The 72,089-nt window shown below is 43.9% G+C and overlaps 1 protein-coding gene across 1 annotated transcript; it reads left to right on the top strand.

The window, feature by feature from the left end:
- Window positions 1–19,152: 19,152 nt before the first annotated feature.
- Window positions 19,153–69,575, top strand: LOC147890784 (uncharacterized). The gene is made up of 4 exons (XM_087389636.1): window positions 19,153–19,685; window positions 34,664–36,585; window positions 45,386–45,852; window positions 68,866–69,575. The coding sequence occupies exons 2-4, from the start codon at window positions 34,680–34,682 to the stop codon at window positions 69,286–69,288; spliced, it is 2,796 nt and encodes a 931-aa protein (XP_087245762.1). The 5' UTR covers window positions 19,153–19,685; window positions 34,664–34,679; the 3' UTR covers window positions 69,289–69,575.
- Window positions 69,576–72,089: the final 2,514 nt, after the last annotated feature.

Below are 72,089 nucleotides of genomic sequence, written 5' to 3'. Positions count from 1 at the left end.
TGTACCAAATTGCTCCCAAAATTTTTGCAGATTTTCCATAGCTTCGAGATAACTTCCAAACTGTCTCTCAGTTTCCATGACTTATGTTTGAAAATTCCACATGCTCTGTGGGGTCAGACGACCTCTTCTCAAGCGATGAGTTTATCTTTAGATTCGAGTGAGAGATCTCAAGTCATGTAGCTTCCTCCTTCTTCTTGCCTTCTACCACACTCTCTAGCTCTCATAGCATCTCTATCTCCCTCTCCTCTCAGATGGATTTGTCAAGATATAGCCCAATTGAGCAAGCTCAACACTCCACCTTCTACCCCACAAGGAGTGTCACATCACAGATACAAAATTGATTGAGAATTACATAGAGCATGGGGTCCAAATCATATGTTTCATGCCCCTCAGTGCATAAAGCACTATCATTTCACGACTAGCACTGTTTGAGCAACATTCAATCTCCTTGTAATCTTCGAGCCCTTTGCCTAGCTGTGCATGATGGTGGATAAGTGCCTCCTCAAATTGGTTGATTACAACACCAAAACGCATAGGCGGAGTCCCAATGAGCTAATTCAGAACCTGAGGATTGCTAAGGTTGCCAGAGCAGTCAATCTTCTCGCACAAGTGTCTTACATGGAGCATCACAACGTGATCCAACTGAACCTACTAGGGCACCTATACAAGCCTGAGACCACTAACTACGTGGAATATTTCTATATGGAACTCTTAATGGTGTGCAGGCATTCTCAATACAAAATTGGTAATCCCAAGATGTTCATGTTGATTATAGCCCATTTGTCTAGGGACCCACTGACCACTAATAACTACAGTGATGCAACAAAGGAGAGTTCACTGATGTTAGCTCCGAGACCCACGAGGCCAACTCCTACGAAGCCCACACCATTCCCTAAGAAGAAGAAGGTAGAAGGACAGACAAGACACTAGCACCAAGGATCATAGGTTGATGAAGAGGCCAAGTGGAAAGCCGAGCAAGAAGCCCTCCAGAATAAAGAAAAGAAGCCTAGTAGCTAAGAGAAAGGGAGAAGGCACTAAAGAAACTGGCAGCCAAGGAGACCCCTCTAGTGGACCTCTCCCATGATCAGGGACCTAGCTCACCTACCCATCCTTCTAGAACAAGCACTAAAGGGCCATGCCATAAATGCTTTGGCTGAGCAGCTCCTTGTTGCCCCATGAATAGAATCAAAGCACATTAACATCAAAGGGAAGAGGCCCATCATTTATGACGACAGCAAGTAGTAATAGCAACAGCAACATCCACCTCTAGGGGACAAGTGGAGGGCTCAAATGGAGGCCCTGGCTTAGTGAATGTCTAGTGATTACTCCTCTGCCAATAGCTATGCTCACCTCATGAAGACAAACTGGGATGCCCTAAGAAGGAGTAGGACTTTATGGATGGTCTAGTAGTAATGATTGAGATAGTCCAAATTTTTTTGACAGAAAAGCAGGAGTATGTTGATGAGGAAGAATTTCACACGGATGTGACACAAAACAAGAAGAAAAACAGACAAAAGGGTCTTGATAATGCCAAGGCATAGCTCCAAAAAAAAAAGAGGCAAAAAAATGGTTAAAACTGCAAGGCTAAAGGCAGTAGTCATGCCAAGGAACTTCAGGACAAGCTCCAAGAGACTGAAGTGGCCCTTGGTTACATGCAAAATCCTTGGCATCAAATTATGAAGAACTCCAATGCCAGGCTACTACTGTCGATCGGCAACAATAGGAGGCACTCCAAGCTTTCAATCAAGCTGTCGAAGATGAGTTGATATTGCAGGCCAACTAGATCGAGTAGCTCCATGCCAAAAGAATGAGCAAAATATTTGGCTACAAGAGTAGCTTCAAGTTGAGAACTTGACACCACCTCTAAAACAAGACCCCAACAAGCTCCACCAATAGCTCCTATCAGCATCCATACACATCACTACACTCTCCTTTTAGCTGAAGACACCTTCAACTCTTACCTTAACACAATCTCCACCACTGCCACATATCACCGCATTAACTTTGCTAACCCTCTACCCTTTGTCGCATTTAGTCTCCTCCTCAACCATACTAATGCCTATGCCCACCCAATAATCGCTATGGCCTATTTTCATGAGGATATTGTTTTGGAAGATGACCTAGATATCCTCACCCTTGCCTACCACCCCATTATCTACAATTTTATGGCTTGGGTTCAAATTCTCCATGACTCCTATCAACCAATAGGAATTGTTGTACATATTGTGGACATCCTACAAAAATGATTCAAATAGGCTTCAGTTTGTTTGATGATTACCATGTGGCCTAATGAACCAAACTCCAGTAAGTCGATGCCGTGACACACTGTGGGCCATTTTTAATTCGACCCACCCCGCTCTCGATTCCACCAACTAAGGCACCACACCTCTCATCAATCCCACCCCTACCACCATTGTAGCCTCAGGTCCCTCACAACCATCCACATCACAACACACACACCTCACCACACACACACACACGACACAAAACTGGAGGAGGCTATTGGTTTGGATTGTCCAGAAGACTTGGGTACCTCAACATGGTACAAAATTTCAAAACCATGCTCTTCTTCGATGTTGAGGGTCCATATGAAGAGAAAGAAAATGAGGAGGTCAGTCAAAATCTCCTCAAAGAAGAGGACTCCTTGCAACCCTTAGCTGGCCATAACACCTGGTACTAGGCGATCACATTCTTTAGGGCAATCAAGGATATTTAAGACATAAACAGGTGGTAGGGCAAGATCCAAAGCTTTCAACTCAGCCGCAAGGATGTAATGGAAGTTTGTGCCATAATAGAGCTCCTGCAAAGAAGCTTTCGCAAGTGGCAAAGGGATAACCCTCAACAAATGTGGGGTGGATATAACCAGTCGATATAAATAAAGTGCCTAAAATAGATAATTAAGTAGGGCTCCACCCTCAATGGATGCTACCATTTTTGAAGCATGAGGCATTTTGGCACACCTATTGCTTAGTGGGACAAGACCGACGAGTTGACCCTACTTATATACCTCTAAGGAGGCATTGTTGTGGAAAGATTTTGAAGTGATGAAGGCAATCGATGCAATATTGTTTACAAATTTTATCGACTAGATTTTTCAATGGTGGGTACCTCCTATGCTCTTGTTGCACTAACAACACTTTTGCGGCAATCCTTGATCTAGGAGTAATGGCCACAATGCATTTTTCCCACCTACTCATATTTTTGTTGCAGGACATCCCTACACAAGAGCCCACAATGGAAGAGAATCTTCAGCGACTTCACTCGGAGATCGTGTTAGACCTCAGGTATGTTTAAGACACACTTTTAGAAGCCTCTTCATCCATTCTACTACATCTCCTCAACTGCCACTGAATCATGAACAACAACCTCAAGTCAGACATCATGCATAGAGTCCAATCCATGGATGGATCATGAGCAAGAAGGGGGGCATGTAAACCACCCCACGGTTAACAGTCTATGCAAAAGTTTCCATTTCCCGCATCATTGCACTTGAAAGCTGCTAAGGAGCTCTCTGAGTGGTTTAAGGTTCCCAGAACACAAAATTGAATGGCTATTGAGGGTGGTTGGATATTTTGCAAGATAGCAAAGAGAGAGAGAGAGAGAGAGAGAGAGAGAGAGAGAGAGAGAGAGAGAGAGAGAGAGAAAGTGTGGTAAGAAATAATAGGGTTGGGCCTCCCTTCAAAAGGTGGAATGCATAAATAGTCAAAGGTTTGTCTTTGGTCTTCATTGTTGTATGCACACATTTGGAACATATGCTCTCTTTCTTTCTTTTTTGATTTGTCTTGAGTTCTCTTATGTTCTTTCATAGTGCCCTTGTGATTACCACTCCCTCCCCCTCCTCTTCCCTTGTTCATTCCCCTCTTGCCCTCCCCTCCCCCTCTCTTCTCCCTTCCCCCTTCTCCCTTCCTCATTATCCTCTCGTGGAGTCACATTGTGACAACTTGAGAGCTACTTGCGTGACACAAGTGGACGACAAGCCATGGATTGCTCCTCATCATGGGAGTCAAAGAGGGAGTGGCCTCGGTGTATTGGTGAACTTCCCCATGGCACCTGAGTCACAACCAAGACAACACAATATTATGCTTGTCCTTCATGTGGAGGTAGTTTACACAATCATCAATTCGGAAAGGTAGGCAAGGTTTTGTATGAAAACCTTAAGAGAATTTCTCCCATGGATCACCCATACCATGTGCCATGTGCACCAAAGATTTGGCCATCTTGAGGAGAAAATTTGGAAAAGAGAGGTCCCAGATGACAATATTTTGGCACCGTTTTGCCGGCGAGATTAGTGCCTTAAGCCAATGTGGACCTTGTGATATTGCTTACATGAGAAAGAGTGGCCTATTGAAATTATCCATGGTACAATGCTTAAGGCAAAGGAGTTAAAAAATGATTTTGATTGAATTAACAAAATGCTACCCTACTAACATGCTCCAACATGGTGACATCCTAACCTACTAACATGCTCCAAGATGGTGACATCCATAAAGCAAATCAACAACTAATTACACAAATCTTAACCCTTTAGACCCCACATTGTATAAACAATCCCCCCCCCCTATTTTCAATCCTTCCCCATTCATTTTCACACACCCCCTCTCTTTTTGAATCTTCCAAATCACTCCCAACACCAAGTCCACTTTCCTCCACCATCCTTCCTCCACTTTCCCTCCACCATCTTTTCTTTGCCTCTCTTGCACCGCCATTTCTCCTCCACCACCACTTTTCCACCGCCATCACTTTTCCCCCACTATTCCTCCTCCACCTTCCCCCCATCACCACATCCTCCTACCTCTCCACTTCTCCCTCCCATTATTCCACCACCACTTTTCCTTCATCTTCCCTCTATCACCATGTTTCCCTCCACCATTCCACCACCATCCCTACTCCTATTTCTTCCACTTCCTTTGCCCCCTTTCACTCCTTAGTTTCCATTTCTTTCTCCTCCCTCCCTAATTCTCTTTCTTGCTCTCCCCATTACATTCCCTCCTCGTTCTACTTCTATTACTCTCTCTTTCCCACTCTCCCTATTCCATTCCCTCCTTCTTGTTCTCTTTTCCACCTCCCCCTTTCTCTTTCTCTCTCTGTTTCCCCTTCTCCTCGTGTTCCATTCCCTCACCCCTAATTCTCTTTTCCACCTTCCCCTTTCTTTCCTCCCCTCTTTCCTTTCTCTTTCCCCCTCTCTCATTCCATTCCCATTCTATTTTCCACCTTCCCCTTTTCTTCCCTTTCCCCTCCCCCCTATTCATGCATTGTCCCACTTTTTCTCGCTCCTCACCCCTTTTGTCTCACGACTCCCTCCCTAGATTCTCTACTATGCCCCATTCTTTCCCCCTCACCCCATCCCGTTGTGATGCCTCTCCCCCGTTTCTTGGCCCAATCTACCTAACCATTCACAAAATCCCTCCCCCTCCCCTTGTCATCGTACCTTGCCCTCCATCCTATTGCGCTACCCCTTGAACTACTCCTTGTACCATCTTGTCTACCATCCCCCCCTTCCTCCCTTTTTCCTCAACCCCCTGTGAAATGATTCCCCCTTGTTAACCACTTTCCCCCCTCATTCAGATTGCCCTACACCCCTCATTCTTGTCTAATGCCCCCTTTACTCCTCCCTATTTTTCCAACCCCTTGCAAAACTCTACCCCCCTTCACTGTTGTTTTGTTGCCCTTATACCTCTAGCCTATCACCTGCTGCCCATGTTACCTTCCCCCCATGCCACCATTCTTGGCCCCCTTTGCCCCCTACCCCATTGATGATGCTCCCCTAGCTAGTCAGCAATAGTGGCAACCTTCCCTCACAAACCTCACACAGCCTTGCTAAAACCTAACCCTAATCTAGCCAAATCTATTAGCTAACCAATGAACTAACCATATCTAATTCGTTGACTAAATTCACCAATGTTAGTCAAAGTAAATCACAATCATTAACCATAGTTAGAATAGCTTTACTTAGGGTCAACCTAACCTTCTACTTTCAAAAAAAGAAAGAAAGAAGGGGGATCCTTCATTGAAAATTCCATATTTTAACTGTTTTTTTAATACCCAAAACATGGTCATTTGGCACCAAATTGAATCCTGTTTGAATCTAGATTTACACGTGCAAAGTTTTTATCTTTAGGAAAAATTTTAGGCTATTTGCCATCATTTTAAATTTTCATTGGTTTAGAATCCGAGACTAATTTCAAATAGTGACTCCCACTATCTTTTGGTCCATAAAGTTTGAAATTAAGGTTTAGCTTCACGGTAACCGCCGTCACCATCTTGAAAGTAGCAAATTGGGACCATTTGTGCAGTTACAACTAGGAGAATTTGGAACCCACCTATTTCCAAGAAATTTCTTAACTCACGCCCTCCAATAATTTAACATCTCTCCCTTAACACCAACAACATGGAAGATTGAAGCTGTAATGAAGGAGAGATACTTGAAGATGCAAAGGCTAATCACTTCTTCAACCAATAATGCCACAATGCCAACAAAAATGGAAGAGGACATTTTGGCAAGCTTAAGATGCCAAAATACAATGGACAAGGAGATGCTAAGGGCAAGGATCTTATGGAGTAAAAAGTTGAATCACATTGGTAGGAAAGGGATTGCATGGCCAATTTAACATTAAATCAATGTCTTCTAAGGGCCTAAGGTGGATCCAAAGTTGGAACAAGTAAAAGAGGTGAACCCCGCTACCATACCATAAAGTTTTATACATGCTCGTGTCATAAAACCGTCTTAGGTGCCTCCAAGTATCTTTTCTTTAGCATGATTTGCCACCATTTGGAACAACCTTTAGCAAGCTTTTATGTATCCCAAAAAAGAATGCAATCATTAGGGCATGCATGAATTGAGTTGTACTCCAATTGCAAATGCACTATTTTGTTTTTTGCCTTATTTCTTGATGACGGGATAGCTGGCATTTGAAAGCAATGCATGAAGTAGCCTACAAAGCAAAATTGATAAGAACACTTGAAGAAAGAGGGTAATCAAATCGCAATAAAATCAAACCTGAAAGAGGGTAATCAAAATTGAAAGAGGGTAATCAAATCAAACTTGATCAAAATACTTGTTCAAAGAGAGTGATCATGATTGTGGTTGACCATCTATAGCTTGCTTCCAAATTTAGAAACAATAGAATGTTTGCAAGATGAGATCTACTTGCCCCATGAAAGAGAATTGCGATCGCCTCTGGATGTTTTTTCGAAAGATTCATGAAGGTATTAAAAGGGTATCTGAGGCAAATTTAGGCAAGACCAGAGGGTAGCATGGCAAAAGGATGGATTATGCAAGAACCAATGTTTTATGTCATGAGTTTTAAGTGCAATTGAATCCATCCATGCCTCAACGTTAGGAAGATACATATGATCAAGGGGAGAGGCATAGGTTGCACAGGAGGGGAAGGAAAGAAATATGAGAGTGTCCTTGGAATTGGAAGTCAACTTTATTTCTACAATTGCAAAGAAATGGATTGGAAGATATTAGGAGGCAAAATGATAATGAGAGGATGACCAGAGGGCTTTCAAGCAAAGAAGCCAAGGATGGTGTTATCCTCTAGAGTTATATACAATGTCCACTAAATGCACTACCAAATCATTGGAAGGATCTCTCATAGAGGCCAAGCAAAGTCAGGAAAGTAATAAATACAAGATGAGAATTTGCACGGGGTTGTGATGAAAGCATAATACTACTTTTATGGTATTTCTTTTGCATCTTTATTTTCTACATTACTTATAAGTATTCATTATTAATGAAATACTATTTTTTTTAAATCATTAGTATCATTCATTTAATGAAATGTAGTTGCATGGTAATCACTTCTGAGGAGAGAAGATTCATGTGATGTGTAATGCATTCGATTGTGGAGTCATGGCAAACTTTTCACAAGGCAACAGAGCTAGTGCTAGAGATACAAATCTCATTTCAAGTGAGATGGATTATATTAGAATCTAACAAGACATTCTCCATGTGAATTTTGGGAATTCAAAGGTTTCAAGTCAAATGGTCATGGTTGTGTGTAGAGGGCTCATGCCACAAAGATTTTAAATGGTCTTTCTGCCATTGAATCAACAAAATTTTGGGATGATCTTACAAACACATTTGTTCTACCTATGCATTACAATAAAGTAAGCATATTCTATCATATGGATTCATTTGTTCTACCTATGCATGAGGGAATGTAATGCTCAGTACTTCTTCGATTCCCCAGAATCATCATCTTTAGGGAAGGCCTACTTCATGATGTTGATCTTGAGGGAAGGTGTTGAGGATTCATCTCAACATAATGTATGTTCGATATGTGCATAGCACTAACCCAAAAGAGTGTATAAAGGAAAGGGTTAGAAACCCTAACCCTAATCCTAAAGGGGTTTGTATATATTCTTTTATGTCATACTTCATGATGTGAGGATTCATCTCAACATCATGTATGTTCGATATGTGCATAGCGCTAACCCAAAAGAGTACTATAAAGGAAAGGGTTAAAAGCCCTAACCCTAAAGGGGTTTGTATTTTTTCTTTATTTTCAACTATATCTAGTATACAGTTAGTCATTTGTGCTGTGCTCTCTAGCTATGCCCTCTTTCCTCATCTCCACTCTTCTCCTCTCTTCTCTCCATATTTGTTCATGGTATTAGAGCATCGTTTTGCCTTCCGCTAAGGCACCATCCTTGAGAGTGTGAGAGCATCCTTGAGAGTTAAAATTTTCATTCATCTCTTTTGAGTATTCTTTGAGGAAAGTTTTCCATCCATAGCGATTCGATGAGAGAGAGAGAGAGAGGTTCATCTCATTGCCAATTGATAGATAGAGATTTCAGTTTGATCTTTAATAGCGATTTCTGTCATTCTTTCGAGAAATATTTAGATAGATCTGCTCTGTTTTGAGAAAGACCTAGAACAAGCTTAGTCTCATAGCACTACCTCACAAAGATGTGTCCCAAGCTTCTAATCCTAGCCTACTACTGACATGCAGCAAGCAACAGAGAGGGACTCATGCTTTTAAGGCTTCTAAGGCTTTAGCTTCTAGCATAGATCCAAGAAAGCCTACAACAATGATAGATACTATCGATAGCTCATCGGATCTCTTATATATCTAACTATCACAAGGCCATATATTTGTTATGCAGTAAGTTCACTTGCACAGTTTATGGCAAATCCAAAACAGTCTCTCTGGAATGCAGCCAAGAGAATCTTAAGGTACATCAGATGTACAAGACAGTTTGGAATAGAATACAGAGGAAGTCATCCAAGGTTGCATGGACACTATGATAGTGACTATGTAGGAGATCATGAGACTAGAAGATCCACACAAGGATATGCATTTTTACTTGGTAAAGGTGTTATATCATGGTTGTTAAACAAACAACCAATTATTTCTTTGTCTTTAACAGAAGCAGAATATAGAGCACTCACAACAAGTGCATGTGAGGCTATATGGCTCAGAAGATCAGAAACAGATTACTTTGATGAATCAAAGCTAAAAACAACATATTGTGATAATCAATCAGCTCAAGCATTAGCCAAGAATCCAGCATATCACTTCAGGACAAAGCACATTGATGTCAAAGAGCACTTCATCAGAGAAAGAGTGTTACTTGGTGACATCACATTGCAACATTGTGATAGCAAAGAAAATGTTGCATACATCTTTACCAAACTACTCAGAAAAGAGCTTTTCAACTCTCGAGAAGCACTGACAAGCTCTTGGTTTGACGAAGATGAAATACATCCCCATTAAAGGGGTGTGATGGAATGTAATGCTTAGTCCTTCTTCTATTCCCCATAATAATCATCTTGAGGGAAGGCCTACTTCATGATGTTGATCTTGAGGGAAGGTGTTGAGGATTCATCTCAACATCATGTATGTTCGTCAGTATGTGCATAGCACTAACCCAAAAGAGTGCTATAAAGGAAAGGGTTAGAAATCCTAACCCTAACCCTAACCCTAACCCTACAGGGGTTTATATATATTCTTTATTTTCAACTAAATCTAGTGTACAGTTAGTCATTTGTGGTTGCTTTCTAGCTGTGCCCTCTCTCCTCATCTCCACTCTTCTCCTCTCCTCTTTCCATATTTGTTCAATGCATCGTGAACATTGAGCCATGAAATTATCATGGATTAATGCAATGTTCTTAAAGATGTGGAAGTGAAGCGCTTGATGCAAGAGGGGGAAATAGAGGGCATGGAAGCTATTACTTCTAACATGTCTCTTGCACATCATTAGAATTGATAAGATGCAAGAAACTTGGCTATGGATGATAGAGAATCATTTGGTGCTTCTTTGGACTAAAGGATACATCCAGATGTTTCCAAATGGCCACAATGTATCTTCTAAAAATCAATTTCGACCCCTATATTGACACTTTTATTGATATTTGGACTAAAGAATAAATCCATATATTTCCAAATGGCCACAAATGTATCTCTAAAAATCTTACAGCCCCTATATTGACACTTTTATTGATGTTTTCATCACCAACAAAGTCTTGCTCCAACCTAGTTTTGAAATCTATTTCAAGGTTTATTTTGATGCTTGTTAATTCAAAAAATATTTTGATGTTTTGCATTTTCTAATTAACATTGAAAATTAAAGTGGAAATTGATGTTTTATGGGAGAGAGGAGAGTTATTTTAGAGGGACATGACTTAAGAAATTATTATGGCACTCAAGCACTTTCAAACCCTTTCACACTATGTAAGCTCAAAAGATATGAGAATTGGTATGCATTTGTGCATGCAATATTGTAATATGGGGCTAATGATGTGAAGATTGAGGTGTGTTTCTAGTCAAACATTTTTGAAGGAGCTTATCTTGGTTATAAGCTTGGGCCTCTTTGGACAAATGTCTCCTAAAATGTCGAGAGATGGGTCATCTACTCCTTGGCCTCATGGGCTATACCCTACCAAGGGAAGGGCATGGATCATGATCACGCCAGTTCTTTTTGGCAATCTCTAACTTCACTTCTTTTGATCACAGTTTGTATTCCTATGGAGCCATCTTGCATGATGTTATTCGAGGCACTTTCCATGTTGTGCCTTGGGATTTGAAGTCACGCACCACAATTGTGTGGAGTCGCTCTCCAAGGCAAGACTATGGATCTCCCAACCTTAGCGACAATGACCTTCATGGAGCTTTGAGAGGCTATATACCATATGTGACCCAACAAAACAAGGGAATATACATTAATTGAAATGTATCTTGTTTTTTTCCACTTTGCCCTTACACTTCTATCTAAATCTATATATGAATACAATTTTGTCATCTTCAATGCATGTGAATTTTCTTCTTAATATTAGGAATACATTGCACTTTTTTTGGTTCAAATCATGATAATCTTAGATATTAAATTTTGAAAAAAACAAGATCCATTATTTTATAACTTGCAAATCCATGTGACATGAAAATCCAGACTGCTAATGAAAAGTGATGCAAATTATCTATTTCTCTCAAGAATTCACGTGTTCTATTCAATGCCCTCATATGTCCCTCTTCTTAGGGCGAGTGCACACGAGCAAGAAAAGCAGAGTTGATGCGTTACCTTTGTTATGTTCTCACGAAACTTGAGCATTGAATAGAGCAAGGGCTCTGCCTCTGAGAGTTGGGGGTTTCTGATTGGCTTGACCATCCAAGTGTGTACCTTTGCCAAAGCATTGAAAGGAGTCCAACTCAACACGAGCCAATTTCCCATTGGTTGATGAGGAAATGACGCTGAGGTGCTTGAAATGGCACCTCCAAAAATGGAGGTGCCAATTTGGAGTGAGGGGGGCTTTTGTGCAAAGAAGCGTGTGCCATATCTTCTATCAAAACTAGGAATTTCTATCGTCGTATCGACCGACACAAAAATGCCACGAGATTTAGGAGACGACCAATAACGATTACAAGTATTATTGACACGGACTGAACAGTGATAGAAACCGCAGCTTGAGGGTGATATAATTTTGAACTCTTCCTTGATCCAAGCTGCGCGATAATTTTAGGCCCGTCATATCGAACGGAGCTGCGGCCTTTTATTCTGTGAAGACGCACCAGTGACCATACTAATAAGAAGAGAGAAACCCATTTCGAGTCTCTCTGTCTACGCCCATTTCGAGGCAGGACCACAAGAAAGGAGAGACAGCTGTTTCAGGCAATGGTAAAAAGAAACACTGCTTTCGAAAATTACAGTCAGCGACGGGAAAACAGATTTCTCAGGAGTACGACTCTTCTCCATCGCCATAGTTGAAGCTCCTCACGAAAATGACCACCATGTGCACCTCTCCTCCAAAGGCCAAAGTTGAGGAGATGATCGCGTCCCGAGTTCTCTGACTCGGGCTTTTGGAATCCCCCACACATTGTAGGAAGTTCCCTAAAGGTATCTTGCTTTTGGAACAGGTGGTCCTCCGAGCCTGTGCCTAGTAGTTCCGGCATTTGGTCACTGGTGTAGGTCAGTCCCTCATAGCTTTTTTTATCATGACAATGGCAGCTTTCATGCAGACAGAATAACAACAGAAATGTTGCGCAAAATCGTACTACCAACAAAAGAGAATAAATATTGGATCATCTCTTGCATGATTATATGCCGACAAAAGATACGAATAACTCGATGGGCTGGTTGGCGGGGGGAATCGTGGGTTCAATCCTAAAAACTTTAAAGCTAGCCCCCTTATTAATTATGCAACTGTTTATGGTGCGCTCTTTTTAACATAAAAATAAAAAATCAAAAGTAGCTTGATGAAGATTTTAACCCTTCTCTTGGGTCTACTCCACATGAGGAGGCTAATGCGCGTTTGGTGGAGTCTTGCACAAGGATTGATCGAGGTTGAAATAGAGCGCCATTGGTGCTCTAATTGGCACCTCCATTCTAGAGGATGCAAAATGGAGCATCGGCGCGCATTTCTACCCAAGAAATCTGCTCTTGACATCTGGCTCTGTGAGTAAGCCTTCAATGTTCTTGTAGGAACCCAGAGCTGACAGCTTGCTCTCTCAAACCAATGAAAGAAGACCAACTACACTCTCCAGCTCATATAGAGAGCTGCCTACAACTCCTTTGATGGTCCTGCAACCTCACACAAGCTCAGTCAGATAGATTAAATGCTACGCTCATTTTGTTTACGCGAGATAATTAGTCTTCACCTTCAGAGTCGCACCAATGTCGCTTTGGTGACCTCGTATGCACTAACTCTTGGAGGCACCAACCTTCCAAGCTTAGCTTATAGCAGCTAGGGATGAGGGTTTAAACCCTCTCGTACTCTTTAAGAGAAGAAATATGTTTGCCCACAAAAATACTAAAGATTCACATTGTGATGAAGATCATTTTCTTTGCATTTTTTCACCCACACAAACAACTTTCTTTTATCACAATTGCAATAAGAAAGCATCTAGATTTCCAAGGTGGTGAAGCCAATATTTGGCAAACTCCCCTCATATGATGAAGATCATGCTCCCAAATTATAGCTCATGATGGTTGGTTTGTATGTATATGTGTACTTGTATTTATTTCTAATCTATTTTTCTCTTTGCATATATTGAGGAAAATGTATCAAAGCATGTATGCAACTTTTCAAAACAAAAAAAGCTGACCAAGGTGGGTCCTCCTTGCCCATAAAAAACATGAAATTTAGAGGTTTACGAGGGTTACTCTAAGTGAGTTTTTCTAGTAAGGTTACTTAAAAACACTTTCCCTACTTCTTCCAAAATTAAAAACCAAGTAATGAATAACTTATAAATAGGCTGTGGGGTTTCTTAATTCCAATAATTTCCATCTTTGCTTTTTGTAGGTAGGCCTCTTGTAAAGGAATTTCATGTCTATGATTTTCTAAATAGAGGATCTCTATGAATCATTCATTGGATCCACATACATGTGGAGTGAAGCATAATAATCATGGATGTCTTGTTTGTTTATCTCAAAAGGGAGTGAGGTACTCATTTAGCAAAAGATTTTCAATGTGTGAAGTAGTGACCTAGATGATTGTTGTTTCACATAATGACTAGGCTTTAGCTCATATGAATAAAATTCAATTTTAAACTTGATAAATTCTCCTCAAATTTTATAAAATTATCCTCTATTCCTTGCATAATAAGATATCTATACACAAAATATAGAAAGACAAAATATCTAGGAAGGTGAAGTGATCCCAACCATCAAGCTTTTAACGTTGCACCCTATTGTTGGCTCAAGACTTGTTTTTGCTACCACTTTTGCTAGCCATTCTACATGTCAGACTACTTAGAAGGACTAGTACAAGGGAAACAAGTTGAAATAAGAGAAAAAAATGATAATATTTTAGTTAGCACTAGGTATGCTCTTCCACTCTATAGCTTAGTGGTAGGGATCACATGTGGGAAAGACAACATTGTGAGGACGAAGGCTTTGATCCGAGAGTTCCGCCGCGAAGTGATTGCATGGTTGACATGCGCCAGATGCTGCATGGTAAAAGGGGGGCCCCCGTTGTGAAAAGATCGCACATAGATTTCATTGAGACTCTGCATCGAGCGAAAAGGGAGATGAATGATGAGGGGATGCAAGAAGAGATGCGCTCCAGCAAAGTGCAAAGCCTCGAGGAAGAGACGGGCTCCAACAAAGTGCAAAGCCTCAAGGAAGGCGGGTCTGAAGCAGAAGACGGGGAGGAAGCCAATGAGGAATCAAAGCAGGACACTCCCCCATCATATTTCAAGGTGTTCACCAAGAAACTGCAAAGCGAATTTTCTCCACTCATGGAAGCAGAGGCGAAGCAGATCTTACAAGCCGAGCTCGTCAGACGAGCAAAAGAGATGGAGCATAAACCTTGGTTCGAGTCAGAGAAGGCGCATGGTACTGTTTGCATGCTTGATGTGGAAGATATGCACCCGTTGGAACTTGAAAGGTTGGCAAAGGGGAGCAAAGGGGGGGGTTTATCTGTATTTCACTGGGCGCATCCCTTCCTTTGAAGAGTTCAAGGAATTCATGTCATATGAAGCTGATCTCCCAAGCGGATGCTTCTATACAAGATTTCTAGGGAAGGGGTTTTTCATGGTGTAGTGCATCTCCAAAGCAATCAGGGATGAGCTGGTGGGGAGGAGCTTCCTATTCTCAGGCTCGCCGATGCTGGTTTTGCCTTGGTCTCCGAAGTTCAGTATCGACCAATTCCTTATGCACGACTGTGTTTGGTTTGGATTAAGTTTCCAAACTTACCTTTGTGGCTGGGAGAGAAAATTGGCTATTTGGAAGCTTCTCTAGAAAAAGTATTGCAGATTCCGCCGGCATCTAGGCAACCTGGTGGGAGAAAGAGGGCATGAATCCTATGGAATAAAACCCAGGATATACTGGACTTCATTAAGATTCAGTTTTCAAATAGCCCAATTATTGCGTAGCAAGTTAGGTTCAGTCCCTTCTCGGATGCATGCTATGTGTGTAAACGGTTGGTCATTTTGCCAAGAACTGCTTGCTCAAGCTTGTCTGCTAGCAGATTAAGCGCCTCTCCCAATTAACTTAGAGTAAATGGTCGAGCCAGTTGAACCACTTTCGGACCTTTGTCTTCATTTTTTATCATCGTGGGGTTAATATGTGTAAGCACCTTGTAGGCATCGCGGAAAAAATTAAATATGTTCTCTCATGCCGATCATCTCGCAACCTCCTTGAGCCTTTTGGATAGCATTTTTTGGTTGCACCCTCTGGGCTCCCTCTTGAATTTCTCCTATCTTGCACTTCTGAGTTAGCTTCTCCTCCAATGCTCTCTCACGATGATAGGCCTCAGGCATGGGTTCCTCCCTGGTGGTGCCATGCGGTCCGCCACCTTCCTTCTACACCTCCTCCCCTCTGCTTGAAGCTGCATGTATCCCATTAGGTAGGTCCTCCTCTGAAGTATTCAAAGTACCTGGCTGGTGTGACATTATGTTTCCTCCCTCCTTCCTCGTGTTTGAATCATGTACTTGTATTGCCTTCCCTCTCTTGGCGACTGTCTTCCAAGGCTCTGAAACTGTGGGAGCAGTCTGCTCGCGTCTATTCGGATGCTCTTCACCTGAGGCGGTCTCGTCGATTGTCTTCTCCAGGCCTCGATGGGTTGACTGCAGTATTCTTTAAAGCCTTCTGGGGGGTTATGGGTCAGGACCTCACTGTTGGCATGGCCAACGCAACGGTTTCCGATGGTGCCCTCTCAGAAGATGTCAATTTGGGTCTAATGAAGCTGCTTCTGAAGAGGCAAGGTAGACTTCGGGTGGGGGACTGGAGGCCCATCACCATGCTTAACACCTCTTACAAGGTCATAACCAAAGCACTGGCAGTCAGAATCAGAGAACTCTGCTGCACAATTGTCGACAAAGAACATAATGGGTTTGTGAAGGGTAGGGATATCTTTGAGAATATTATGAACATCGCCTTGGCCCTCAACCATGTGAGTGCAACTGGGCAAAGAGTGATTATGCTAGGCATAGATTTGGATAAGGCTTACGACATGATCCAATGGGACGTTCTCATTGCGGTGCTAGATCGCTTGGGCTTCGGGTCTCGGCTCATTGAGATGGTCAAATGCCTCTTTGGGAATGCGGCTGCCATCCTCTGTGACGGCTCCCCTAATGCATAAGCTCAAGGAAAAGGTCGAAGGTGGAGAGATCAGAGGGGTCACAGTCCCCTATAGTTTCCAGTTCTACACTCAGCTATTTGCAATCAGCTATTTGCAAATGGCATGGTTTCGTTCTCACAAGAACAAGAGAGCAGTGTTTAGGCCCTCCTGGAGGTGGTGGAGACATTTTGCAAGGCTTCAAGGTCGAAATGTAGTTGGGGTAAGTTGTTCATACTGAGGATGGATCATGAACACCCGTCAGATTGGGTGGAGGCTGGGGATGATTCCCATTCCTCGGGGGGAAGTCATCCACTACCTTGGTGCTCTGCTATGAGTAGGGGTCTCTCTCTGTCAAAAATTTGATTGGTTCAAGGTGAAGCTGAGGGCCTGGAGCGGGATAAGTCTGGGATGGAATGCGCGCTGTCTCGTGGTTCAGCACATCTTGGCGGCCTCAACCACGTAGGTTGAGTCTATCTATCATTTTAGGAAAACCCATTGGCAAGAGATCAAAGCCCTCTTTAGGAGTTTCGTCTAGGCGGAGGAACTTGGGAAGTGAAGGATGCACCATGTATCCTGGGATCTTCTGAAAGCACAAAAAATGGAAGGTGGCATTGGCCTCCTGGACACCTAGCTAAAGAATACTGCGCTCATCGAAAATTGGTTAACGCATCTATTTTCCAAGGAGGCACCGTGGATAGAAATCGTGAAGCACTTCATCTCTAATTGTAAGTCGGTTGGGGCAGATAAGTGGGTTGGATTGGGATGGTATGAGAGACTGATGTCATCCTTCCCCTGCAAGATAAGTGCTTTAGACACGGCGGATGGCCTGGTGAGAGCTTGGAGAGCTTGCATTCCGCGCTTGTCTTGGCAAGGGAGAAGGGGCTTGAGAGGAGATGGTAGCTTGAGGGAGTCACTGTGGTGGAGCATCGCTCCATGTTGCGGCTAGGGCGAGGAACCTCTTTCAGAAAGGGCTGAGATCTTGGCAGGACCTATGGAGCATGCGGACTGCAGATTGGAAGACATAGGAAGATTTGAAGGCAGAGTACCAATTAGCGGACGGCGAGCTCAATCCCATCCATGCGATCCTGGCCAGAACCCCTGACTCCTGGCCAACCAACACTGTCCCGGTCGAGAGGATGGAGTAGACATGGAGTGGGTTCTTGGGAGGACCCCTTTACGGAAGTTGAAGACAACGAGGGGGATCTAGAAGCACTTGCGCGATGAGGAGGGGGTGCCAGGTCACATGAATAGGTTGTGGGGGCTAAGACGGGGGGAGAAGTGGTGGAAGAGGAGACAAACAGAGATTTGGAAAGGGTGCTCGGTTGGGAAGGCAAAATTCCTGCAGTGGAAGGTCATTAACCACAGGCTCCCGATGAGGGCGAAATTGGCCAAGAGAATTTAGATCAACCTCGGATGTTCGCTATGCGGGTACGGGGTCGAGGACATTCGCCACATTTACTGGAGATGCTTGGTGGTCAGAGAGGCTTGTAGGAAGATTGAGGTCACCATGAGGAATTCCGGATTGATGGTCCGCTTGACGATCGGTTGGAACTGAAAGTTCATGCTACGGCCAAGCTCCCCTCAACGCTGGCAGCCTATTGGCCTTACCTTAGGGCGACGGTCCTCGTGGGTGTGTGGGAATATAAGAACAAGATGGTTTTCAAGCATAAGCTTCAGCTGGGTCTTAGAGCCTCGGCGATGTTAGGGATCATGAAGGTGTACCTCCGTGACCTCGGCAAGATCATGGAGAAGGACGATCCGATCATCAACGAGGCCATTTTGGCTATAGAGGCTAATTTTCTGTTGGGGTAGGTTATTTTGCTAGTCTAGCGTAGGCCAGGGCGTTTAGCCCTTTGTGAGGCCAATTTTTGTAATAGGTCTGGTTTTGAAGCTAACCACCCCCTAATATACTCGGCATGTTATTATTCTTATTTTTTTAAAGAGAGGAAAAAATAAGGTTTAAACTTAATGGTAGACCATGGAAATGCTATTTTCCTTAGGATTTTTGTTGAGCATTTTTTAGCATCAAGACCAAATTGGAAACTATACAACATGCGTATTCATGAGTTTAAAAGCCTTGAAAAGAAGGTGCCATTATGATTGTAAGCTCAAGGAAATGGACATTATTGTGTAAAGATATACCATTTTCCGAAGAAAAATATATAAAATCTCTTGAGAAGACTACTTTATGCATTGTATAAACAAATGGACTTGTGTTGTAATGAATAAGTAAGTATATTAAGTGTACTAACATAACATAATAGTTTCCTTAGTCATAGGAGTTGGAATGAATGTGAGAGAGAGAGAGAGAGAGAGAGAGAGAGAGAGAGAGAGAGAGAGAGGGAGGGATAAAGGAAAGGGACCTTGTGTGTGTGTGAGAGAGAGAGAGAGAGAGTGTTTTACTTCGTAGCATTGATGCCAAGGATTGATTCGTGGCACACAAGCCAAAGCCTCAACCTGGATCCTAAGGCATTTGTATTCTTTGTAGGAGCCAAATTGACTCATCGGAAGCTATGCCATGAACCATGGATGGACGTAACCAGGGTGCAAGTATGGCGTTGACAGATTTGAGTTCAGCTGAAAGTGGCGCAGTCCAGATTGAGATTGGGCAGCTCTGTCGATCATCACACTCCCTCAAGCGGCCCCTCATGTTCCCTCAGTGCCATCACTCTCCCTCCCTTCGCCTTTGCTCCTCCCCACCTCTGCACATGCAAGTCTTCTATCATCCACAAAGTGCCTGGCAACAGCGCCCAGATGGCCCCCACGCATATTTCCCATCTCCACATATGCTTTTTACGAACCTCTTCTGCAATATTTTTCTCCCCAGGGAGGGAGCGGTCATGGGTCCCTTCCTGGACCGGAGGCACGCACGCTGGAAGCAACAGACATGCCTTTTGCGTTTGGAAACGCTGCCTGGTCCGCCAGCTATAGTGGGAGTTTCCTGCGTGGGAAAGCCCTGACCTTAGCGTCCTCTGGATTCCACTTCCTTCTACAGCTCATGTTGCACTGGGGATTTTTTGTAATTTGATAAGCGATGGCAGGCTATAAAACCTTGGATCATATCGACAGGACGTTTGTCCCGCGTTGTGCGTATACAGGCAACATACTCCTGAGGTTACTCAGAGGATTGGGACATGTATCGACGCAGTGTACCTGTGGGTATCTTCAGTAACTGATTAGCAAGGTATTCGGTTACTTTGGCTGCCTTGAATTACCCCAGGATATTATGAACGGTTTAATTTTTGTACACCTGATGGTATGAAGAGCTCGTATGATTTTGGAACGCTTCCAGCAATATTGCGTCAGGATGTTTGGTCATTTGTGATCTACAAGCCATTGTTAGCAGTTGACTTAAGCAGTGGTAGTGGAAAAGTTTTGAGTCTTCGACAATGTTTTCCCTTAAGGACTTGAGTTTTAGTCCAACATGCTTATCTTTGGTTGGCTGCTTTTGTTGTTGCAATGCATGCCTTTGTTTTTATGGGCCCTACTTTTGGATGTAGCCTCCCTTTTTTGAGCCCGAGTGCCTTTGGAAAAAGGCATTGCTCTTGGCATCCCATGCCCCCTCGTTTGCATGCTGTTACGTTCAAATGGCACTTCCCAAAATGTGTCCCTCTATGTTCTAGCAGTATCTACTTGCCTCGTCAGAAATCATTTCAAGCTCTCGACTAACCACACCTTTAGATGAGGTTTTCGACCTTGAACAGCATGATCTAGTCACTTATGGATAGAGTTCAGGGCTGAACTTCCAGCTTGCCTAAATAACTTCAAGGCAAAGTCTTCAGGTCTGCCCCCCTTAGACCATTGTTTTGGAGTGTACGACTCTCAAGGAGAGAGTAAGTATTTGTGTGTGAATTGATACAACTACATTTACTGCAGCACATATGAGGTGCATGATCAAGAAACCAAGCCATTCATGTCACTCAATTATGGCTTCAGCACTAAGGCTCATCATTTAGACAATGATCTGCAATTGCCTCGCGAGATGAGACCATTACTGGGTCTCACTTTTCTCTTTGGGCATTCAACCTTCCAATATCACGGACCGTGACTAGCTTTTTGAGAGACAGTATGATCGATAAACCCAACTATCAGATTTGAATTCACTGAGAATCAGATGCCCTGGTGTAATTAAAGTATCATTCTGTTTAGATATATTAGTTGTCTTTTTCGGATAGTAGATATATCTGGGTAAGATTGTTGGAGGAGCATGGAGACAAGATGGAGAGATCAAGATGATGAAAAGGGAGAGAGTTTATTCATGAGAGATATGCCCAATATATAGGCATAAGTTACATCCAAGAGTGACATCATATGTGAGCTCAAGAGAGCATCTCTAGATCCACAATTCTCTCTCAATCACACACCACACTCCTAGATTTACTCATTAACACCTACTAACTGACACATCATCAATTACACCTAACTCAGGCACACCTACACACCATGTGTTCACACACACAACCATAGACCTTATGACCCTAGGTATGATCCCATTACATCAATTTGTCCTTCATTCCCCCCCACAAATTGATGACCTCATCCCTCAGCAGTAGTACATGGGATGCTCCATGGCTTGCCCACCATCATGTGCCAACACACATGGCCCCAACCTGTGAGTCACTCCTAGGACTCTTGGTTTACAACTGGGAGATAGACAATGGCTATGCATGGGAATACCCTTAGATCCAACAAGGTAAAACATAAGACTAACAATCATTTGAGGGGGACATCCCAAGGTAGAGAACCCTTATTGACCACAAACACAAAAATTCTAAATTGAAGACGTGGGAAAATTTCCCCCTTTGATGGCATATCTTGTCCTTTTCCTCCTTCTCTTCCAAGCTACCATAGTGTGAGGTACATTGTCATTGGAGAGGTTCTTGGTGTAGCCCTTCTTGTAACTCCTTTGTCCTTTGATCTTTCTTGCATCCTTCTTCTTCATTAAAAAAATCACTAGCTAGTATAGCTAGTATATCACCATCGAGGCACATAATGTCTTCCTTGATCTTCACATCTATGCTCATCACTACTCAAGTGAAGCACATAACCTTTCATCATTACATGCATTTTAGGCAAAGCCAAGGCAGAGAACCTATGAAGAGTATCCATCATATGCTTCAATGTTGCATAGCATAGTGTATGAAACATAAAGCCATACATAATTAACCTCAAACTTTTGTAGTATGCATAGAGCATGTCATCCACATAGAAAAGCAAAGGGGCTGCATACATCACTGAACCAGTCTGAAACATCATGAATGATGCATTCTTGTGACCAATATGACCTTTCATCCAAGCATATGCCTTGAAAAACATGATTTGCATAGTGATAGACCAACTTTGGAGCATTAATACTTTAGCCATCTACTTATATGACCAACACCCATCAATGCCAAGCAAAGACGGTAAAATACTGAAACTTTTGAGCATCTAACCACTTGCAATGCTTCAGCCATGAAGGAGATTTGAGAGAAACTCCCAAATCGAGCAAACAGAGACTAGAGGATCAAATTCGACCTATCTTGAGCAGCAACCAAGGGGCTTTTTGGTGGAAATGAAAGCCCTTATTGAGGCCTACTCGTAGCACAAAGGATGGGCGAAATAGTGCGCACAGTAATCCGGCATTACATCAGGAAAGTCGCCCAAAGAAATAGTGATATCTCCCTCGTCTGTGGTCGGATTGAGCTCAAATTTCGGCAGCAGCTAGCCTGTGAGTCGGCAACTGAATGAGGCTGAGGTCAACTACACAACAACCGAGAGGGAGGGTCTGACCATGGTCTATGCAGTCACGAAGTTCAAGCATCACTTGTTGGCCAACAAGTTCGTCTTCTTTGTGGACCACCAAGCATTGTTGTACTTGGTCAACAAGCCATGCATGACGCGACGCATTACCAGGTGGATGCTAATCCTCTTGGAGTTTGACTTCACAGTAATTGTGATCTCGCTTCAAATGCCCACATACACCAATCTTAATGAGATTCAAACCTTTTATGGTGGTATGCAGTCAAGGAAGTTGGTTGGCTTGGTAAATTTTTTGGCCATCAATTCACAACGGAGGCACCCGAGAGGGTAACATGGTTTGGACAGAGAGATTGAACTTCTAGGATATATCTTTGTGTCACATGCACCCCTACACTTGGGTGCAAGGTGACACACTGGCTACATCGACAAGTGTATTATAATTCCCAGATAGGAGATTTTGTCGTATGTTGTGACCCCTTTGTGAGCCCTTGTCCAGAGACAGTTAGGCACAAACTACGTAGGTCAGTCTCTCAGCCTTAGGTCAAGTCAGTAGTCAGTTCTTGTTCACTAGTACCCACTGGAGAATAGTAGGTTAAGTGTTTCCATCTTATAGTTTAGGTCTTAGCCTAGGTTAGGAGTCCCCAAAGGCTGGACAGGTAAGCAGGGAAGGCAGCCTGCAAAGGCTGCCCAAAAACTCCCCTAGCAAATGAGCCAGGGAGGGCTTTTTATAGGCTGGTTGTAGGCCAGCCAGTCTGTAAAACAGACTGAGTCTGTAATACAGACTGAGTCGGTCTGTTTACAGACTGGGTTGGCTCAGTCCAGCGCTATAAAAGGGCCCCTTGGCTGCCCTGTTTTCTCATTCAGTTTGCTCCTGCCTTCAGTCCTCCTACAGCTCCACTTCAGCCTCCTGTGCAGCCCCTGAGATCCTCAGATCTGGCCCTGCTCTAGCCTCAGTCCCTTGGCCATCAGTTCAGCCTGATCTGAAGGTGACCACGCAGCACAATAGTCGGAGGTTTGGACCAACATACGGAGAGAGGTTTGGACACTGTCTCCTCAGCTTTCTCAGCTCTATCTTACAGTTTACACAGCTCACTCTCAGCTCTCTATTTCCGTCATCTCTCAGTTCTCTCATAGGATCTATCACTTCTAGCTTTTCACTCTCTCACTCACGCAGTAACCGTGCATTCCGCTAGACAGCACAAGCCTCTTCCTTGCCTTGTAGAAGCGTCCTACATCGTCAGTGTGGACAGCATCAAGGTCTCGGTATTGGTCGGTGTTGCCTCTCAGGTCTTTGGGTCTGCTATATGTGTGCACAGTGAGCTCTTCAGAAGCGTGTTCCGTGCTCTCTTGAAGAGTGTTCTTTGTATTTCTTAGTTCTCCAAGTATAAAGCAAATTCTCCCCTGATTGGGGGAGGGGGCCCTCAGTGGGTACAGGGACCCAATCGGTTGTCGACTCTACTCTCTCTCTACCCTCATCTCCTTCCTCTCTCTATGGTAAACAACGCTCATTCCTCGCTAAAGGTTTAAAGAAGGTCTTGCTGTGAATTACACGATCAGATAACCGTTGCATGTTACATTGGTATCAGAGCTTCGGTCTGTATCCAGCTTGACTACCATGAGTGTATGGTTGTGCTGAGATCCGGAAAGGACACACAATCAAGCACCATGGAAGGGTCAGGAAAAGATTTCAACCGTGAAGACTTTGAAGAGGAGAAAGACTACCAACAAGATATGCTTCCGCCAAATGCTTAAGAAGTGATGGCGAACCTTCTAGAGCAGAATCGGGTCCTGCTGCAGCAACTTGAAGAACATTCATCCAAGCTGGAAGAAAGCAGAAGATAGCTGGACCAGACAAAACAACGTCTGGAGGAAAAAGAAGCAGAAAAGCCGCTGGAAGAAAGAAGAACTACAGATTTTGAAAAACTGCTCTTGTTGATGCGTGAGGAACGCAAAAATGAGGAGGCACTGTGACGCGTAGAGCTTGCCCAGGCAGAGAGGCAACAAAAGCTAGACCAAGAGGCGATGCTTCTCCAACACAAATAGATGTTAGCCGCTATGCAGGCAAGTTTGAGCGCCGCAGTCGTCTCCGCCACAGCTTCGCCATCGACAAAGGTAACACCACTCACTCGGTCCACTCCAAATTTTGTTAAGTATGATGGTAAGTGTGATCATTCAGCAATTTTGCAATTTATTAATCAGTTTGTAGCTCATTTTCCGTTAGCGCGGATTCAAGATGAGCAAGATAAAGTCCACCTTGCAGCCCCTCATCTTACAGGTGAGGCGGTGACTTTGTGGTAGCATTGGGCTATTAAGCATACTGACCCAAAAACGTCTAAGACGAATTTCGTTTGGGCAACGTTTGTGGCCGACCTCAAAGCCCGTTTTCTCCCACCCCAATATATGCTTAACCTGGAGGATGAGTTCGCTCGTCTCTCCCAGAATGGTTTGCCTGTGTTGACATACAGTAATAAGGTCATCACACTGGCGCAACAGTTGGGCGTGACGGAGAGCGCCAAGATGAAGCAATTCATTCGAGGTTTGGATACGAACATACGTTTTACCATTCGGAACTTCGACCCGCCGGATTACGAGCGGGCGCTGACTCTCGCACAGAATCAGGAGATGATGTTGAACGGGGGAAAGCCCAAGCAGGTCTAGAAAGATTCCAAAGCCCTACAGTAGTCAAACAACACAGCGGGTAAGGATCAGAAGAAGGACAGCCAGTTCCAAAAGAAAGACGGCCAGGCTTCTGGTCAAAAGAGGGAGTCCAAGCCAAAGATGACTCTGGATGAGAAGGCTAAAGCGGGTATTACAGGAGGCTATCTACAGCCCAACGAGCAGAAGCGATACCACCAAGAACATCGCTGCTTTCATTGCCACCACATCGCTGGGCATGGCAAGAAGGATTGTTCGAAGTGGCTTGCTGAAAAGGATGTGAAAGCACCTACTTCGTCCGTCGCTAATGTATTGGCTCTTCTAGCTCCGCCTCCATCCTCAGCTACGAATGCCGTCTTCCCTGCTTTGAACGCCGTTCCCACGGTGGTCTTTCAAGGTAAGAAGGAGGGCGACTTCTTAGATCAAAAGAAGGCGCTCATTCGAGTGTATAGCACAGCTAATGGGCATCAATTTATTGTCCTGTTCGATATGGGGAGTTCAGAAGATGCCATCTCCCCTCAGCTTGCCAAGACAGTGGGGTGCACCTTGGTGCCTCACGAGCTTGCAGTGGACGGGTTCACACCCGGCTTGTGCACACACATCACGCATAAGGCCATCCAGTTCACTTTTTCAGTTCAGAAGGCCATGTTTACGCGGGATTTTATATTGACTCCTTTGATGGGGTGCGACATGATCCTCGGGATTCAGTGGTTCCGTGAGCATGTTTCGACGCCTGATTGGCGGTAGGACACCTTCACGATTGTGGAAGGTTTACCTGAGCCCGCCGTGATATGCGGTGATCGGAGCATACCAGGGATTCCATTAATCTCTCATATTCAAGTAGGTCGCGCCGTCCACAAGGGTGCCATGTGTGCACTTGTCTATGTCCAATGCCAGATCACCGCAGTTCAAGCCGCTCCTCCGATGGGGCAAGCAATGGTGGATCTACTCCACTTCCGGACTCGACACCTCCAAGTAAGTTCCCTTATTGACTTTCAAAGTCTATGGAGGGGGAGTTAGAACGTATGCTCATTTCCTGCAAACAAACGGCCAGCGCTGAAGATGTAGCTCGTTTGTTTATCAAGTATTGGTATCTCATTGGAGGGTTGCCAAAGACCATCACATCCGACAGGGACTCTAAGTTTACGTCTAACTTTTGGCGGCCTTGTTTGATAATTTTGGTACTAAGCTGCAAATGTCCAGCGCTTTTCATCCGCAATCGAACGGCGAGACGGAAAAGTATAATGGTATGGCATTTGATATTTTGAAATCGTATTGTCATGATGCTCAGGGAAAGTGGGAGCAGTTTCTTCCGCTTGTGCAGGCCATTTTGAACGATACCTATTCTTTGAGTATTGGTCGCACACCTTATGAAGCGCCGTTTGGATGGCAATTTACCTCACTCCTCACCCGGATGGTGTCTCCATCTCTTGAAGCCAACAAAACCACCGAATCCATGGCAAAGATTACGGAGTCCGTGAAAAGCCGCATCGCCAAAGCTCAAGCATCGTATACACACCAAGATAATAAATCCAGACGAGATGTCTAGTATAAAGAGGGTCAATGGGTCTATTTACGCATTATCAAGCAACGATTGAAGCAGGTGGGCAAGCGATGCCCTAAGCTGTCCTTCAAGAGCTTCGGACCATTCCCTATTATTCAAAAGATCAATGATGTCTCAATGAAGTTACGCCTACCAGACAATTGGACTATGCACAACGTGTTCCATGTAGATTGGTTGAAGCCATATTTTGGGCCTTCTCTTTTAGAGATTTCTGACGAGCAACAACTTGAAGTTCTTGATGAAGCTGAAGTTTTGCAGCCAGAATAGATCCTTCTTCATAAATTCAAGCATGGGTCAGGACGCAGGATCCGAGAGTTTTACACCAAGTTCCGGGATCGAGGTACCCATGAAGCAGTGTGGTTGGACGAAGATTTTTTCCAGGAGTTTCCCCAGATATTGGTGGACTACTTGGAAGCAATGAACCTACCACCAAGTTAAGAAGGAGGGAATGTCACATGCACCCCTGCCCTTGGGTGCAAGGTGACACACTGGCTACATCGACAAGTGTATTATAATTCCCAGATAGGAGATTTTGTCGTATGCTGTGACCCCTTTGTGAGCCCTTGTCTAGGGACAGTCAGACACAAGCTACGTAGGTCAGTCTCTCAGCCTATCATGATCTGTGACGTATTCCTTTCTCTACATCTAGACTTATGGATGGTTTGATGAATGGACACTTGTGGAAGGGTATGCCCTTTCGACGGGACACTTCCTATGAGGCACAACCCTTCACAAGAGACATTCTATTGAAGAGACATTCCTATTGTAATGTACCCTCTCATCAAGGGTCACACCCTTCACAAGGGGTACACACCTCTTCATGCACATACACTTTGGAGTACACACCTTTTCATGTGTGACTCTTCACTCTCTATATAAGAGAGGCCCAATTGTATGGATGACACACTACAGCTACACTACAGACACTCAAGCAATACAATTATTCCTTTGTTCTCTGCTATTTTCTCTTTTCTGTTCCTTAGCACATTTCTAAATATAGTAAATCTAGGATTTCTTACAGTGGTATCATAGCAAATTTCGCTCCTGCCTGTAGGAAATGCCCCCCACCTAGCGCCTATCTGATACATCTTTTTCCGCTAGAAGGATCCGTGCACATTGTGCATGGAAGAGATGGAGAGAATGAGCGTAAAATTTTTTAGCGCCAACCTTGCCTAAAGTCATCATTGGCCTCTCCATCTCCTACACATCACGAGTTGATGTGAATGGACACGACAAAAATCGTGTCTTTTCATGTGCTTGGGCTGTCCCAAAACCAAGGGACGCACCTTTTCCACCATCGGACACACTTTTTGATGAAGAGTTTTGACTCCTCACCCAAGGGACACACCCCATCGTGGAAAAAAGGACACACCTCTTCATGTGGGGACACCCCTTTTAAAAACAGGGTCACACCCCTTCATGAAAAGGTACACCTATTCCAAGGGTCACACCCCTTCGAATAGGCACACCTTTTGGCACCAAGCACTTATAAAAAAAGGGTACCTAGAGGGGCTAAAAAGGAAAAACCCAGCCCCATACCTTAGGTCTAACCCTAGACTACCCAAGGGTTAATTAAACCCACACATTAATTTTGGGCAACCACCCAACCTAGGCAGCCACAAACGAAAAAAGGACGATCCATTTGACGCCCGTACGGATTTCTGTCATGCAGGCTCGCCTCCCTTGACCGTACAGATTCTGGTCACGCAGGATCCGCCATGTCTCCACGCCATATGCAGCCCCCCCCTCGCCGGTTTGCTGCCCTGGGTTCCTGCCAGTCCCTGCCAGCCTGCCAGCGCTAGATCAGTGCCAGTTTCCATGCCCATGCTGCCGCGAATAAGCCCTTGGAAGCTTGCAGCCTGTTTCGCCAGCCCTCTATCGTGATCCAGCCTGCAGCCTTGGAAGCCTCTATCGCGATCCAACATTTGTAGCTGCAGCCTGTTTCACCATACGCAGCCTGCCCCCCTTTTTCGCCACCATACCTGTCTTTGCTCAGCAGCGGTTCAGCCCCTCTATCGCGATGCAGACAGCCTGTGAAAAGCGCCGAGTTGCTGCCTTCCAATCCTGTCCACCCAGGCCGAGCTCTGCTCCTCGCACCCCACAGGCACTTGTTCTCTGAAATCAACGCAGGAAATCTTCGGAGCTTTGGCATCGTGGGTCTTCTGTGTCACGTGCCCTTCCAGTGACTTAGACCACATCCTATACCTTCTGCGTGAGGCACCTCAGTTACATTACTTCCTCAGCACAGTGCAGGTTGTGTTCCACGAGACATGAAGATACCCAGAACCCGATATTCCTCACGAGTTTGCTGTCCATCTTTGGAGAGACTTTTACCCCTCAGCTTCAGCATCTCCAGGGTACTCTCCACCTCCTTCAGCTCCCAGATATCCTCCTATACAGGTTGTACCTTACCCAAGACAGTATTTACACTCTGAAGGCACTCCTTCTCCTGGATATCCTCCGCTTCCGACAGCAGCTCCTTATCCCTTCTCAGATCCGTGGACTCTGCAACCTACTCCTGTACTCTCACGAGCGGTAACACCCATTTCGGCACCACCAGTGTTACCTCAGACAGGACCTCCTTTACCAGATTTCCACGGGTGGTTCCATCCTGCCTCGCCTGCCCCCTCCAACATGAGCAACCTCAGGGAGCAGCCCGAATCTTCTTCCAGGAATGGTACAAACTAGAGCGCAGGTTCGTGCTTTTCTCACGGGGACCTCAGATATGTCGCAACGCTCGTGTGCAGCCTCTCCAAAAATAAGCGACTCAAGTCCAAAAAAGACCCCTGAAGTCAACGTACAAGGCGAAACACTACTGCAATTTCAAATTTCCCAGCTTCAGGACAGCATCTCCGACTTGGTCCAGACAGTCCAACAACTCCAAGATTCTCGCAGTATTACACATACAGAGGATGACGTGATGCAACCAGACGACTATGTGGACTCATTCCCACCAGAGGTAGAAAACACTGAACTCCGTGCCCTCTACCGTTTACTCCAAGCTTCCAAAACTAAAAGACTTGACATTAAACTTCCGGAAGCCTACACTGGTCAACGAAATCGCCGAACAGTTGACCAATGGCTCGCAAAATTGCGCATGTACTTTGATACTGTTGACCTCTCTGAAGGCAAAAGGATTGACTTGGTAGCCTCCCTCCTTAAGGATACAGCTTTTCTATGGTGGCAAAGACGCTTAAAGGACAGCAAAAGTGTGTTAACTTGGGAATGTTTTGAACACGTGCTCCGTAAGCAGTTCATACCTGCCAATGCAGACTTCCAAGCACGTTCAAAACTCCAACAGTTGGAGCAAATAGGCTCCCTGTCTTCCTACATCTCTTAGTTTACCACATTGGTGCTAGAGATTGATGGGTTAACTGAGGATGATCGCCTTCATGCTTTCATCTCAGGCCTAAATCCCTCGTTACGCGTTGATGTCCTCAAAGCAAACATCACCACTAAAATTGGCGCTATTGCTTACGCAGAGCGCATAACAGATTTCCAAAACACAGGGAAGCAGAGTGCTAATAGAACACAGAACTCTACTATGGCCAAAGGTGCTCGTCTTCAAGATAACACTAGGTTTAGAAAAAACTCGGGTAATCAAGGTCAGCGACAGTCTCAAGATCCCGACAAGTCTCAGAAATCATATGTTGGATTCCAACAGAAGCACTCCTCCAAGGATCGCGCCTTTTCTTCTTCACAAAGTCAATACCGTCATCCCCAACATAAAGCTGCGGCCACTGACAAGAAGAACAACTCCAGCACAAAAGGACTTTGTACCATCTGTATAGGCGACCATAGATGGTTTGATTGTCCCAAGCGACCAAAGCAAAATTCCAATATGGAACCTAGCACTTCCCAAACAGAAGATGCTACCCCAGCACCAGACAAGAAAGGCAAAGCTGTTCGAATGGCAAATATTATCCACTTGAGCCTTGCCAGCAACCCCGAACCTTCCCTGGCCACTCAAGTACTTTGTGTTCAAGGATCGATTCGTGGAACAACGGTCACTATCCTCATCGACAGTGGCTGCTCTCATAACTTCCTAGCTAGTTCTATGGTCGACAAACTTTGGTTGACCACCGGTCCTAGTCTCATGGACTATTAGATTGAACTCGCAAATGGAACTACCTTCTTGTGCAACACCAGGATCAAAAACTTGTCTTTTCGCATCCAACATTATACAGACAAGTTGAACTTCGACATCATGCCTCTTTCTCGGTACGATGTCATACTTGGACAATAGTGGCTCTACGACTATGATCCATCAATCAGTTCTCGTAGCCATACTATCCAGTTTGTCCACTAGGGAAAACTTATTGAGCTAACTGGTTCTAGGGACTCTCCTTCAACCCCAGTTGCCTCTGTCCTACTAGTAAAGAAGTGGGTTCGTAAACGTCAAGTAAAGACTTCACTTCTGTTGGTTACGGCAGTAGAGGAGACACCAACAAAGGATCCTCCTGAATACCTCAACCAACCTTTTTTCGAGCCCTACCTGGATATTTTTCCACAGGAATTGCCAGAGCAGTTACCACCTCGACGACCAGTGGATCACCCAATCGAACTTATTCCCGGCAGTAATCCACCGTCGAAACCTCCTTATCGGGTTTCTTACACTCAAAATGAAGAAATCCAAAGACAGGTCACCGAACTACTCGACAAAGGTCACATTCGGCCCAGTCGCAGCCCTTTCGGATCTCCTGTACTACTTGTGGAAAAAAAGAATAAGTCAATGCGCCTCTGCATCGACTACCGAGCCCTCAACAAGCTTACTATAAAAAACAAGTATCCATTGCCTCGCATCGATGACGTCTTCGATCAACTTCTACATGCAACACAATTCTCAAAGATTGATCTTTGTTCAGGTTATCATCAAATTGGCATACGAGAAGGGGATGAGTACAAGACAGCTTTTCGAACAAAGTATGGACACTATGAATGTTTGGTCATGCCTTTTGGGTTAAACAATGCCCTGGCCACATTCATGACACTAATGAACGACATATTCAGGCCTTTCTCGATAAGTTTGTCATCGTTTACCTCGATGACATCCTCGTATTCAGCAGATCCCTACCTGAGCACAAACAACATCTTCACCAAGTTTTTGAAGTTCTCCGCGCAAATTCTCTCTACATCAACATTGAGAAGAGTGAGTTCTTCAAGCCTCTTCATGCACATACACTTTGGAGTACACACCTTTTCATGTGTGACTCTTCACTCTCTATATAAGAGAGGCCCAATTGTATGGATGACACACTACAGCTACACTACAGACACCCAAGCAATACAATTATTTCTTTGTTCTCTGCTATTTCAGTCTCTTTTCTGTTCCTTAGCATATTTCTAAATATAGTAAATCTAGGATTTCTTACACAGCCTTAGGTCAAGTCAGTAGTCAGTTCTTGTTCACTAGTACCCACTGGAGAATAGTAGGTTAAGTGTTTCCATCTTATAGTTTAGGTCTTAGCCTAGGTTAGGAGTCCCTTTAGGGTCCCCAAAGGCTGGACAGGTAAGCAGGGAAGCAGGCTGCCCAAAAACTCCCCTAGCAAATGAGCCAGGGAGGGCTTTTTATAGGCTGGTTGTAGGCCAGCCAGTCTGTAAAACAGACTGAGTCTGTAATACAGACTGAGTCTGTAAAACAGACTGAGTCAGTCTGTTTACAGACTGGGTTGGCTCAGTCCAGCGCTATAAAAGGGCCCCTTGGCTGCCCTGTTTTCCCATTCAGTTTGCTCCTGCCTTCAGTTCTCCTACAGCTCCACTTCAGCCTCCTGTGCAGCCCTTGAGATCCTCAGATCTGGCCCTGCTCTAGCCTCAGTCCCTTGGCCATCAGTTCAGCCTGATCTGAAGGTGACCACGCAGCACAACAGTCGGAGGTTTGGACCAACAAACGGAGAGAGGTTTGGACACTGTCTCCTCAGCTTTCTCAGCTCTCTTTTACAGTTTACACAGCTCACTCTCAGCTCTATTTCCGTCATCTCTCAGTTCTCTCATAGGATCTATCACTTCTAGCTTTTCACTCTCTCACTCACGCAATAACCTTGCATTCCGCTAGACAGCACAAGCCTCTTCCTTGCCTTGCAGAAGCGTCCTACATCGTCAGTGTGGACAGCATCAAGGTCTCGGTATTGGTCGGTGTTGCCTCTCAGGTCTTTGGGTCTGCTATATGTGTGCACAGTGAGCTCTTCAGAAGCGTGTTCCGTGCTCTCTTGAAGAGTGTTCTTTGTATTTCTTAGTTCTCCAAGTATAAAGCAAATTCTCCCCTGATTGGGGGAGGGGGCCCTCAGTGGGTACAGGGACCCAATCGGTTGTCGACTCTACTCTCTCTCTACCCTCATCTCCTTCCTCTCTCTATGGTAAACAACGCTCATTCCTCACTAAAGGTTTAAAGAAGGTCTTGCTGTGAATTACAAGATCAGATAACCGTTGCATGTTACACTCTGTCCAGGCTATGATGAGATCCAACAATTTGGAAATGGCTAATGATAAAGGCTATTAGAAAAACTAATCTTTTTTTTCAGTGGCATCAGCCTGTTTGAGCACAGTATCTTTTATGACATGTTATCTACTCATTGGTGTTATATCCAGAGAAAGAAATATCACATAGTTTCTTTAGCAAACTCAACATGGAGGCATTGCTTTGGGCACTTGACTAGAGAGGAGCACAGTACCTCCCCAATCTCTCAACATTTCCTTTCTCAGACTAACAATGTAAGGCATTGTTTTAGGGCTTCACACCTAGTCCGAATACATGAGTTTGGGATTTATCGATAGATTTTTGTGGCTGCTGGTGTCTGATCAATGTCACATGGGGAGGTTCTTTTTGGGATCATTCACAAGACGGCCATTTTTGTAAAAGGTGGAGCTCATTGCTGTGCAGACCCAGGAGAAGGATATTTCGAAAATTGTAATATCTCCCTCGGGAGGATTTGATATGCATGTTTAGATCTCATGGAGGATAGGGAGGTTTTTTTCGGAGGTTGTACACTCCTTGAGGGGTTAGTGGGATAGGTTCTTTGGAGATTTTTGAGGTCCACTTGGTATAGTAGGGATGATCTATGACATGTCTATATTCAGCAGACTTTGGTGTCCCCAATTCAGCCGCATGCCATTAAGATGGATTTCACAAAGAGCAGTTTCTCTGTTTGCCAGAGGATGGGTTCATTCAGCCACCAGGATACCCATGGATCCATTTCTCATGCAGTGAGGATTGCCATGGGCCAGCTCTAGACATCCTCTCATAGATTCCATATCGAAACAGGGTGGGACAGAAGAGCACGTACTCATGAGATGTCCTTGCTACTATGACTGGGAGACACCATTGCCTCTTTGAGTAGAGGTTTCAGGATACTAGCTGAGTCATTGACCAACCAGACCAGTGGTGTACCATTCTTTTTGTATTAGAGGCACAGAGTCATGCGACCTGCACTTGATAAGGAGACAGCAGCAGACTACAAATTTTTTCTTCATAGGAGAGGAGCTTACACTTAGTGAGCCCGTTCTTGACCACCTGATTTTGAGCTTGACCTTCATAATGCCATGAGTTGCAGTGCTAGGCCGCTTCATGATGCCCTCAAGGACTCTAGCTGGGACCCTAGCCAAGCCCACTCCCAGATCTGATCACTCCTTCAGGACTGTAGCTGGGTACCCTAGCCAGGCCCACTCCCAAATCTGATCATTCCCTCAAGGACTCTAGCTGGGACCCTAGCCAGGCCAACTCCCAGATCTGATCACTCATTGCAACTTTTGGGCTTAGTCTACCGGTCTCATGACAGACTGTCTCAAAGCACTCACAAGCGTGATTCACAACTTGATCACAAGACGACAGATGCAGATATCAGACATGTTTCCAAGGCTCCATGATCCTTGTCCAGCTCTTTGACACACTCCATGTTTGAGATAGACTTCCAGCTTTGTTTCTCGTGTTCGTTCTCTTTTGCTACAATGTAGGGGTGTCCTGTACATCTCTAGTTCCCCCGAATGGGGTGCATGACCCCAATGTATTTCAGATTTTGGTCGCATAGGCCTTTTTGGTCTTCTATAGACATTAATTAATCTTTCTTTCTTTCTCTCTACATGTGATTTTTCTTCAGAAAAAATATCTATGTGAACCATTTTCTGAATAAATTGTGATCCTAATTTTTTGTATTCTAAGCACTAACATCAGGTTGGTTGCTGCTGTTGGTTGTCTTTCATCATTGCAGATCTGGCAAGAGGTGGATGACAAATATGTGGCTTTTATTATTAGCTGCAGGTACTGGATACCTAACCAGATGTTGGCAGAAAGCTCACAAGTCCAAATCCGACCCTAGTAGATGCAGACATACTCCGAAAATACGTTCATCACAAAGATCTCCACCTTGCACACCAAAGCGAGGCCGGTCAATTACATCAAAGGGACACGGTCGGCGTAGACGATCCAGCTCTGTAAAAGCAGTGGGCAGGAGGCTTGTTAATGACAGAGGAGGAGCGGAGTGTATGGATTCACATCCTTGTGATCCTAGCTATAATCAGGGGATGAAATTTACTGAGGATATTCTGCTTGATGAAGAGTCATTCACCAGCTACTTCAGAGATTCTCCTGAAGAGAACCACTTTTTATGCCAACGTAGAGGTGGCAAGTTAGAGTCGCCAAATTTAAGCAGATTCTCACCAGTAAATACAATGTCAGGGACCAATAATTCTGTGACTACTGAGTGCATGCAAGACTGGTGGAAAGAACTCTCTTTAATTAATTTGAAATCCTCAGCACCTACTAGCACAACAGATTCAGGAGATATTATTGGAAGCATTATCCCTTCTTCACCTGGTACTAAGTTATCTGTCAAGAAAGTAAATGGGGCATTACAGGGACAGCCCGTAACTCTGACCAATCTACATGATATTTCTTTGGGAAAGATTCTTGAAAAGAAGGCTTCCTTTTTGGCTGACCGACATTCCTGTAAAAGACATCCTAGGGAAGGCAAGTTGTTTTCGGAAGACAATGGTTCCTGCACTTGTCCTGACCAGCACAAAGGACCGTCTCATCATCTGATCAACCAGGATTCTGTTGGTAGCATGTCAAAGAAAACAAAACTTGGGTCAAAACAGATTTCTGTGTCAGATTTGGGAGAAACTACCAACCATGTGACAGAAAATGTGATCCCATCCCAGGTAGTCACAGGATTTCTGAAGCATCAGTCAGATGCAGCATCCCCCCCAAATATTTTTGAAGTCCTAGGTCATATGAAAAGAAAACCCCCATTGCCTGATATTGATGCTAAAGAGGATCTCAAATCTGTGCATGGTTATTATATGCCAGAAAAACAGAACACTGTGATTGATAGTGAAGATAATCTTCTCTGTAGTGGCAGGACAAAAGGTTTGATGGAATTCAGAATCGTAGAAGAGCTAAAGGATAGCCTATCTAGTCATTCAGATTCAAAAGATACTGTGAAATGCTCGAACAAACAAAGAATCTCGCGGCAGGCATTTGGCTACAGAAAAAGTAGGAGCAATAATGCTGATGGTTCAGAGCTAAAGCCTGGTAGAATTTTAAGCAGATTGTTGAAAAGAGCCCATGATTTCCATCAAATGGCCTCGTCTTTTTGTGGTCACACGGATGATTCCCAACTTTGTTCTCAAAAGGGGGCCTATAGTGACCTGCAGCAGGAGGGGCAGACGAATATAAAAGCTGATCCGCCACAGCAAACCAAAACCAGAAGAATATTTTTCCCAATATCCCTCAAGGAACTCCCACCAATGAAGAACTCCTTGATATTTCCCTATAAAAACATTATTCCCAGTCCTCAGGTATTCCATTCATATCTCTTACAGGCTCTCCTTGATCCGGAGTGTCCTGTTCGACATGAATGCAACTGTATAGATGACTTCCACACTAGCAATATTTTGACTTTGAAAGAGAAAACAGATGTGAGAGAATCAATTATCACTATCGAAGATCTTTCCACATTCAATCTTGAAACAAATGGTACATCTGGTTATAAGCCACTCAAAAGCAAAGAGAATGATATTCCAAAATCTTGTAAAAGATATGAGAAAAAGGAAACAGAGTTACCCACTTTGATGCAGAATATGACACCGTCATGTGATCAACACATGGGAAGACAACGCACAAGCTCAAAAGGTAAAATATCATATATCTCATATTCATATATATATATATATTATCAGATATATCTCGTAATATATACCTTTGTAAGACTAGAATAAGTCCAATCATACAAATTTAGATTTTTTGTTGTTCTAAAATTTATATTTATATATATATATATCATAATATATATAAAAGATCATATATATATATATATATATAGAGAGAGAGAGAGAGAGAGAAGGAGCTTTAGGCACTTTTGCCACGACATTCAAAAGTCTTGAGATAAATGGTGCCAACATTGATATAACAAGATGTTCTACCCTACCGTGTTGATCGCTTGACATCACCGAACAACATCAGAAATGCTAATGATGGTCAGGTCTCTTTGGTGGTTGATTTAGTTGGGTCTAGCTCGGTAAATCAAAACAAAAAAGTTACAAGAAACATATATAGAGAAAGGTTTAACTTTTTAGCTAGGTCAAACATGAATAATCTTCATGATTTAGGGGAAGATAACATTAAATGGTATAACTTTAAGGCTTTATTAGTTAGCACTCATTATATAAATAATAACATAAGAATTCTTAATAAACTAGGACTCCTCAGAAACAACCATCTTGAAGCTTCCATTCCTATTAGTCCTATTCATACTACACAAGTATTTATGTTGTCTAGAAAATTATGTAGTAATATGCTTTATGTAGGACAAATCTATCGAACGGCTTTAACTCGTTTTCAAGAATATGTTAGGGGAAGCTAGAAAAGTTCATAGGAAGAATTTCTTGGTTGAGAATTCGAAACCCTTATATGCGGCAATGGCAAAATCTGGTTTCGAATCTTTTCATTGCTTTCCTATTGAGAGTATAGAGGGCCAATTCAATAATGCCAAGGGTTTTTACAAGGTTGATCGACCTAATTGTTTTGGATTAGAAATGTACACACTTTATTCCCAAGCGGTTTTAATTTGGAAGGAAAATCAACTCTCGTAAGAATAAAAGAACTTCTTAAAAGAACCCTATGATGTGGAGAACTCATACAAAGCCCTTTAACGTTCTTGTTTACCATCATAGTCATAGAGCTACCCTCGTATGGAAACCAAAGTTATGTTGCGAGGTGGTCTTGGCTCTCCTGCAATCTCACATGTTGTTTGTGATTTGCTTCCCACGCTTCCTCTTCCTCCTCTTTCAGTTCCTTTTACTTCCTCAGTTCCAATAGTTTTTGCTTCTCAAGACTATAAAAGAAGACTTCTTTACCTAGATAAACCAATGTCTTTGAAAATTATAATGTCAGTTCTTTTCAAACTTTCTATACACCTTGGAAAACTTCTCTTTTGAGGATTTGGATCTAAATAAGCTTCATTATATCCAACTTAAAACTTCATTGGGTTCTTTATAAAACGAAAAGCTTCTTTTCAAGGCAAAGAACTCTATTTAAATAAGGAACTCTTGATTTCTATTTTCACTTCTCCTTCGCTTGAATTTTGAAGTCTCCTAGAGTAATGGATTCTCTCCCTCGTTATGTGAGAAGAGTTTGAAAGCATTCAATAGTAGCTTGGAAGTATGTAAAAACTTTAGGACAAAAGGATTTCAACTATGGAGAGATAGGTAAAAAGCTTTCAGTGCAAACAAAATCATCTATTCTTAGAGAACCTTGTTGTTGTAAAAGTAAAAGATTTAAAAGCTTCGTTGATCTTGATGTAGGACATGTAGTCACAACGGTTGATACTTCCATTTTTCTTTCTACTACTAACGTAAGAGACCTTTTCCTAAAAAGCACAAAATTTTGATTGTTCTCTTCAAAAGAATCTTGCCTTTTAAAAGCTGGGAAGTTAAAATAAATTAGTTAGTAGAATTCCTTCCAACTTAAAATTCAACTAAATTAAATAACCCACTTAAATCATCATCTCATGTGGTAGCTGGGTGACTTTCGTGTGGAGAGAACGACACAGTACCTAGCCAAAGTCCCCCAGCTACGACACAATTGCCTCCCTTTAATTGCATGGGAAGTGAGAATTTGCCCCCATAAGACACATTAGAGCGAGTTCCTCCAATCCGGCTGGATGATGGAAACGAAGAGATGCTTCCAATGCTGAGGGGCAGAAATCCTTGTGATAGACACACCAACAGATGCGCAGGTCACCGAGGCTTTTCTCCCAAGGCATCTCCTTTGCACATGGGAGTAGGTACAGCGCTGCACTTCTCCACTACTCTCTTCAGCTCTGCCCGCATGTCCAGGGTACCTTCATGGCAGCTAGGGTAATCGCACACAGCCCTGGCTCCAGCCCTGGCTCATGGGACCAGACCTAAATCAGGATTCCTTAAATTACGCAATGAGATAGGGCATTGGCAGACCGCAAGACACATTCCTTCAGGCCATGGCCGCACCTGCACATGATGTGACTTCGGGTCAATTGAGGACGAGCACCATGCGTTACTCACCTACACCACTTTTCTGGTTTGTTTCTTGCATAGGGGAAAGTTGCTTTGAAACTAGAAGAAGTTCTCCTTTGAAACTAGAAGACCTAAATCAGGATTCCTTAAATTACGCAATGAGATAGGGCATTGGCAGACCGCAAGACACACTCCTTCAGGCCATGGCCGCACCTGCACATGATGTGACTTCGGGTCAATTGAGAACGAGCACCATGCGTTACTCACCTACACCACTTTTCTGGTTTGTTTCTTGCATAGGGGAAAGTTGCTTTGAAACTAGAAGAGTTCTCCTTGACCTCCTCAGAGTGCTCCACCACGACAGAGTGCTGGTACAGCTCCACCTCAACAAAGTTCTGGTATAGCTCCTCCTCGATAGAGTGCTCCTTCGGCACTGACCTCACGTTCTACACGACCAACACATGTGGTCCTTCGATGGGCTCTGGTCTTGATCTGCCGACAAATCAGATGACTGCTGTTTCAGAGGCCACTCCTATGGGACATTCCCATTCTGTAGATGGCCCCAGTGAGGCTACTGTTCCCGTTCATGTTGGGACCTCCATTGCTACTTATTCTGCAGTTCTGGAAGCTATTGCTAAGGAGGTTGCCTACACTTTTATTCCCCTCCCAGTGGTACTTGAGGTTACCCCCTGCTTACCTCAGGATTTTGCTCTAGATGCTGCCCCGACTCCCTCATCTGACCCTGTTGCAGATCTTTGTGGTCAGGGTTCTTATGAGCAGGTTCATCCTTAATCAGTGTCTTCCCTCCCAGATAGAGGGAGGGGGTTACAGCTACAGTCTCTCCATTTTCGACTGCAGGCATCTTGCCTACCCCGACGCCAGGCCTGAAGTTCAAGTATTCTTTTTCGGCCCTAGCAGAATTAGCGGAATTAATGGATGAGGATTTCGATTTCATGTCTTCCACCTTTTGTGTGGCAGTGGTTGGCATTCCTTTTGATCTCAGGTTGACTCCCTCCTCAGGTGGGCGGGTTCTTTCACCCGTGGATTTTCCTCTGCTTGCTTCTGTCCCTCGCTCCTTAAGCAGGAGGAGGTCTTCCCCAATTGAGGGGTTTGTTTCCGCCACTAGGTTGGTGAAGCATATTGAAAATCACTATCATTTTATATGGGTTGCATTGATGACGGCTACATTGCTCTTCAGTGTCTCAATGAGGATAATGTTGTAGATCTCTACATTGAATCTCTCTCGCAGCAACAGCAGCAGATCCATTCATATGATTTCGAGAGAAGTTAGGGATGAGGGACATTTCTACAATGTCAAGGGGGTAGTCAAATGACATTGTGACCATGTGTACACTATCCATAGGTTGCTATATCCTTTCATGGATGAATTTGTGCAACCATGGTACTTTAGGTACCCTGGGTACTTTTGAGATGTTTCCAGAGTATCACATCCATACCATTGAGAGGGGGTATGTAGGACATCTTATGTCACTGGTATGGACATGTAGGCTAGTCTAGATTTATTTCATGTATTTAGACTTATTCTTGTCATGTGACACTACGGGTCATATATATATATATGCAGTGGTCACTAGATGTATGGTGACTCATTGTGTTCATTCTTGATCCACACATTACGTGCTCTTGGTTCTCTCATGCTTGCTATGTATGCTCATGCTGCTGTTCAGTTCTCACTCTCACGTCGAGGGAGATCCAAGTGACGTCACGTTGCATCCTAGCCATGATCCGGAGGGCCCCTTGCCCAATCATTTGTGCTGCGGGGTAGCTCCACAGACAGTGCAAAATCGTCTTGAGGTTTTATCTACGCATCGATGGTACCTCCCATCCACTTGCATTTGCTCCAACCATGAGAAAATGGGAAATTTCCCATGGGCCACTATCTAGAAGAATTATGTGATCTTTTGGAGGCATGACCAAAATCAGATGATGGCCTCTTGGGGGACTGCTGCTCTACCCATTGTCACTCTCTTGAAGGACTACGGGTGGCCGGATCAGGCTAAAGACAACGACCGATGCATGTAGTTTATGAGAAAAAGGACACCTCTATAATCCTCTCCGAGTGCCTTGCTCTAAAAGGCTAAAACCACTCAATTGGATTCCACTATACCTTTTAAAGGGGTTAGCCCTCACACAACCAAAGCCGCCATTGTGAATGGTCCTTTCCCAATGTGAATGATACTGAGCCAATGGACCAACGCTTACCAAGACGACCCATTGCCTTGGTCCATTGTTGCCACTCAAGAATGTCTAGGGCCCATCCAACTCTGGGCCTCCCTCTGTCTCTTGCTCAAGAAAATCTTTGGCCCCACTCTGTAGAGCATGGGACGGAAAGAATCGAGGACTTGATGCCTATAAAAAGTATCCTCAGAGGCACCCCTACCCTAGAGAACTATCCATACAACTTGGGGGAGCTAGGACAGTGGAGGCCAACCCACCAAGACTTAGGGATGGCGGTGTCTATATCCAACGTGCTCGCACCTTCCCTCTTATGTAAGAGAGGACTCTTGCACGTGCCTTCGTGTCCCAAGAAAGACGACTCCTCTATGTTTAAAAAATACTAGCCAAGCCACTATCCCACTACACCTATCCAATGTGCGTCCATTGCCCATCCCTCTTTATCGCAGATCTCTAAATGCCAGAGAAGGGGCTGCACTTAAACTACACACAACATTGTGTGCTGTCTCGAATGAGTCCACTAGACAAGCACTACCATATCCTATGTACTCCTCATGAATAGTGACCCCTTTCTTGTGAGGGGGGCCTTTGAGAAGATTCATTGATGAGACTGATGCTATAGTCCTCCTGTGTACGGGGGTGTTCTTGAGTCGTCCTTGCCAAAGCAAGAGCTTCCAATGCTCCAAACCTAAGGTGAGAACTTGCGCTACAAGCTTGCCCAGTAAGGCTTTTCTCTACATCTCTTGATCAATGATGCTGAGTCCTCCCTTCGTTTGGGGCAAGCACACCGTCTGCCAAGCGAGCCTAGCTCTGGTGTTCCGGGTACCATCCGATCCTACCACAAGAAATTATGCACCGAGTGCCTGAACTGCCCCATTCATCCCCTGTGAAAACAAAAACAAGAGAGACTATGTACTAGGCTATGGCTAGGAAGACTTGGTGAAAATGCCAAGTGCTTGAGCTGTCCCATATATCCCTTGTGAAAACACCAAAAAGAGACTATGTACTAGGCCATGGCTAGGGGGACCTAGTTGTCATGAGGGTGTGTCGTGCTAAAGAGAGTTTGGTCGAGCTCCAATACAATAGTTTGTGCCGCACAGTCTCTAGCACCAGGGCTATCTATTGCTTAGCTGATGTGTTGATGCCCACTTGATAGCCTAAGTTATGCGCTTTCTAACCCCGCAGCGGCGGGATCCAATATAGTAGTTTGTGACGCGCACTCTCTAGCATTGAGGCTATTTGTTGCTCAAATGAAATGTTGATGCCCACCTGACAGCCTGATGCTTTCTCGCTTTGCAGCTGGAGCGGAAATCCAAGAGAGTCCTTCCAATCCAAGATCTCCTAGATCTTTTTAGTCGCTGTATGAGGAAGCCAACTGATTTGGTCCATTTAATCCTAGCCTCGGATTCTTGAGAGTACACCTCTAAGGCACCCAAACTCCCCCTAGACTCTCTGTAGTACTTTCCACAAAAGGGGCCATATCATCTGCAAACTCAGACTTGAGCAACTCGTCCTCCTATCAAATTGGGAGATGCAACCTTGAGAGGCCTGCCAAACCTGAGAACGGAGAAAACAGCCTAGATCCTATGCCACAAAAAGGAATAGAATGGAGCAAGGGGAAAGCCTTGGAGCACTAGGTGGAAAAGAGAAAAGGCCTCCCTTGTATGACGGTGCCACTGACAGATATCTAAATAATCTTCCCTTCTCAGGATCATACAAATCCAGCCCCAACTGAGCGGCTAGGGAGCAATCCTGGGTCGAAGATCTTTTGGAAGGCCAACCGTAGTAGTAAGGGAGCATGAATGCACTCTCAAAAGCACGTGAAGAACAGCGTCCCCGGCCATCCTTTCCTGGGCACCTTTGCGGTGGCAGGGCCCTAAGGGCCTCCAAGATCTCCTCATATGTGGACAGGGAGTCCATCTGCCTATTAAAGTATAGGGTGACCATTGGAGGAACGTGCATCCAAACTAGCTCTTGCGTTGCAAGAACCTGAGGGGATGACCCCTCCGATTGAACTCTTCAACTTGAGAAAGAAAGAAAGAAAGAAAGAAAGCTCGTTATAGTATTTGGAAGACCACAGGAGGCTAAAGAAAACCAGATGTAATAAAACAAAGGGTGGAGCCATTAAAGCGGGAATCCACACTCAAGACTGATATCTGAAACCGGCAAAAGAACAGGTAGAGAGATACACCGTGATGTTTGTGCAGGAGGGTGTACATAGCATATCATAGCAGCCTGTAAGAGAGTCATGGAAGATCTCTACTGAGGAACCAGGGGATCATCTATCCACCTAGGTGTTGGATGGTCTATATGCTGTCTGTTGGACCAAGGGCACAAGTTGGCAGAGGATAGAGGAAATAATCTCGGCAAACAATGGATTTGGCGAAGGTTTGCATCGCCGAAGAATGAAGTCATGTGACAGGACACTGCTGGTGATTAGCCTGAGTAGCCTACCTGTTCCCTCTTCCTCCTCTATGGTCTTCAAGATATAGCTTGCTGCCTGGCAAGCACCACCTTCATTCCCATCGCGTATCTTCTCAAGTTAGAGAGTGAGGGGAAATATGCAGTCCGCATGTGTGAGTCAACCAGCTGACGGGTCTGTCGTGTTGTGAGGGAGAAAAGTAGATATTACTTGCGAGGGGAAGGAGATACTAACCTGATATCCACTTGGCGTACGAGAGGAAATTCTTGGCCATATATTGTGATTTTCAAAACCAACATGTGTATAAAGTTTGACTTTGTTACAAAAAGAAATCTTGACATGATTACAAATCTGCTATATTTCTCCATAGAAAAAATGCCAACATCAAACTTGCCTCCCATATGGGTGAGGATGCAGGGGTCTTCGCGGGCGGCCTCTACCAAGGGGGCGGTATTTCTCAGGTAATGGAGTGGCTTCCCTTTTTTCTTGGAGTCACCTACAAGGTTAAGATGGCATTTTCAGTCTCAACCTTGGTTGTTTGATTGCTCTATTTAGGCGTTCATTTTTGGTGAATCTAGGGTGTATTTCATGTACTGCATGATGTTTTTCTCTCTTGAGTTTTTTCAAGGAGGGTCTTTCATACTCAGTAGAAGTTGTTTTGTTGAAAAAAAAAACTAAAAAAACTTGTCCCCTACAGTTCTCTTGACCTACTTAACCTATCGGTGTTCCTTGATCCTAGGCTACTAGCCCGACTGTAAGTTCTTTGTTTTTTTTTTTTCGCGTATGAAGTTATTCTAAGGTTGCATAATTCTGCATCAGAGGCAACTTAATGTAAGTAAGAACCATGGTTGCACAACACTTGACCCTTAGGTCAAAGCAACTATGTTTGCATGCTTGAGAGAGGTTAAGATACCACAAATGCCGGTGGAAAGAGGATTCCAGGTTTGTAAGGCACCACTTTTGTCCGAGGCTTCCATAGAGTCTGGTAGTCAAGCCAGTCCCCTCTACAAGACAGTCAATGAAGCAATAGAAAAGCAGCATATGAGGCTCGAAATGCCAAGCCATACCGAGTGAATTAGCCAACAGTCCATAAGCAACGGCATAGGCTCTTATCCTAGTGCGAAGTCCAGGAAGGCCCATGGTCTGAATTCTGTTCCCAACTGAGACATACCCTGGAATTCTCAAAGCTTAGCCGTGGAGATGACACAGGATTCCCAAAGACGGTTGGAGGCTGATATGTAGAGGAATATTATGTACAGTTCATACCCCCATTTAGTTGAGATCGAAATGGTATATGAATTAAGGGGGCAAGGATTAAAAGAATTCGTACAATTGGGGGGACTTCTACAATTGTTTACAATCCAATAGCTCTAGTGGGAGGGCCCATTATAAGGGAATATACAGGTGGTCCCAGTATACCTAATCAGACAAAATAGAGCTACATCAAATCTTGGAACTAATCTGACTCTACTTCATTGATACAAATATAAAAAAGTACCTCAGCATTAAACATTGTCTAGCTTTTTTTGTTAGGAGTATGTATTTGTGAAGAACACAACAGAAGCTATGAAGACCATCATCAAGATTATGTGTCCTTCTTAGCCATATCTCAGTTGGGAATGGAGATAGCATGGATCATGTGATAATCTATTCTCATTGTACTATTTGCTCTTTACAAAAGAACGGAGCTCTCAATAGTTGCATTGAGTGCTCTCGTTCTTGCAAGGGTGCTTGTTCTTGCAGGAGTTTTAGTGTCCATTATTTCCATATCATCAAATACTCGGGCTCTCAGCTGTTGTATTCAATGGTCTTGTTGTTGCAGAAGATTCAGTGTTTGGTTTTGGGATGGGAATTGGTATCATGTTCATGATTGCTAGCAGCAGGAATGAATTTGAACATTTGGGCAAGCTACTGAAGGAAACAGAGGCATTGGTTCATGATTTGAAAAACCAACTTCACTTAGGCATTGCACGGGCTATGCCAACGTCATCAAACATAGGGTTTCACGATGAAGAGCATGATGAAGAGACACTTTCAGATTCCAACCTGGACGTTGAGAAACATCCAATTGCAGCTGTCTCATGTACAAGTGACATTGAAAAGAGCCCTCTTGAACTATTCAGGACTGCAAACCAGAATTTGCAAGGTATTATTACAGAGGAGCATATGCACGGGGAAGGTCACCTGGCTGATCTGGAAGCTGAACTTGAAGCAGAATTGCAACGCCTGGAACTCGATGTGTGTAGTACAGGAGCCATACACCAAAGAAATCAGGTGGAATTTGAAGAGGTAATCCTTCAAAGTGTCATCATTTGCATGAATCATTCCCTTGGTTTTATTGTTCTTGTTTTCACACCTTTTCTGCGTACTCAAAAGCTTTGTTTGAAGATAAAGGCAAAAATCAAAGAAACCCCTTCAAAATGCCATGGAAATATGATGATGTGACAATGATTGACAAGGACTTTTTCTTCTTTTTTTTTCACGAAAAGATGCAACATTGATTAGGAAGTCCTAAAGGAGTCCCTCTATTCTCAGTTTTGTACAGTATTACTGCAATGCATTTCATCTGTTCTAGGTTATGATCTCGCATCTCCTTTACTGTAGAACAAGATGCAGGCTTCAACTGCTTTTCCTATTATATCTCACACTTTCGGGTTTCATTTGAAACCACACACTGAAGAATATACGTCACTTAAACTTTAATGAGCATGATCTTGTCGTAAAGGCATCTGTTTACTTCTGTTTCTAGATGCTGTATCCAGAGTTGCTCTCGAGTCCCCTACATATATACCAGTGGCTATAAAGGGTGTGATGATCTTCAACAAATCTTTTGCATGGTCTAACCATCATGAATGATCCCCAGCAATAAGATGTGCATGAGGTGTTCCAAAAGGTGAACTGGATATGATCTCGTAAAGATTAATGCGTATACAAAGGGAAGCATGGTCAGCAAGGGAGGATCAGACTAGAAAAAGGGCCTCATAATTGCAGATTAACGTTTCGATACATTCCTTAACCATGAGGGATAAAGGTGGTAAAGAACAGTCTTTAGGGTCCTCAGCACCACTGGACAGCCCTTAGATCCTCCTCTCCAATTGATGAGCACCTATTGTCAACCATGTGATGGATCTCCATCGTCCCTTATGTTAAGGGACATTTAAATCATTACCACGTACAGTCCTTGGTGGTTTCCACTCCTAGGATGATGGCACTTGGAGCCATTGGGCTCACGATATAGGGGGAAAAGCAAGTCGTGTTGGCTAGAAGACATCAACGCCCTTGGATATCTCAAAACTTCAAGGTTTTTGGGTTGATGTTTTATGAGATGCCATATGCACCCCCCATTATTGCCTATCCTTATGACCTAATTAACATCAAATAAAAATAATCTTGCAGCAATGTAGAATGGTAATTTCAGTACGTTTGATAAATTCATCTAATGGAGGGATAGAATATGGTCTCTCTTTCCCCACTGTTGAGGTCCATTATCCTTTCTGGCTGCTTCTAGTTTGTGAATGCCCAATAACTCTTTTAGAACCATGCATAAGGCCTTGAGCTATCAAGCCCTTTTGAATCCACATCTTCACCTTGGTAGAACATATTTACTATTAAAACTATATCCACTTTTAAAATAGTTCTTTGTTAATTCCAATCTTCCCATGGTAAACGATGGAAATCCAGCCACGAAGAATAACTTGAGGCATCGAAAATGTTATTTTGCAAGCTTCAATTGTAATGTCAGAAGTTGTAGGCCATCCTATGGTGGTTCTAGTGATGCCCTATAGGCCATGGTATGTGCCTTGTAGGCATAAATAAAGACACTTAATAGTGTTAGTGTCTTTTAGGCCACATAGGACACTTAGTCCTATGTGACACCTAGGACACTTAGTCCTAGGTCTAGGTACTTGTACCTTGTACTCCTTTGTTTTTGATTATCTAATCCAAGTTTAACGTGACGGCTAAGGCTTGTGCTACGTTTTGCTATCTGTACTCTCTTTCTCTCAAGCGATCCTACAGTGGTATCAGAGCTAGTTTTGACTTGTCTTCCTGCCCCCGGACTCCCTGCATCACCTTCCGTATAGACTTTCACACAGGCCCGTACTGCACCATACATCTTCCGTACAAGCGTACGGAAGGTCTCGTGCAGTCCGTACGTACTTGCGCCATACATCCTGTTTGAGTTTCGTACAATGTACCTGAGCAGCCGTACAGAGGTGAACTGCATCGCCGTACTCGTCAATACGTTTCCGTACAGGTATCGAACATGCATTCATACAGATTCGTACTTGCCATCGTACTTGCGCAGTACAGCTCCGTATGTGAGCAGGTGTACAACTCCATACTTGCCTTGCATACTTGTCAGTATTGCAAGCCGTACATGCACGTGGGAGCGTACCATTGTACATGTACCAGCTCTGTACTTCAACCGTACATCGTACGGTGCACTTGATCTGTACAGTTACTGTACACTGTACTTGAGCTGTCCGTACAGCGAGTACATCTTTCAAGGTCCCCGTACAGGTGGTTGCACGTGCAAGGTTACATTTTGGTGGGGCTTTCAATTCATTTCAGCTTCTTTGGTTGCAAATTCCTGCAAGAACATTGGGGCTTTGGACATCTTATACACTAGAACAGTTCTAAAGATTGCTGATTTGCAGCAGATTTTTGACATGTCAGACATGGCGGCTCCATTATTATTTGGGCATTCAGTTTGCTCATGTTGAGGGGGGTATCATGATGTCTCAGTCCAAGTATATTGGACAGCTCCTTGATCGTTTTCAGTTTGAGGATTGCAAGCCAATCTCTACTCCAGTGGACCTTGGCTTCAAATTCTCAGCTCATGATGGGAGCCCACCATGCGATATCACTCTTTATCAGCAGGCTGTTGGATGCCTTATTTATTTATGTCACACCAAACCTGACTTGCAGTATGCAATATCTCAGCTCAGCAGATTCATGCACATGCCCAGTTCATAGCATTGGCAGGCAGTGAAGAGAGTCTTCAGATATCTCAGAGGCACTTAGGATTTAGCCCTCTTCTATGGTGATCAGGGTTCACTTACCATGCATGCTTACACGGATAGTGACTGGGCAGGATGTTCCGACACCAGAGTGTCACATACTGGCAATTGTGTTTTGCTTGGCAATTCATGTATCTCTTGGCTCAGCAAGAAGCAACCAATAGTTGCCACGTCTAGCTGTGAGGCTGAGTACAGGGCAGCTTTCACCGCTACAGTAGAGTGTGTTTGGCTTCGACAGTTACTTACAGATCTTGGTATTCGCTAGACATCCTCCACTATTGTCTACACTGACAGCCAGAGTGCTTTGGCCATTGCGCGTAACCCAGTGTTTCATGCGCGTACCAAGCATATTGAAGTTCACTGTCATTATGTTCGGGAGCGGTTGTCAGCAGGAGACATAGAGTTGTCCTATCTTCCCATAGAGGACAACATAGCAGATATGTTTACAAAGGCACTTCCTCGTCCCAAGTTCGAAGTCTTTCGACAGGCTTTACACTTGGTTCCCTTTGTTACATGATCTGACATCCCTTGTACATTCATAGGTGGCTATATCCTTTTGGATGAACATGTGCCACCATGACCAGAAAATACCATTCTGAGACGTTTCCAGAGTACTTCAGCCCATCCCATGGAGGGGGGTTTGTAGGCCATCCTCTGGTGGTTCTAGTGATGCCCTATAGGCCATGGTATGTGCCTTGTAGGCATAAATAAAGACACTTATAGTGTTAGTGTCTTTTAGGCCACATAGGACACTTAGTCCTAGGTCTAGGTACTTGTACCTTGTACTCCTTTGTTTTTGATTATCTAATCCAAGTTTAACACGATGGCTAAGGCTTGTGCTAGGTTTTGCTATCTGTACTCTCTATCTCTCAAGCGATCCTACAGAAGTCAAAATATAATCCATTGGCCTCACGAGAAATGCCAATGTCATCAAACCCTCAAAGAATTATCTAACCAGTCCTATGGTCTAGTGAGAAATTCCCAAGGCCATTATTCCAATGGAAATGGCTCATGGGATGACCTTCAAATACCTAAAGTCTTCAACTGCAAAGTGAATTGAAACAGTTGATTTCACACGGTTCATAGATTGCCTACAGAAAGAATGCGTGTGATTTCGACCATTCCTGCAAGCTAAAAGACATGTAATGTCTGTCTCAATCACAACATGGCCCAAACTGTGTGCCCCTCAACATGAGTTTAGTAGAGTCAAATGAAGAATATCATCATGTACTAGGGTAGCATGAATCTATGAGTCACAAAGAGAGTTGGAAATATGTGAGGTAAGGGATACATGTCAAATTTTTGTGATCAAGGAATCAACTCCAAAATGAAATCTACCCCCAACAAGGTGATATGCGTGGATACCATGGAGCAAACTAGATCTTGGCTCACTCCAATCGGTTGACCTGTATTGCAGTAAATCCTTTTTGAAATTTTACTAGTGTCCAGTCGTACATGAATCAAGCATCTCCTCTTACAGTGGATTCAATGCATTAAACAAAAGAAAAATATCATTTTCCACCAGGAAAAAGCCAAAGATGATTGCTGCTATATCCCATGCCACTTCTTTCAAGAATGAGACCCTTAGATAGTCTCCCCATGTGAGGGCACATGGCACCTATGTTATATTCCTTGCTGCCTTTCATTTAACTCCCCTCACTTTGCATTAAGAGTGGCACTTTTGATTTTGTCCCTTGCAACCCCCTCTTTCCTAGCCAAGATGATATGGCATAGTCAGCCCTTTTGTTTACCTACAGAAGGCGAACGTCTCATGTGACCCTAGCTCGAGCTTACCTAACAATATGAAAGGAGTTTTCAATGCTATCAAGGTCAAAGGTCTTGGAACATGCTGCTCTTAGGCAAAAGTCTGGGCATAGTCACAAGGAAAGAGTATGGTATGCCGAAAGGCCAAATCCAAGCATGCTACCTCGGGCGAGGCAGGAACAAAGTTTTCGTCCTTTTGGCCTGCAACTTGATGCAACTCCCATGGACGTTTCTCCTCCCGAGCACCCTCTCTCAGCCCCTCCCTAAAACCCCTATAGCTTGACCCACCTAGTGCAGCAAATTGTTGCCCCTTACTTTTGCTTTTCAACTCTGTGAGACCTTGCATGGCCTTGTCTTGCTTTCCTTTCCCTCGTCGTTTCAGCCACCTCCCTCAAACTCCTCTTCCTTATCCTCTCCCTTTGCTCCCAAGATCTCCATTCATCGTCTTCCCTCTTGTTACTTTATTCTCACCTCCTCCGTCCCAACTCCCCTCCTCCGTTCCAACTCCCCTCCTCTTTTCCCTTTTTCCCTGTTATAGAGATTCCCTCTTCTCCCTCTCCAGCCCTACAACATCACCACCTTCGGGTGGGGGACCATCTCCCTTCCTTAGAAGTTCTAGTGTCTTGGCCAAAGGAATTACTTGACGGCAACCTACTTTGCCCTTTTCCTATAGAGGGAGTAATTTTATCCATGTAAAGGAGCTATTGGCAATCTAAAGTAACCTCTCCTTGGCTTCCAGTTGTTTGCCTCCAAAGATAAAACATGACTCCTAACCTCTTTGACATTTAAAGAATGAGTTAGGTCATGACCCGCGTCAGTGACTAGTGTTAGAAATGAAATCCCTACAGAGGGTATCGCGTAGCAAAAGACTGATAGAGTGTCCCAAGAATTACATGCGGAAGTGTTTCAATACAGAATAAAAACGATTGGATGGAGAGTACCAGATGGATTCTACTTTAGCCCACCTCAAGTCTCCTTCCTCCCCTCTTATGGTTGCTATCCCGAAGGTTTGGGTCAGCTTCAGAAGTACTCTTTAGAGAGTTCCCCCTTCCTCTTGTGAAGAGATTGACAGGAAGCCTGTCATGTGGGATGATAGCATACTTGATGAGCATGGCAGACCACTTGGTACATCTCACTATATGCAATGGCCTTGGTGGGACAGGGGCCCTGCCTCTACTGTGGGATCTTGGAAAGCTTTCAAAAAGCTTCCAGAGAACCATAAAGCTGAGTTAGTAAGCAATCTCAAGGGGAGAGTAGGTAGAATTCAGCAAATAGATGCAGCCATTCCAGTGGATACGTTTCTACTTGGATGGGAGCGTTCACAAGAGCGGGCATTCCTTTACAGGTTATTGCTTTTCATGTGGGATGATAGCATACTTGATGAGCACGGCAGACCACTTGGTACATCTCACTATATGCAATGGCCTTGGTGGGACAGGGCCCTGCCTCTACTGTGGGATCTTGGAAAGCTTTCAAAAAGCTTCCAGAGAACCATAAAGCTGAGTTAGTAAGCAATCTCAAGGGGAGAGTAGGTAGAATTCAGCAAATAGATGCAGCCATTCCAGTGGATACGTTTCTACTTGGATGGGAGCGTTCACAAGAGCGGGCATTCCTTTACAGGTTATTGCTTTTCTTGGTGCATATGACGATGCCTTGGTTTTGGAGGTTCTTGCGGGAGGCAGGCTGTCCAGATCCACACAGGATGTCTTGTTAGGAGTTGCTTTCCAGCCTGTCAGGATTGTTGGTTTGGTGGAGCATGGCTTCGACTCAGAGTGGTACATAGACCCTCATTTGTGCATGATTACCCTTGGTGCATGGAGATTATGGCTTTATGGAGGTGTTCTTATAAAGTTCTTACAGTGGGATCCTGGTGAGTGGGAGTGGATCTATGAAGGGCACTGAGAGAGAAGCCTCCCCTTCTTTTGTTACATTGTACGTGATGCAAGGAGATTTCAGTTGAGTTGTAGAGGTTGGAGGCCATCCAGAGTTCCCCACTGGGAGGGGTTTGAGATTTCTGTTGACATACGTAATAACTTTTGGAAGAGACTCTGGAAATCCCTTAGGAAAAAAAAAACCACTTTTTTCTTTTGGCTTTCTATTCATGGTGGGATTGCAGTGAACCTGTGGAGATCCAGGCGGAGCTGACCCTACTTGTCCTCATTGCTCTTCTACTGCGGAGCCAATTCAACATTGTTTATGGGACTGTAGATAGGCGAGGATTATTTGGAGGGGAATAGCCCGGATCCTCAGTACTTTCGTCCGTTCCACCTTCTTCATGACCCGGGGCTTTGTTGTGTGGCTCTCTTTTAGGGCCTCGGGTCTTTTATGAGAGACATGACTCCTCATGGGATTTATTGGTTCATCGCCACTTAGTGGAGTTATGCTCTCTTCTGGGTGATGTTCCAGCTTCACAGTGCATGCCTCAGTGGACACTTCTTGGGAGATACTGGTGAGTATTGCATTGTGGCATATCTGGCGAGTTAGATGTACAGAGGCATTGGACGGATCCCTCTCACACATTGGCCAGTATATGGACTGACATTATACATACACTGATGGCCATCTGGGCGACCATGCATGGGTCTTCTCACGCAGCCTCTACAAAGAGAGCTGCTTTCGTTAGAGAATGTAGGGGTTCACTCTTCTTCTCTGAGTCTATCACAGGGTTGAGATGGCGTTTCCAGCCTCAACCGTGGTTGTTTTCCACCTCTTTATGAGAGTTCTTCTCATGCATTGCATGAGGTATTTCTGCTTTGAGCTTTCTCTTGCTGGTTTTATTCACACTTAATGGAAGTCTCTTTTTTGGAAAAGAAAAGAAAAGAAGGAATCAAAACTTCTTTAACTGTGTGTACTTCACAACCATGAGTGTGTGTGCAAGCCGGTAAATAGACAGTGCTCCAGTAAATATATAGAATGGATCCACAATGGTGTTTTTTCGTCGAAAGGCAGACACAATACAAAAACGATGCAGAGTCCCACCAAACCGTGGTCCTCCAATCTTACCAAATGTTCTCCTACTATCAGCTTGGCACCTCTAGATCTTTGAGTCCGCATGCTCCTCTAAACTTATGTAGACTCCTGTGCTCCCTCCACCTTATTGCCCGGGTAGCTAGGTTGGCAGCTTCTCCAAGCTTAGTCTGCAGCCCTCCAGCCCTCCAGCCCTCTTCCGTCCTCCTGGATGTAGGCCCAGAAAATGCTGGTCTGCTGCTCCTTTCTGCTGCTCCAGGTGATGCCCAAATGGGGACCCAAAGCCCCTCTTAAATAGGGGCTAAGTCCTCCTCAAAATAGCCAACCAAGTAGGCTGACTTTCTGGTCTGTTTGTGCCAACCCTGGTCTGTGGAAATACTGGCTGCTGGCACCCCTTTTAGGGCCCTTGTAGACCCCGCCTGGCCACGTGGCATCTAGCCGGTGGCCCAGGCTCTGCAGCCCTAAATCCCGATCATCTGAGGGTCTCCTTTGGCCCCTAAAACCTGCCCATTTCATGCTTCTCAAGGTCCTGCTGGTTACGCCTCTGTTCAGCCTCCGTGCAGGCTTTGTTGCCCTCCATACAGCCCCTTACACTGCCCTGCAGCTTTCCATACAGTCCTTACACTTGTTGACACAGATCTGTACTGCATGTGACATAATCCCTTTCTCATCACAGCCCTTGTTTTCTGGATTTCCTGTGCAGCATGGACCTCCCCCCCCCTGGGCAATCTTGCCTGCCCTGCAGCTTTCTGTACACTCCGTACACTTGTTGACACAGACCTGTACTGCATGTGACATTATCCCTTTTTCATCACAGCCCTTGTTTGCTGGATTTCCTGTGCAGCATGGACCTCTCCACCCGTGGGCAATCTTGCCTCTATTCTGCCCTTCAGGAGGTGCCGTCTTTGCTAGGTACTCCCTTGTCCTTTTGCTTTGTCTGACTACTGCCCACATGTCAGCCACAACGCTGCCCATGTGGCAATCTCTCAAACCCTAGATACACCCACCGATGCACTCCTCATTTGAGGGCTCACAGGTGGGGAGCTGACCAACCCTTATCCAACACCCCTTCTTAATGATCCATCTTGGCCCGATCGCAATCCGTCGATGAAGATGCCCCAGTAGCACCCATGTCGTAGTGCTCTAGAACATTTTGGTGTGTCATAGCTCCTTCGCTTTTCAACAGTGGATTCTTCTCCGCCAGGTCTGGTTCCGCATAAGCACAAGAGTTTGGTACACAGGTCCATCCAACATAGCACTTGATGGTACCATCACCTTCAGTCACGAACCTGCCCGAGCACTCTAGGTAGCAGTATCTTCCAATTGTCCCCCTCATGATGGGTGAACAGCCTGAAGTCCTACCTGAAGTCCTCCAGGCACCAAGCTCTCAGGGTCTATTTCAACCTATCCTCCGTCTGGCTAGGTCTGCAACCAAATAGCATACTCGAGACATTATATCCCAAGCATAAATCTAGATTACCTGGACAGTAAGTCTCCAACTGTCCCCCTCATGATGGGTGAACAGCCTGAAATCTTCCAGGCACCAAGCTCTCAGGGTTTGTTTCAACCCATCCTCCATTTGGCTAGGTCTGAAACCAAATAGCATACCTGAGACATTATATCCCAAGCATAAATCTAGATTAGCTGGACCGTAAGTCTCCATGTGTGGTTTTGTGTTGTCCCCCTCTAGGTCACAGGCTCCGTCTACTTTTGAGTCTTCAGGTCTTGTCGAAGAATCCCCCTTTGTATTAGCAACACTAGCCAAGCACCCAGATGGCTCCAGGAACTCATTACTGTCCATCCTTTACAAAGATCTCTGACTCCTCTCTAGACTATTCCTCCGGATAGTAACACTAGCGTCCATATACTTAGCCTCAGCAACACTGGGGGATGCCACCAGGAAAAGTCCCTCTTTGGCCCCCACATGAGCTGAGTTTGGCTTCTATGACTCCAAACTATTGGAAATATAGGATAGAATCACTCACACCTCACTCCAGATCTAGCTCATACAACACTCAGAGAGACGGAGAAAGAGATAGCCATAACTCAGATATATTCTTCCAATTGTGTGTCATAGCTCCTTCGCTTTTCAACAGTGGATTCTTCTCCGCCAGGTCTGGTTCCGCATAAGCACAAGAGTTTGGTACACAGGTCCATCCAACGTAGCACTTGATGGTACCATCACCTTCAGTCACGAACCTGCCCGAGCACTCTAGGTAGCAGTATCTTCCAATTGTCCCCCTCATGATGGGTGAACAGCCTGAAGTCCTGCCTGAAGTCCTCCAGGCACCAAGCTCTCAGGGTCTATTTCAACCTATCCTCCGTCTGGCTAGGTCTGCAACCAAATAGCATACTCGAGACATTATATCCCAAGCATAAATCTAGATTACCTGGACAGTAAGTCTCCAACTGTCCCCCTCATGATGGGTGAACAGCCTGAAATCTTCCAGGCACCAAGCTCTCAGGGTTTGTTTCAACCCATCCTCCATTTGGCTAGGTCTGAAACCAAATAGCATACCTGAGACATTATATCCCAAGCATAAATCTAGATTAGCTGGACCGTAAGTCTCCATGGGTGGTTTTGTGTTGTCCCCCTCTAGGTCACAGGCTCCGTCTACTTTTGAGTCTTCAGGTCTTGTCGAAGAATCCCCCTTTGTATTAGCAACACTAGCCAAGCACCCAGATGGCTCCAGGAACTCATTATTGTCCATCCTTTACAAAGATCTCTGACTCCTCTCTAGACTATTCCTCCGGATAGTAACACTAGCGTCCATATACTTAGCCTCAGCAACACTGGGGGATGCCACCAGGAAAAGTCCCTCTTTGGCCCCCACATGAGCTGAGTTTGGCTTCTATGACTCCAAACTATTGGAAATATAGGATAGAATCACTCACACCTCACTCCAGATCTAGCTCATACAACACTCAGAGAGACGGAGAAAGAGATAGCCATAACTCAGATATATTCTTCCAGAATCGTGGGCAGACAAAAGCTCAACGGGTGAGAGTGTACAAACAACCAAGAGATGTTGTCGAGCTGAGCCTACTTCTCTCCCTCTACGCGCTTGCCTGTGCAAGGCTGTAAGTGGAGGTGATGAGAAATGAGGGCAGGAGAGGGGGCTTTTTATAGGCATGCTTGGCCTGGAGAAAACCGACCAGCAGGGGGTCGGCCCCCTACTTGCAGCACCGACCTGTAGGCCGCCTCCACCAACCTGGTTGGCTGGCTTGGGCCAGCCCTATAAATGGGCCCATGTGCCCAGCACATGGGATGCTGATGCAGATCCTAGGCGCCGCCATTTCCTACTCCATAAGCCGTGTAGAAGGGCCGTGCCCCTCTTCTTTTGCTGCGTGGGTTTCTAGCTTGGTAGGACCTCTGCTCCCCTACCCCCCCTATAGTCCCCTGCCCCCTTGTCCCCTTAAAACGGGGGCTCACAGGTGGGGCAGTGACTTTTCTAACACAAACAACCACCCTTCTTCTTTTGATCAGCCTTCTTCTTTTTTCAGTCCTTCACAAAATGCCCTAGCTCATCATAAAAGAAGCATTTCTTCTCTTTCTTCTTCTTCTTCTTTTTGTTCTCTTCATTTGAAGAATCTGCTCCGTCGTCAGATGTTTCCTTCTTGGGCTTGCCTTCGCCAGGCTTAACCCTTGCCCAACCCTAGGAGGGGGGCATCGATGTGCGATGCTGCTTGGTGAGATAAAACCTGTGATGGAGTGCTGGAGACTATTGACATGTGTAGTCTGATGTGGTCTCGTGGTTATATTTTTGCGGCGAACAAGTAGCACCATCACTCCTGTGGGTTGTGCCTTTGGTTTGATGAACATGGAAGGAAGGTCCCCTAATGTGATCTGTGCCTTAGTCCGCTGTTCGAGTCCTTGGAGCCGCCGTCTCAGTGAGTCCCAACTGGTCGGTGCTTTCTTTTGGACAAACTCAATGATCATGCTCGAGGGGAGTCTAGCTGTGTGTCCTGATCTCCTCTATGTGCCTTGCGCAATTGCTCCTATGTTGGATGGCCTCGTGGATGAAGGCTGCTAAGCATTTTTGGTCTGGGTAGGACAGAATATTGGTTACAAAAATTAAAATTAGACATGATCTCAAATTCATGATTTACTAAAACCATAGAAACTAAGAACAAGGAAACAAGTGGGGGAGAGAAGAGAAAGAGAGAGCGACAATGCATGGGGTCCAATCTGCCCCCCCTAGATGGTGGCTCACGCTTCCTCATCTAGAGTATTTATAATATTTCTCACGCTTCCTCATCTAGAGATGGTGGCTCACGCTTCCTCATCTAGAGTATTCATATAAGCACAAGTAGCCAAAATTATCCCTCTCTTCCAAAATAAGGGATTTGCTTTACATAGCCTCTTGGCCCCAAAATTGATTTATGTCCTCTCTAAATATATTACTCAAAACTTTGCAATATTAAAGAAATACAAATTTGGCCCACGGCCATAAAAGATGCACCGTGCAACACCTCGATTGGTTCCCTCGCACTAACTCCAATCCTCGCCATGAGTTCAATCACCTGTACTCAAGCCACCAATTACATTAGTTATTAACAATGGATTGAACGAATCACCGAATCAACCAATCCCAACATAACCGCGCTCAAAGTACAATAATCAAGCACAACACCAATAACACTAGTGACATAAATATTAACATGGAAACATCCATAATACCGACCATGTAGCATGGTAAAACACAAGCTAGTTAGGTGTCCCCAACTAATCACACAAAGCATCCACTAGGACCCCTGTCGGTTTTGGTGCGCTCCTATGGAATACTTTGCCATAGTTACACTTGACTAAAATAAAATAAAATCCAAAGCAAGATATACAAAAATTATAATTTCCGTAACATCCCTCTTGCTTGGATTGCAACTGACCTCAGTTGCGTGTTTGATTATAGGAATTGATGAGGTTTGGAAAAGTTTGAAAGAACCGGTCAGGCATCCACTGAACATCGTCCTCGTCGCTTTTGGTGCGCTCCTATGAAATACTTTGCCATAGTCACACTTGACTAAAATAAAATAAAATCCAAAGCAAGATATACCAAAATTATAATTTCCGTAACATTGCTCTTGCTTGGATTGCAACTGACCTCAATTGCGTGTTTGATTATAGGAATTGCTGACATTTAGAAAAGTTTGAAAGAACCGCGCTCAGGCATCCACATCCACTGAACATCATCTCTCGGATGATTTTTAAATTTGAGCAAATATTTGCTATAGACATTTCCTTTTCGGGTTGAGATTTATTGACGATCAATAATGCATTCAGGTTCTAGTATTTCTTCTTCATCAACAATGAATGGAGCCTCTTCATAAATAGGATGTGTAGGTAGAGGTCCTTTGAAGGGCTTTAAGAGGTTGATATGAAAAACATTATGTATTTTCCAATTATTTGGTAATTCAAGCCTATATGCTAGATCATTGATTTTCTAAATCACCTTGAAAGGTCCATAAAGACGTGGGGACATTTTGATTACTAGCCATTTCTCAATACTCTTTAATCTTCTTTCTCAATCCATAGAAGTCATAATCACCTTCTTTAAGAAGCATGTGTTTTCGTTTCTTATTAGCTTGTTTTGTGTACTTCTCTTGAGTGATTGCAATGGCTTCTCTAACCTCTTTGAGAATATTTTGATAGTTTTGGGTAAATGCATCTGCTGCTTCAACTCTATGGGTCAATCGTGTGATAGGTATAGGTAAAACTTTTCTATAGATGATCTCAAAGGGTGCTGTCCAGTTGCAGAATGAGGAGTATTATTATAAGCAAACTGTAAGAGGTGAAGATATTTGTCCCAAGTCTTTGGTTGACTTCCCACATAAGCTTTTAACATGTCCAGGATAGTATTATTTGTGGCTTCTGTTTGTCCATTGGATTCTGGATGAAAAGCTGAGGAGAAATCTAACTTAGTGCCTAGATTATGAAATAATGCAGTCCAAAAATTACTGCAAAACTTCGAATCTCGATCAGACACTATGATCTTTGTTAAGCCACGATGGACAAAGATATGCTTGATGAATATATGTGCAGCTTGTTGAGCTGTTAAAGTCTTCTTGCATGGGATAAAATAGGCTTGCTTACTAAAACGATCCACTATCGCCCATAGCATATCATTTTGATTCGCTGTAGTAAGAAAACCTGTTATGAAATCCATGGATATTTATTTCCAGGATTGCGTAGCTACGAACTTAGCAACATCTTTTCTTATAGTAGGCCAATGAAATTCTCTTGCTATCACTTGTAAAGTGGCAGTCACTCCCCTATGTCCCATATATGATGGTTGGTGCATTTCTTCCATTACAATTTGTCTAAAGGGTCGAGTGATGCATAATTTCTTTTGATAAAAGAGGTATCCATCATTGCATGAATATTCCAATGTAGGATTTCAATTATTATTATCTAATTTGTTCCATATATCAGAAAATTTTGGATCCTCTTGAGAAGAATTCTTCATACCTTCGAAAGGCTGGGTCTTAGCAACTACATTCTCTTTACCAAGCTGATACTAAATCATGGACTGAAAACTTTGTATAAATGATGCCGATTTGATATGCCTATCAGATATTAATGACTGAGTCAACAAATGCTTGATACTTTGTTGATCGGTTTCGATAAGAAACTCAACTCCCATCAAATAATGTTTCCACATTCGTAAGGCATGCACAACAACGGTTAATTCTTTATCAGATGTACTATAATTGCATTCTGCTGGTTTTAATTTTTGGATCTCATATGCTATAGGATGTTCATCTTGCATGAGTACGGCTCCAATTCCATATCCACTAGCATCAGTTATACAACTACAAAGAATGGTCTAGAGAAATTTGTTAGTTGCAACACAGGAGCTTGCGTGAGAGCTTCTTACAAAGCTGCAAAGGATTTATCTTGACGCTCGGTCCATAAGAAATGCTTAGCTTTTCTAAGAAAGTCTATCAATGGATGTGCAATGAATGCGAAATTCTTGACAAACTTCCTATAGAAGCTACACAATCCTAAGAATGATCTTAATTCATGTATGTGTTGGGACTTAGGCAAAGTGAGTATACATTCAATCTTTTTTGGATCTACTCGAATACCATTGGCAGATACTATGTGACCCAAATATTCTATAAGAAACTACTCTTTTCAGGATTTATGTACAATTGATTTTCTTTCAAAAGTGAAAAGAATAACTTTAGATGTTTCTTATGCTCCTCAATGTCTTTGCTAAACACTAGAATATCATGGAAGAATACTACCAGACAATCTTGGTATTTAAGAAATATTCGATTCATCATTCTATTAAAAGTAGCTGGAGCATTAGTTAGCCCAAAAGGCATAACTAGGAATTCATAATGTCTCGTTTGAGTTCTAAAGGTAGTCTTGTATATATCCTCTTCTACCATACGAACTTGATGATAGCCAGATTTAAGATCAATCTTACTCAAGACCTTGGTCCCTTTAAATTTGTGTAAAAGATCATCAATCCTAGGGATTGGATATTTGTTCTTCATTGTGATTTTATTTAGTGCACGGTAGTCTATGCATATTCGATAGGTTCCATTTTTCTTTTTGACCAATAAGACAGGTGCCCCATAAGGTGAACCAGTGGGTATTATCAATCCTCTCTGTATTAGTTCCTTCACTTGCTTTTGAATTTCCTTTTGTTCAAGCTGGTTGACTCCATAAGGAGCCTTGCAGGGTGGAGTATTACCCAGCGGGTGATAAATCCTCTAAGAAACAATCAGAAAAAAGAGAGAAAATTTGAGTGTGTAGACTTAGCATTTGGCTGAGTAGCCGTTACCGTATTCACTAGAATCAAATATGTTTTCTCACGTTTCCTAATCGCTCTCTTGGCTTGTGTATGGTTGAGTAAAGGACTGATTTCAGCTTTCATAGAACTCTTTAAACATATTTCTTGTTTGTCCTTCTCAATCCACATATGATGCGAGTCATAATCTATCTTAGGATTATCCTAATGTCTCCATGGCATTCCTAAGATGATATAAACTCCTTGTAGGGGTGCCACTAGAAAGTCTCGTCTATCCTTGTAAGGTTTGGTTGAAATTTCTAGATCCTTGAGTTCTCTAGTGCAGTTATACTTCATCTTGGTGAAAGCAGCTTTAACTTTATAATGAGATGGGGACAACTCTAAGTTTAGCTTTGTCAAATCTCTCTCCGAAATGAAATCATGTGTACTACCATTGTCATGTAGAATAACAACTTCTTTATCCGTTAATGAAACCTTTCATTTTCACAAGATTATGACAATTATACTTACCTCCACCTTCGGAGTGGCTTGGAGTCGTGTCTCCCTCTTGCTTGGCTGCTTTGTTCTTGATCATATGTACTTTTGCTGTTGGAGTCTTCTTTCTCTCGAGACATTCAATTGCTATATGTCCCACCTTGTTGCACTTGTAGCACCTTATTTCCTTCTTCTGGAAATTTCCACCGTTCGGCTTCGACGAAGAATCTGTTTCTTGTGAAACAAAACGAGTTCAATGAATGAGGATGGAACATATTGATCTCATCTCTCAATTTAGATTTTAAACTTGTCACATACTTTCTTTGTTGATCTTGCTCACTCACTTTCTCTAAGGATTGTAATTGAATCAAGTTTGCCAAAACCTATCAGTGTATGTAGAGATCATTTCTTTATCGAATTGCCTGAAAATATCCCACTATTGCCTGGCTTTTGCTTTGAAGTGTGAGGGAAGAAAATCTCTCTTGATGAGTCTTTGAAAGACTTCCTAGATTTTGGTCGTCTTTTACTGTGCTTAGTGACATTCCACCAAAGTGCAGCACTCTCAACTTAATGATTTGCAACACATTTAATTTTGTCTTTCTCAGAGAATTTCTCCCTTTAAAAATAATCGTCTAGTTGACTGATCCAGGACAAGATAGTACATGCATCTTTCTTGCCATCAAAATTTTGAAATGAGAAATCTTTTCTACACGTTTCATATGTCCGACTGTCATGCCATTTCCTCACCCATGGATCCCAGTACCAAGTTGACCAAGTATGATCCCAGTGATCCCGTGGATGCCAGTAAGTACCGTAAGTTGATTGGATCTCTGATCTGGCTCCTTAAAACTCGACTAGATCTATGTTACTTCGTTGGTCTTCTTAGCTCTTCCATGCAGACACCTAAGAAGACTCATTGGGATGCTGGTCTTCGAATTCTTCGGTATCTTGAGGGGTCTTGCAATCGTGGGTTGTTTTATCAGTCCAGACACCATTCCAGGATCCAGCTTTCAAGTTGGAGGGACTCCGACTGGGGAGGTGATTGCGACACTCGCCGTTCGACCACTGGGTACTGTTTCACTCTCAGCTCGGTGGCCATCACTTGGAGCAGTAAGTGTCAACCGACAGTCGCTCTCTCGTCTACTGAGGCAGAGTATCCTGCTGCATGTTCCGCTACTTGTAAGGCAGTTTGGCTCCGCTGCCTGCTTAGAGAGATTGGGTTTCCACAGTCAGCCCCGACCGTCATCCACAGTGACAATCAAAGTTATATTGCTCTGGCCAGGAATCCGGTGTTTCATGCTCGTACCAAGCATATTGAGATCATGTACCACTATGTTCGGGAGAAAATTTTTGACGACATAATCCAGTTGACGTATTGCAAGATGGAGGACAACAAGGCGGTCCTCTTCACCAAGCCCTTGGTGCAACAGCAGCTTAGCGATCATTACAGCTCTCTCCGGATGATCCATGATCCAGGAGCTAAGAGGGGTATTAGAGTTCATCTCCTGTCTCCTTTAGTGAGGGCCTTGTTTGTGGGTCTGCCCACCCATGTGAGGGGGTGTAAGGGCCTTGTTTGTGGTTTTGCCCGTCCAGGAAGGCAGAGGGGGATCACCTTGATTGCTGTCCATGCACCTGGACCGTATAGATCAGGAGCATAGGCATACGGAGCCCGTATCTGCTCGTCACCAGTCCACGGTTGTTGCATGACAGCGCGGGGCCACACGGGCCTGTTGTGGGGGCACATGAGCCCACTTTGGACCTGTTACCAGGCTGCCACCAAGCCGCACACATGGTGCCTAGGTGGCGCCCTGCTTGGTGGGTATACATGCCCTAACCAGGGCCATGAGGCCCGACCTGCTGGTCGGCCTGACCCGTTGGCCCCTTGGTCGGCCATTCCCGCCCCTTCTGGTCGGTTTTTTTCAGCCAAGGGATGACCCTATAAATAGGGCCCCCTCTCCTCATTGTTTTCCATCTCACAGAGCACAGTTGTGCATCTACTAGCGGAGGGTTTTTCTCCAGCAGTTGAGGAGGTTTTCCCCAAGATCCTGTGTAGTCTCTCTTGTTCTCTGGTTTTCTCTTATGAGCGCTTGCTGTTTTCTTTCCGTTGTTGCTCCGCATCGCTGCATTTCTCACAGCCTCCTCCATTCCAATTGGATAGCAACACCTCCTTTGAATGGTAGTGAGGGCATTCCTTTCGAATGTGGGTGGAAGTATATGAAGGAAGGACGGTCTTACCGATTGCCTTTTACGAAGGGTCAAGGGCAATCTCTACTCCTTTATAAAATATAGAAAAATGATAGGCATGTTGCATCAAAATGCCCATGAAAATGAAGATACCAGAATCAAAGAGTTATTAAAATACGTCACTATGAAAATGACCTCTCCCAATACCATAAATGTTTTGCAATCGAGACTTCACCAAAAACATGGACAAGTCTATGAAGCAAAGAGAAACCATGAGCATCAATTGCACTCTCTTGCTGGATTGAGTTTTCTCCCATGAATATGTGGCAAGAATATGCTCTTGATTAACAATAGATGGACAAATGTTTGCCCTATGTAAAGATGCTTGCCAATAAATATACCTTGGGCCATTGACACCCAAGAAAAAACTGCCAATAAGGCACAAGAGAAACCAGCTCCCTTTATGAAATGATTGGCCTTGAACTGCAAAAAGAACCTTTATCGAAGGTATTAAGGTCCAAAAAAAACCAGCTAGTAAAAGGCACATGATTGCCAATAAGGTAAAGAAGGTGTTAGAATTAACTAGTCAACCTTAAGGTTGACCAGGCCAAAAAAACTTGGAAGAAACCTTAGTGGTAAGGTTATAAAGTTTATGCCACCTATCGATCACCTACAACTTTAGGAAGAACACCTTAGCCAAAGAAGAATTTGCAAAGAAACAAAAGGCCCATCATCATCATGGAACAGGGAGGAAGAATCGCTATTTTTTTTGTCTCGCTACAGAAAAAAGAGTCTAAGGCTTCAGCCAGACAGAAACCTCTCAGGCTGAGAGTGTTTGAGCAACAGAGACTTCTAGCTGACACCTCTGAGAGAAGTAGCAACGAACAATATGCTAGAAGTAAACTTCTCTCTGAAAAACGCGACAGAAGGATAAAGCCTTCTTGGAAAAAACATATGTATTAAGACTCTTTGCGGTGGCAGGAAAAAATTTCCCAGAGAAATATAGAAAAAGCTCCTGGCAGGGCCTTCAAACAGCAACTGGTATCGACCAATAGCTTAAGCGATGAGTCTGTAGACCATAAAGCCATATGAACCAGAGAAACCACTTTTTGAGAAGCTATCGACGACCAACAGCTGAAATACCACCTTCAGATGAAAAACGGGCAGGATAGCAGCATTAAAGGCTCTTCTTTTGTCACCACGAACTAGCAGTAGAGAATAGACAGCATTTTGGCACCTTCAGCCACAAAAAAGCTTTTGACACTATTGTAAAACCTTGGCAATAATACGAGTCGTGACTGGCAGCAGTCAAGTTTCCAAACTGGTGACATACAAATTTTCTGGTAAAACCTTGTGTAAAAGACCAACCAAACAACCAAGAATTGCTGCCTTGACAGTCTGAGAAGCAAGCCGAGACTCAAAAATAGCAGCAGATCCAATAACTAGGAAAATCGAAAATCTTCCCCACAATACTATGTGACTATTTCCTTGGAAAAGGAAGCCTAGAGTAGGCTAGAGGATAAAAGAGAGAGCTAAGAATGGTAAGTGAAGAGAGAAGGAATAGCCTTAGCTTGATACCAATGTTGAAGTTCAAGAGAGAGAGTGCCCTAGGAAGCATAATGCTCACAAGGGAAGGAGAGAGAGATGAAGATGGAGGGCCACAAAGTAGGAGCCAATCAAATAGATGAGATTAGCTGTCATCCTTATCAATGGAAGGCTAAGATGATCCACCCAACGCAAGGAGGTGACAATCTTTTTAAGTAGACAACCACGTCAATCATCACCTAATCCAAATTTGATCCACCCAATGTCTACATCTTCCAATCATGTTGAGATTTAACCCACTCCTATCATCCTGATGTACAAATCTCAATAGATGGACCCAATTGCCATCCCTGATGCATCCACATGCACGTGGAAGATCAAATTCTTGTTTGGCTTTCTGAGGATCGGGGCTTTTCATGGCCATCGTTTTTTAAGATCTGGAACGCTTTGCTTACGGCTTTGCTCCACGCCCTCGAACTTTTTGATGAAGCATTTGTAGAAGCTAAGGAAACCCATGAATGAGGTTGTTTACACACTGCCAAAGGGTGCCCAAAGTGTGGGCACCCAAAAACATTCATGGGCGGGCTGGAATGGGCACCCCCCATTACACACCAGCTGCCCATTGTGAGATCATTAGAAAATGGGTGCCCATAGTTGTCACCCTTTTTATGCACCGCCCAAGTAGAAACCCCTTTCGTCAAAATGAGGGCCCTGATGGGTGTGGAGCTGGGGGACCCAAATCGTGATGGTGATTGGATGAATCCAGCCTTGCCCATCGGTGTGCAGCAAGCTTGGCTGCCCAAGGAAGGCCTCTCTCAGGGCATGACATGGACTCCACGTTGGATTAAAAGGTCTAAGCTTGGGCACTATATGTGTGAAGAGGTTCCTGCCTAAACCTTAAATCGTGGCTTTCTATTGGTCGAAAAGGCTGCCCAACCTTGGGCGCCATTTGGTGTGTAAACAACATGAGTGTACTTGCTTGACATAGTTCGTCTCCTTAATCTTTTGAATGGCATCAATTTTGGATTTTTCGGTCATGATGCCTTCGTCGGAAATTGTGTCCTAGCAACACTCATGGGTACACACTTCTATGGATTGAGGGAGATTCGTGTCTCCCCTCTCCCTGCATTTTTGTAACACCTTTTGCAAACATTCCAAGTGTGTTTAGTTCGTGCTGTAGATTGAGAAATCATCCAAGAAAGTCGCAAGGAGAAAGGTTCCCATCATGAAGGGTTGAAACATGTCGGTACATTCTTCAACCTGCGTGGCATCACTTTAAGGTTCCCATCATGAAGCGTTGAAACATGTCGGTACATTCTTCAATCCGCATGGCATCATTTTACTAGAATATGCCTCCCATTCGGTGATGAATGTTGTCTTTTCTTGATTTCCTTGGCCAACATTATCTGATTGTACCCTGTATCCATCCATGAACCAATACATCTCGTGCCCCTCTTGAACGGTAACAGAATGGGTCTTTGATTGTCTGCTTGTTGAGCTTTCAGTAGTCACAACACAAACTCATACCTTGCCATTCTTCTTCGGCATGATAATGATTGGAAACGACCAATCGCTTCAGTTGACCTAATAGGTGAATCTTGCCTCGAGGAGGCGGTTGATCTCGTCCTTCACTAACTTGGCATAGTCGAGGCTCATTCGGTATCTCTGCTACCAGATTGGTTTTGCATCTGGAATGAGACCACTTGGGGCATGGGATTTTCGGTCCCGGATCAGTTGGCTATGGAAAGAGGTAGTCAACTCCAAGATCCCCCCAGGATCTAACTGCATCTAACATGTCTCACTGAAGCCCTTGTCTGTTTGGACTTCTACTAAGCAAAGTGTATTGGCATTGGTGATGGCTGGTGTATGGGATGCCATGGGTCGAAGGAGGATGTGGCCCACATACTCATCTCATGCCCGTCCATAGCTACAGCTTGATCCAGTCAATGTAACTTGGAAACAAATTCTGTTGGCAATCTTTGCATGCACCTTCTTGGCATTCCATTCATTGTTGAGAAGATCGCCTCCACCTGCATTTGATAATTATGAAATGATATGCTTTATGGAGGTGACCATACATTGATGGCTTGGGGAGGTTCTCTCCCTGCCCTCTTTGGATATTACAAAATGAAGTGCTTAACGGAGGCGAGACTGCGCATTTGACACATGGGTTCTTTTGTGGGCCTCTAGTCCCATCATTCCTACCGCTACTTTGTCACATGTTTGGTTACTGTCCAAACCTATGATTTTTGAAAATAATAAGTATGCGACCTGAACCTGATTGCTGAGTCTCTTTTGTTCTAGATATGGGTTCAAATGGGGCAGGTGTGTGGTGTGGACATCTCAGTTGCAGAAATCTGGAAGAAGAGGCTAAAGGAGATCAACATGGCAATCTTGCAACAATATGCTGATGGCTGAATGCCTCAAATAATTTTATACGAGCTCAAGAGCTTAGAAGAAACTTGAGACAACAAATGACTCAATAACTCTCACAAAAAATCTTCAAGACTTCTATCAAACTGAGCTCATCCCTACAGGGCTTGTTGCTTTTTACAATAATCATGTATAGCCACAAAGGCTTACCAATCACACACACAAATGACGATCTCCACATGTAATGTAACCTGCAGCACCGCCTAGATCCTGCCACCTCAAAGAAGCTTGTCTTCCTGCACGATATCCGGCCAGCCTGACCTCGCATGTTCACTAAGAGTCCTCCACCTCCCTGAATGCGTGGGAGTCGACCCTCAAAACCAGCTTCTGGAGTGAGCGGGGACTAGGGCGATCCTTCTCGACGTCTTTCTATCAATGTTTTTCCATGCAACTATGTCCATGTGGTTTCCCCTGCATGGACCAATCAAACTACCACTTCACGCTTCATTTCAACCAAAGAGGTTTTTTATTTTATGCCCACTCTCTAACCTAAGGCACCCATGAGGATGTCTTGCTAACATATGCCACTTTAAAGGAGGTCCTTGGTGAATGGGAAGAGGTTCAGGCTCAGGTTGTTAGGTGCCAGGCCATCATTGAGAAGATTTCTGAAAACAAATGGCATAGCCACACAGTCCATTTATTTTACTGGAAGCCATCTGAGCGGCTAGTTTCTTTTGGCGTAGATTTTATGCTGTTGTACACAGTAATAAATGCAAGTCCCTCCTTCCTGCGCCCAAAAAAAGGAAAGAAAGTCCGGGGGGGGGGAGGAAAAGAAGAAAGAAAATCTTGTATCCGTGTCCTTCTCACATTTTAATATTGTAGATGGATCCCTTTTATTGTGGTCCTCTGACTATACACTGTACTATCCTCAATTCACCCATAGTGCTTTTAAGATAAATAAATTGGGGGACCAATACGATCAATCTAAGGTAATGTATGCCTGACAACTTACAATGTTGAATTATGTTTATGGGAACATTTGTTACAGAGTCAAAGCAAAGTGCAGGTCATACTTTCAATCTTTATCTAATAGAATTCAGTTTCTTTTCTTTTCCTTTTTTATGATTAGCTTCCACATATTTTCAAACATCAGAGAATATTATTTCGTTTATAATTTATTTGCAGTGCTCTCACTCATTTATCTGGGATGGCAGGTAGATTTGGATATAACTAAGGAATTGGAGCATGGTCAGACAAATTTTGACTTTCCTGTGGAATCCAACTTAGAGGATCACGATCTGTACGAGGGCAACAATGATATCTACATTGATCTTCATGAGACAGCTCCTGGTCAGGTTCATGATGATCTTTACGAAAGTGCTTATGCTGTTTCCCCTAGCGAGTTAGAAAGGAAGTTATGGCAAGTCCTGGAGCAAAGGCAAGAAGAGGAGATATCAGAACTTGAAAATACTCTTCACGTGACATACAACAAACTTTCCGCAAAGGAAAAAGAGGTTCAGTGGTGGAAAGATCGCGTGTGGTGGCTAATGGAGCTCTCTTTTGGAAACAAGACAGGCGTTGACCAACCTGTGATATTATTGGAAACGCAGGAAGGCTCTGGTTTAATGAAATCTTAGGAATAATGGAGTAGCAAGTTAATTTTTGGTCAAAAGTAAGAAGCCTCCTAACACATAACATGTAAATTGATTTTATTTTGGTTTTCAATTAGTTTTAATTGCTGTCCTATTTTATCAGCTCCAATGCTAGGCACCGACAAGCACTTGGAAGGATTGCCTACTGACCGTGGCTGGTAGAAGAGTCTACTGTTCTCTCTTTTACAAAAGCATAGGATCTTTTCCAGTTCATTGGCCTAATCAATTTTCCTCCACAAACAACCTGAAAAAAGGCACAGATGAACTTTTCAGATGGCCAGGCAACATATGATATGAATACAATGACTCCTAATGGTTAGAGAGAGATTATTCTTCCTAGGTTTTCTTCTCAGCAAATACATAAGATCATAGAAATAGAAGTTAAGTTTAAAGACCCACTTTCACCTCTATCTCAAACAGGAGGACTGGAATTCAATGTCAGAAAAGCAGAAAATAGAGGATGCAGTAGATTTGGGGCAGTCTTCATATTTCCTAATCAAGTCCAATTATGAGAAAGAAAGAAAGAAATTTTATTAGAGTCTTCGGAAGACTGATTGGTCTATGAGACTGAAAGAAAACCTTATACAAATCATAGTAAGGGTGGAGCTACTGAAACGAGCATCATCACCCGTGCTGAACCCTAAGTCTGATCATACATAATCAAATACATCTGGATGTAACAATGAAAAGAAAAGAGCGGAGCGGAATCCTCCGTGTGTCATGTCGCCCTGGTTGGTGCATAACCGGTGATGGGACGTTGGCGCCCGTTAAGGGGTGCCGTGCGTCTCAGTCTCCTGGACGAGGCTCAACACAAAACCAGAGCCACTGTGACTCCCATGGGATGTATCTCGGGTCTAAACAATGACGGGAGGTCCCCCAGAGTGATCTATGTCTCCCCTCGATGTCTCGTGTGTCGTGCTGTGGTCGTTGGGTCGGGGTCTCTGTCACGTCTGCGGCTAGAGACTGGACGATCAATGTCACTCGATGGGGAGAACTCTGTGATCCTGCTCTGAGAGGTGTCTGATGATGTGGCCAAACCTCGTCGCCTGAGTAAGTACTCTCTGTGTCGGACCCCCTCGTGAATGAAGGCCGCGAGGCATCTCTGATCTGGGTAAGCGAGGAATCTGGAAAGGAGCCCGGAGCCATCTCTGAAGAGGCAGTGGTAGCGACCTCGGATCTCGTAGTACACTGGGCACCTGAAAATAAAATGCTCCTCCGACTCAACCTCCTGACAATTGCACAATATGCATAAGCGATGCTCCCTAGGAATCCCCTCTGCTCTGCCGCTCTCTATGCGAAGGCGGTGTGATGATACCCGAAACTGTCCGATGGAGATCCGTAGTGAGTGAGGCAATGAGGCCGAGATGTTGCCATTTAGGTATGAAAACGATTAAAATAAAGATTACAGACACACAACAAAGTTTGCAAATCAAATCCAGGAAGGATTTAATTGGTCAAGATGTTGGCATTCTAGGTATTAAAATGGTTAAAATAAAGATTACAGATGCACAATGAAGTTCGCAACTCAAATCCAGGGAAGGATTTTCTGCTTCTTTATTTTAATTGCTGTACAATGAAAAGTTGTCAAGACAGGTACTTTCTGGATGTCTTCATTATTCCAAACATTTTATACATTCATTCTGCACAAAAACATAGTATATATAACAGGCCAGAAACCATGGAATGGACATCAGATGGGGGAGCCAAAATACCTATCCTATCTATGCCATGGCTCTTCCCATATGGAGGACCTACACATGGGCATTGGATTGCTTCATGCCGTTGGATATCAGGCTCCACTACCAATGAAAGAAGTACATCTTTGCAACTGCCATGTCTTAGGTAACGAGAGGCGCGGCAACCTCCTTATCTGTCTAACTTCTCAAAGGCAGCAACCTCAGGTCCTATCCAAGGGAATTTTGGAAGGACCTCCACTCTGAAAGTCCCCGTGCTGAAATGGTAAATCACATCATGGATCTATAAGAGGCCAAAGAACATAGCAAGGATCACAAATGTAAGACTTCAATGAGACCTTATTAGGAATCTTCACAAAAAACAAGGAAGTCTCAGGCCATACAAACCCTCATGAATGGGAAAGAAAGAGATTCTCAAGGTCTCATTGCTGAAATGATCAAATCGGGTGGAGAAGGTCTACACCAGAAAATTCAGGATAATCTAAATAAAGCCATAGTAGAGAGATTCCCCCAAAGTGGCAGAACAGTACATTGGTCCCAATCTTAAAGGGAGGGAATAAGGAAGAAGCAAGGAACCACAGAACAATACAGATAAGCACATGGGCTGAATTCTCCAATGTTAGAGCTCCTTAGGCTGGGTTCAGACCAAAGCACTCCACAGTGGACCATTTGATCATACTCAAAGCCATCACAGAAGGAGCTAAGGGTAAAGAACTCCAATTCTAGAACTGGACTAAATACAAGTCTAAAATTTTTGAATATCATACTCCCATGGTTTTTTCCCCATATATTTCAAAACAATTATTGCAATGTCTTCATGTATATAGTTATTTTGATCTTAGACACATGATAAGATCTCTCTTTGAGATTCAAGGTATTGATATTGACCATTAAAATATTAACACAAAAAATTGAGCCAAAACTTTACACAACCACTTGCATAAATTAATTTTGACCCTTAGACACATGAAAATTAAGATATTAAACTAAAATAATTAACCTAAAATATTTTCCATTGAAATATTACAATAAAATACTCGATTTTTTCTTTTTTCTTAAAAAAAAAACTAAAATATCTAAGCTAAACTATTC

This window comes from Dipteris shenzhenensis, chromosome 18, assembly GCF_047967505.1.
Source record: "Dipteris shenzhenensis isolate YYH24624 ecotype China chromosome 18, Dip_SZ_1.0, whole genome shotgun sequence".
NCBI classification, from domain to species: Eukaryota; Viridiplantae; Streptophyta; class Polypodiopsida; order Gleicheniales; family Dipteridaceae; genus Dipteris; species Dipteris shenzhenensis.
This window is presented reverse-complemented; position numbering and strand designations above follow the sequence as displayed.

What these genes read in the sequence shown, in the direction of transcription:
- LOC147890784 (XM_087389636.1), top strand. Translation starts at nt 34,680, where the DNA reads ATGACAAATATGTGGCTTTTATTATTAGCTGCAGGTACTGGATACCTA. An exon ending in ACAACGCACAAGCTCAAAAG is followed by an intron (nt 36,586 to 45,385) that starts GTAAAATATCAT and finishes TTGTTGTTGCAG; the next exon opens with AAGATTCAGTGTTTGGTTTT. An exon ending in ATCAGGTGGAATTTGAAGAG is followed by an intron (nt 45,853 to 68,865) that starts GTAATCCTTCAA and finishes CTGGGATGGCAG; the next exon opens with GTAGATTTGGATATAACTAA.